The sequence below is a fragment of the Megascapheus bottae genome, chromosome 33 (genome assembly GCF_031878675.1).
Source record: "Megascapheus bottae isolate mThoBot1 chromosome 33, mThoBot2.hap1, whole genome shotgun sequence".
NCBI classification, from domain to species: domain Eukaryota; kingdom Metazoa; phylum Chordata; class Mammalia; order Rodentia; family Geomyidae; genus Megascapheus; species Megascapheus bottae.
Genome location: NC_143541.1, coordinates 9,709,633 through 9,770,580, shown reverse-complemented (window position 1 = coordinate 9,770,580; position 60,948 = coordinate 9,709,633). Strand labels below are relative to the sequence as shown.

The 60,948-nt window shown below is 54.0% G+C and overlaps 1 protein-coding gene across 2 annotated transcripts; it reads left to right on the top strand.

Annotated features, from left to right (window-relative positions):
- The first annotated feature begins 1,469 nt into the window (after positions 1-1,469).
- Rpn1 (ribophorin I) lies at positions 1,470-20,736 on the top strand. Of its 2 annotated transcripts, none has more exons than XM_090324026.1 (10): positions 1,470-1,757; positions 6,415-6,479; positions 8,896-9,202; positions 11,525-11,734; positions 12,226-12,418; positions 14,699-14,798; positions 15,396-15,534; positions 15,658-15,777; positions 18,693-18,938; positions 20,217-20,736. In XM_090324026.1, exons 1-10 carry the CDS (start codon positions 1,497-1,499, stop codon positions 20,397-20,399), a joined length of 1,824 nt encoding a protein of 607 aa, XP_090180152.1. In that variant the 5' UTR covers positions 1,470-1,496; the 3' UTR covers positions 20,400-20,736. The 2 variants fall into 2 exon arrangements, with proteins under 2 accessions (XP_090180152.1, XP_090180153.1); XM_090324027.1 differs by lacking the exon at positions 1,470-1,757 and adding an exon at positions 2,310-2,354.
- The last annotated feature ends 40,212 nt before the right edge of the window (positions 20,737-60,948 follow it).

Below are 60,948 nucleotides of genomic sequence, written 5' to 3'. Positions count from 1 at the left end.
ATAATTTTCTGATTCCTCTGTAAAAGAGAAGCTTTCTTTTTGCCTTTTCTTCCCCCATTAGCTGGTAAAATGGGTTGAGTATCTTTGTCACCCCCAGAAATTTATGGTGAAACCCAGTCCTCTTAGCAAGAGTGACTTTGATGACCTAATCGGGTCCTGAGGGTGGAGGCTAGAGGTGTCCATAGTAAGCCCTTTTTGCTTTTCTGTCTTGTGAAGACATGACCTTCCTCACCCAGAGGCTGCAATGTCAGCACCATCTTACTGGTGGAAAGCAGCCTTCTCCAGACAGTTCTACCCGCCAAGGCCTTCACTCTGGACTGTAGATAGAACTGTTTGCTTTTTTTTTTTTTTTTGCCAGTCCTGGGCTTGAGCTCAGGGCCTGAGCACTGTCCTTTGGTTTTCTCAAGGCTAGAGCTCTACCACCTGAGCCTCAGCACCACTTCTGGCTTTTTTCTATGTATGTGGTATTGAGGAATCGAACCCGGGTCTTGGTGCATGGTAGGCAAGCACTCTACCGCTAGGCCAAACTTCCAGCCCCCTTTTTTTTGCTTTTTACAAATTACCCAGCTTCGTGTTTGGTAGAGCAAACAGCTAGAATGTAGACATAGCTGAGCAAGAACAGCTAGTCTGGGTCATGAAATGGAAGCTGTCATGTTGAAAGAGCTTCCCTGTGTTCCACCAAGTTTTTTTTTTTTTTTTTCTGGTTACTGGGGTTTGAACTCGGATAAACTACCACTTGAGCCAGGTAGCCCCTCTATCAAGATTTTCTATGTGAAATAAAAAAGCCTCCTTCCTGCTTGCCTGTTGTCTTAGGGCTTAGAATACCAGCTCATCTTGCTAGGCCTACCTTGAGTTGGGTTTCCGTCTGTTGTTCCCAAAGGGTTTTAATGATGCAAATAAGAACAGGAACTTGGCGGCTAGCCTTGAGCAAAAGCAGCTCAGGGGCAGTGCCCAGGCCCTGGGTTCAAGCCCCAGAATTTGAAAACAAGAAGTCTGTCTGTGAATCTTTGCAGCCATCATTAGGATGTTGAAGAAGGTAAACTTCCATTTTCTTTTTTTTTACCAGCCCTGGGTCTTGAACTCGGGGCCTGAGCGCTGTCCTTGGGCTTTCTCAAGGCTAGAGCACCATTTCCAGCTTGTCCTGGGTCGGTGGTAGTGAGGAATCGAACCCCAGTCTTCGTGCATGTTAGGCGAGCACTCTTCCACCAGGCCAACCTCCTGGCCTGTAAGCTTACGTTTCCTGTCCGAGCTCAGTTGACAGCGTCAGGGGCAGAGGACGGAGGTGACCGCGGGGACCGGCCAGTGCCAGCCCGCTCGCCTTCCGGCAGCGCGGCGGCCAGCCTCCGGGTTTGTAGTCAGGCGCGCGGCGGCTGCCCAGTTGCCCTGGAGACCGGGGGTCCTTCCTGACCCCGTGGTCCCCGCTGGCCAATGAGCGGCCGCTCCGTGGCGGGGGCGGGGCTGGCGCCGGCGCTGGCGGCGCTCGACTGGGTTCGGTCATGGAGGCGCCCGCCGCTGGCCTGCTGCTGCTGCTCCTGGGGCTCGGGGCCTGCGTCCCGGCGCCCAGCGGCGCCTCGGAGGCCCCGCCGCTTGTCAACGAGGACGTGAGGCGCACGGTGGACCTGAGCAGCCACCTGGCCAAGGTGACGGCCGAGGTGGTCCTGGCGCACGCGGGCAGCGGCTCCTCGCCTCGCGCCGCCGCCTTCCTCCTGGCTCTGGAGCCGGAACTCGAGGCGCGGCTGGCGCACCTCGGGGTGCAGGTGCGTGCGGGACGGCCCGGGGGGGACCCTCGACGGGGCGTGCGGGGCGGCCCGGGGGGGACCCTCGACGGGGCGTGCGGGGCGGCCCGGGGGGGCCCTCGACGGGGCGGACGGCGGCCCCCGGAGCTCGGCCCTCCCGCCCGGGACGCGCCCCGTCGCGCAGGCCGCCGCCCACGTGGCAGCTCCGTGGGGCAGCGGAGGGCCGAGGGGCGGTCCGGGAGGCCTGCGCCGCCGGGGCCCTGCCGCCGGGGCCGCTCCGTCCACGCCGAAGCTGACCACCCCCCCCCACCCCGGAGTCGGCCACTCCCGCTTAACACTGGTAACGGAGCCCCGTGCGCCGCGCAGAGAGGCCGAGTCCGCGTCTCTCCCTCTGGCCCGCTCGCCTGGCCCGCCTCAGCAGCCTCGGGGAAAGGGGCTTCAGGACTGGGGCTGGGCACACGCCGAGGCTGGCGGGCTCCGCAGTGCTGTTCTCGTTAAACGGTCTCCGCTGCCTGATCACTCAGTTCTTTGTGGAGAGGAGAGTAGCCATGAAGTGCCACATTTCACCGGAGCACACTTGACTCTTGCATGTGGAGCTGTAAATCTGGGTTTGTAGAGGTCGGATTTCCAGAATGCTGCTTACGCCCTTTCAGGCCTGGCCCTTGATGAAAAGTAACTGAACTCAAAAGTTTCTGGAACGGATGGGTCAGACCTTACCTTGCCCCACCAGTACCATCTTTGAATGTTTTATCCCATTTTGTGTATGTGTATATCTGTCTCCTAGGGCTTGAACTCAGGGCCTTGACACTGCCCCTGAGCTTTATTTTTGCTCAAGACTAGTGCTCTACCACCTGAGCCACAGCTCCACTTACGTTTTTTTTTTTGGGGGGGGGGCGCTTGATTAGAGAGAGATCAGCTCTCAGACTTCCCTGATGGCTTTGAACATCTCAGACTCCTGAGATGTACCTTGGATTACAGAGGTGAGCCAGTGGCTTCAATCCCATTCCTTGCCATAAGCCAGGCATGATTTAGTGAGGTCAGTAGAAGCTAGCTATCCCATCTTCCTCTTGCAGAATTCTTATTGTACCGAGGTTATCTTTTTACATTTCACCTCTCCAACCTTATTGATGTACAGTTGGAATATAAAGCTACAGATAACTGGCTGCTGGTGGCTCCTGCCTGTAATTTTAGGTTCTCAAGAGGCTGAGTTTTAAGGATCGTGGTTTGAAGCCAGCCCAGGCAGGAAACGTCCGTGAAACTCTTACCTCCAAAAACTGGAAGTGGTCCTATGGCTCAAGTGGTAGAGCACTAGCATTGAGTAGAAGAAGCTCAGGAACAGCTCCCAGTGGACTGGCAGACAAACAAACCAAACACCCAAACCTATAGATAGTGTATACAGTTTGGTAGGTTGGACGTGTACAGTTGAGTTACCATTACCATAAAGTCAGGTGATAAGCATATCTGTCACCCCAAAATGATCTTTTGTCTCAGATTTTTCTGGGGAGGACATTGGTACCTCCATAAATCTACCTTGTGTCAGATGTGATAGGTTTATTTTTCTGTTTGTTTGGTCTGTGGTGGGTTTGAACTCATGGCCTGGGCCCTGTCCCTGAGTGAGCTCTTGTGCTCAAAGCTAGCAGTTTATCACTTTGAGCCACAGCTCCACTTCTGGCTTTTGAGTGATTAATTGGAGATAAGAGTCTCATGGGACTTCTCTGCCAGGGCTGGCTTTGAATGGTGATTCTCCTGAGTAGCTACAATTTACAAGCATTAGTCACCAATGCCCACCTTGTGTTGAGTATTTTAAGCATGTTCTCATTGAAACTGCTCAGTGACTTTGTGAGGTGTAGATGTTCTCATGTATCAGATAAGTTTTATCTTGGAGGCTATTTAATAACCTTTGGGGTAGGATTATACAATGTAGCTGAGCCAGGGATCTAGTTTGTGCCCACACTACCTCTTCTGGCTATGGTATGGAGCTGTGCCTCTAGATTTATTCACAGTCATAGTCATCTTGTAGACTTTCGGGGAGAGAGCAATTAGATGGCTAATGTGCTACTTTATATCCCTTGTCCTCAAGGGAAGGCGTTGGATTAAAAATGTAGCAGTATATTCTCCATTAGCTGTATTGGAACCTTGAGGTTGCTGAAAACTTTTTCAGTGGAGTTTTTTAAGCCGTTGTAGAGCCCATTGAGGAGCTGGTGAAAGATAGTATTGATGAACTGATGGACCCTCTCTATCACAAAAGGCCCATCTTCCCCTTTCTCTCTTATTTATTTACTTATTTATTTTTGGTGGACGCAGGGCTTGGACGTTGGGCCTGGGTGCTGTCTCTGAGCTCTTCAGCTCAAGGATACTGCCCTACCCCTGAAGCCACAGCCCCACTTCCCCACTTCCCATTTTCTGGTGGTTAATTAGAGGTAAGAGTCTTACGGACTTTAGTGCTTGGGCTAGCTTTGAACTGAGAGCCTCAGATGTCAGCCTCCCTAGTAACTAGGATTACAAGCATGAGCCACCGTGCCAGGCTCCACACTTTTTTGATCGTTAGGTGGAGGTGAATCCTATAGACTTTCTTGCCCTTGTTGGCTTTGAACCCCAATTCCTCAGATTTCAGCACCATGAGTAGCTAGGATTACAGGTATGAGCCACTAGTGCCTCGCTTCCATTTTTATTTTTCCCCCTCTTATTTGGATCCTGTACTTGAAATATTGTCTCTAATCATTTATTAAGTGATAATGCACCTTTTTTTTTTTTTTTTTGCCAGTCCTGGGGACTTAACTCAGGGCCTGAGCACTGTCCTTGGGCTTTTTCCCCAAGGCTAGTGCTCTACCATTTGAGCCACAGCACCACTTCCAGCTTTTCTATGTATATAGTATGGAGGAATTGAACCTGGGTCTCTGGGTCTTCATGCATGCTAGCCAAGCATTCTACCATTAGGCCTAACTCCTGTCCCCTGTGGGTTGTTTTTTTTTTTTTTTTTTTTTTTGTAGGTGGTGCGGATTGAACTCAGGGCCTGAGCTCTGTCCTTGGGATTTTTCCTCAAGGCTACCACTCTGCCACTTGAGTCACAGCATCATTTATAGTTTTTTCTATGTATGTGGTATCAAGGAATCGAACCCAGGTCTTCGTGCATGCCAGGCAAGCGCTCAATCACTAGACCAATTCCCAGCCCCCAGGTATAATTTTATAATTAAGACAAATTATCCTATATTTCAACAAGAATTCAAATAAGTACCAGTATACTTTTTGAGTTAGCATTCTCCTCAAAGTAATTGAACTTTTTTGTTTAGCGTGTATAGCTTTATTGGGGATGATTTTTAGAGACTTAAAATATTACAAATAATAGTAAAATGTTCCTCTCATGTTAGGGGTATGGCTCAATGGTAAAGTACACAGTTAACATGCACGAAGACCTTGGGTTCAAGTCTCAATATCATACATTAAATTTTTTTTTAACATCGTGTATCCTGCTGGGAATCACTGTTTCATTTGTAAAAAGTAGTCCTTTTGCCAGATGCCTGTAATTGGAGCTACTCAGAAAGCTGAGATCCAAGGATTATAATTTAAAGCCAGGCTGGGCAGAAACATCCGAGAGACTCCTAACTTCAATTAACCAGTAAAGATGTTGAACTGGGGTATGGCTCAGCGTCAACCTTGGATGAAAAAGTCAAGTGAAAATGCCAGGCCCTGAGTTCAAGACCTAGAACCACCACAGAAAAGTAGGATTTATTTATTTGCATATTCACGTGGGTTAGAAATGAGCTTTGTGGAAGAGGTGCTATTGTTCAAGTGGTAGAGTGCTATCCTTGAGCACAAAGAGGTTCAGGGACAGCACCCAGGCCCTGAGTTCAAGCCCCACAACCGACCCCTCCTACTCCCCCCCCAAAAAAAGGACTTTGTGGTGTGTGTGTAATTGCCATGGAGTCTTCTCCACGGCATGTCTTCTCCTCTCAGTACGCCCCTGCAGCTTTCTAGAGTGAGCATCCTTTTTCCGTGTGTGTCCATCACAGGAAGGGTTGAGTAAAAGAGGGAGCCAGAGGAGCCAATGGTTCCTTCTCCCTAGGGACTTTTGCTACTTTTGTGTGTGTGTGAAATGATTTTTGTAATGAATAGGATGTGTGTGTGAGTCCGTGTGTGCGTGCGTGCATACACGTACTGGTACTGGGCTTGAACTCAGGGACTGATGTTTTGTCCCTTAATTTTTTTTGCTCAAGGCTGGAGCTCTACCACTTTAACCACAAGTTCACTTTAGCTTTTTGTTAGTTAACTGGAAATGAGAGTTTCATGGACTTTCTTGCCCAAGCTGGTTTAGAACCACTGTTCTCAGATCTTAGCCTTCTGGGAAGCATTTGGGAGTGCATTTGGAAATGTGGACCCAATGTATTTATAGAAAACAGTAAATCTTTGGCAATGTTCTTTCATTATAGAGAAAACAATTTAGAGCTGGGCGCAATGGCTCACTCCTGGAATCCTAGCTACTCAAGAGTCTGTGAGACTCTTATCTCCAATTAGCCACTAGAAAACTGAAAGTGGTGCTGTGGCTCAAGGGGTAGGGCAGTAGCCTTGAGCTGAAGAGCTCAGGGACAGCGCCCAGGCCCAGAGTTCAAGCCTCACTACCAGTGAAAAAAAATTTAGAAACCAAAAGCTAAAAGAATAACTTACTTTTTTTCTGTAACAGGTGAAGGGAGAAGATGAGGAAGAGAACAATCTGGAAGTACGAGAAACCAAAATCAAGGGTAAAAGGTAATCTTACAAACGACAGTTTGAGAGAAATCCTCAAGGCAGGATTGACCAGATATTTGGGGTGGGGTGGAGTGAAGTATCAGAAAATCAACTTCTGCAGTGGTTTAGATATTAGTGCCATTAACAGAGTTCCAGAATTGGTTAGATGGTGGTGCTAGGAGCAGAGGAAGGGAATCAGATCAGAATGGTACTGGCCAGGGGTGGCAGTCACTGGAGCTGTCCCGTAAATATTAGAAGTTGAATTGAGGGTACGGATGGTTCTGTAATTCCAGGTACTCTGGAGGCTGAGATCTGGGATCAGGTCCCAAAGCCAGCCTGCACAGGGAAGTCCATGAGACTTTGCTTCAGTTGACCCCCCACAAAAGCCATAAATGGAGCTGTGGTTCTGGTAGTAGAACACTAACATTGATCCCAGGCCCTGAGCTCAAGTATCAGAACAGATGTGTGGGCTCGTGGGCGTACACATGTGCACGCGTACACACACACACACACACACACACGCACACGCACACACAGACGTGATTGGAGAGCTCCAAATAGCAGAGTAAGAACTGCCTTGGATGCCAGACTCATGCTTGTACTCCTAGGTACTCAGGAGGCTGAGATCTGAGGATCAAGGTTCAAAGCCAGTCTGGGCACTAAAATCAGTGAGACTCATCTCCAATTAACCACAAGAAGTGGTGCTGTGGCTCAAGTGGTAGAGAAGTAGCCTTGACCTGAAGAGTGCTCAGAGTTCAAGTCCCAAGACCAACAAAGGGGAAAAAAAAAAAAAAAGAACTGCCTTGGAGGTAAAGGATGCTGAGTGTGTCCTATGTGACCTGTTTCCTGTTTCAGTAGCATCCTGTATGTAGTGGGAGGAAGTGTTGAATGTGACCTATTTTAGCATGTTCCTTAGTTTCAGGAAGTATAATGGTATGAGTCTTGTGAGTTACACAGGAAAAGTCTTCCCTGTGATCTTTTGAAGATAAATCCTGTGGGAACATAATAAATCCTTTCAGGGTCTGAGCACTGTCCCTGAGCTACTTTTGCTCTGTCACTTGAGCCACTGCACCACTTTGGGCTTTTCTGTTTACGTGGTACAGGGGAATTGAACCCAGGGCTTCATGCATACCAAGCAAGCACTCTACCACGAAGCCTCATTCCCAGCTTTTAGTTTATTACTAATGGTTTCTACATCTAACAAAAATTTGTTTCCTAGATTAGAAAACTCAGATTCATTTTAGAGGGTTTTTTTCCCCTGTAGTTAGAAAAAGTAGGTGGGCAGTGGTGGCTCATTCCTGTAATCTTAGCTACTCAGGAGGCTGAGTTCTGAGGATTGTAGTTCAAAGCTAGGCAGGAAAGTCCATGAGACTCTATCTCCAGTTAATTCCAGAAAACCCGAAGTAGTGCTGTGACTCTAAAAGTGATAGAATATTAGCCTTGAGCAAAAAAACTCAGGGACAGTGCCCAGACTTCAAGTTCAAGTCCCATGGTTGACCAAAAAAAAAAAAAAAGTGGAGGTTTGAACTCAGGTTGTGCTTGCTCTACTTATTTGCTTGGTGGTGCTTTACCACCAAGCTTGAGCTATGCCTTCAGCCAGCTTTTTGCTGGTTATTTAGAGATTGTGCTATGGAGTCCTGCTGTTAGGAACTGCAGTCCTCTAGATCTCAGCCTCCTGAGTAGCTTAAAATATGAGTGTAAAGCATTGTTGTCTGGCCATAATTGGCCATTTTAAATATTCTTTTTGGTTTTGGATTAGTACTGGAGCTTAAATTCATGGCCTGAGTGCTTTCCCTTAGTTTTTTCATGTAAAGCTAGAGCTCTTTTACTTGAGCCATTGCTCCACTTCTGTTTCTTTGGTGGTTAATTCTCACGGACTTTTCCTGTCTATCCTAAAATAGCTTTGAATCTATTCTCAGATAACTTCAGCCTCCTAAGTAGGTTTATAGGTATCAGTCACCAATGCCAAGCTGAAATTAATTAATAGATTAAAAGTGATCTCTAAGGGTGGAAATTTGGGCTAGATGTAGAGTGCCCAGCATGCACAAAGACCTGGCTTCGATTCCTCGTTACCACATACATAGAAAAAGCCGGACATGGTGTTGTGACTCAAGTGGTAGAGCTTCAGGACTAAGTTCAAGTCCCAGGAATGGAAAGAAAGAGAGAAAAAAGAAAAGATCTGAAAGGCAGTTGTTTTTTTGTTGTTGTTTTGATCATGGGGCTGGAACTCTGGGCCTGGGCGCTGTCCCTGAGCTCTTTAGCTCAAGCCTACCCTACCCTACCCTACCCTTTGAGCCAGAGCTCCACTTCCAGTTTTCTAGTAGTTTCTAGTGGCTTTGAACCTTGATCCTCAGATCTCAGCCTCTTGAGCAGCTAGGATTACAGGTGTGAGCCACCACACCTGGCTCCTTAACCCTTCTTAATTCTCTTGTTTCAGTGGAAGATTCTTCACGGTTAAGCTCCCAGTTGCTCTGGATCCTGGGAACAAGATTTCAGTCATTGTGGAAACAGTTTTCACCCATGTGCTTCAGCCCTATCCAACCCAGATAACACAGGCAGAGAAACAATTTGTGGTTTTTGAGGGGAACCATTATTTCTACTCTCCCTACCCAACAAAGACCCAGACTATGCGTGTGAAGCTCGCCTCCCGAAATGTGGAGAGCTATACCAAGCTGGGGACCCCCACACGCTCTGAAGACCTCCTGGATTATGGTCCTTTCAGAGATGTCCCTGCCTATAGTCAGGTAAGCCTGGTAGCCCTGATGTCTGCTTCAGAGGCCCTTGCACAGAGTGGCTCTTGACTGATAGGCTGGGGTGACTTGGGGTGGGTGGAAATTTGAAGTGGCTTTTACCTGCTGTGGAATGTGTCTTGGGGTTATTTCTCCTGGAGTACAGTGGCCATAACTGCAAGTGGAGAGTAGGACTTGAGGGTGATTGGAGGGATAAAATGAGAAACTGGTATGTCGTGGGTAGCAGCCTCAGCTGAGTGACTGAGGGCCTTGGGATTGGTGCTGGGAGGGAGAAGAAGCGTTCAGGCTTTATGTTTGGTTGTGGGGCTTGAATTCTGGGCCTGAGCATTGTCCCTGAGCTCTTCACCTCAAGGCCTCAAGGCTATCACCCTACTCCTAGAGCTAAAGCACTACTTCTAGTTTTCTAGTGATTAATTGGAAATAAGAGTCTGATGGACTATTTTAGTTCCTGAGTTGGCTTTGAACTGCGGTCTTTGATCCTCAGTATCTCAGCCTCCTGAGTAGCTAGGATTACAGAGGTGAGCGACTGGTACCCTAGCTTTCTACTTCCTTTTTTTTTTTTTTGCTGTGTGTTGGTTGGAGATAAGACTTAGCAGGAGTGGTGACTTATGCCTGTAATCCTAGTTACTCTGGAGGCTCAGATCTGAGGATCAAGGTTCAAAGCCAGCCAGGCACAAAAGAACCTGAGACTCTTATCTCCAGTTAACCTCTAGAAAATGAGAAGTGGGACTTGGCTTAAGAGTAGGGTGGTAGCCTTGAGCTGAAGAGCTCAGGGACAATGCCCAGGCCCAAGGGTAGGGCAGTAGCCTTGAGCTCAAGAGCTCAGGGACAATGAGGCAGGCAGAGTTCAAGCCTCATGACCCAAAAAGAGTCTCAAGGACTTTTCTACCTAGACTGGATTTGAACCACCATCCTTAGATCTCAGCCTCCTGAAGAGTTAGGAATGTAGGCATGAGCCACCAATGCCCAGCTTGTTGTTGTATTGATGATCTGATTAGTGTGAGATGAAATCTCAATATAATTTTATTTATTTATTTTTGCCAGTCTCGGCTTGAACTCAGAGCCTGAACACTATCCTTGGGCTTTCTCAAGGCTAGAGCTCTACCACTTGAGCCTCAGCACCACTTCTGGCTTTTTGCTATGTATGTGGTACTGAGGAATCGAACTCGGGTCTTCGTGCTTGTTAGGCAAGCACTATACCACTAGGCCAAACTCCCGGCCCCTTTCCAGCTTTTTTCTATGTATGTGGTACCGAGGAATCAAACCTGGGCCTTTGTGTGTGCTAGGCAAGCACTCTTCAGGTCAGTTTTTTAAATACAAAAGATGTATTAGGCCAAGCTGATGGCTCTCGCCTATAATCCTAGCTACTCAGGATGCTGAAATCTGAGGATCACAGTTCATAGCCATCCTGGGCACAAGACGATGAGATTCTTTTTTTTTTTTTTTGCCAGTCCTGGGCTTGAGCTCAGGGCCTGAGCACTGTCCTTGGGCTTTCTCAAGGCTAGAGCTCTACCACTTGAGCCTCAGCACCACTTCCAGCTTTTTTCTATGTATGTGGTACCGAGGAATGGAATGTGGGTCTTCATGCATGCTAGGCAAGCACTTAACCACTAGGCCAAACTCCTGGCCCGACGATGAGATTCTTATCTCCAATTAAGCACCAGAAAACTGGAAGGTGTGCTGTGGCTCAAGTGGTAGAGTGCTATCCTCGAACTGAAGAGCTCTGGGATAGTGCACAGGCCCAGAGTTCAAGCCCTATGACAAAAAAAAAAAAAAAGATATGTTGGAACTTAACAAAAAAAAATATATTGTTTTTTGAAATGAACATTTATGTCCATATTAGCAAAAAGACCTAATATATATAATTAAAGTGTTGCAGAAGTGGCTTCAGGTGTAGGGTGGTAGTCTTGAGCTGAACAGCTTAGGGACAGCACCCATGCCCAGAGTTCAAGTCCTACCACAGACTAAATAAGTAACAAGTTGCTGATATGGAGAAGAGTGGTTCACGTGGTTGAGTTATAACCTTGAGCAAGCTGAGTGTGAGCCTCTGAGTTCAGGCCTTGGAAATGGCAAAACAGTTCAACACATATGGCATGTAGCCAGATATAGTGTGCTTGCATACATGTATTCCAGCTGTACTTGGTAGATTGCAAGTTTGAAGCCAGCCTGGGCTACATAGCCTTGGGAGAAAAGTTAGCAACTTCATGTTTAGCCCTTCTGTGATGTGTGTAGACTGTCTCCAGCAAATTGATTTTAGATGACTGTTGATACCCATTTCACAAAACAGTGAAGTGCTTTTTCTCCCTTCTTGCCCAGGATGCTTTCAAGGTGCACTATGAGAACAACAGCCCGTTCCTGACTGTCACCAGCATGACGCGTGTCATCGAGGTCTCTCACTGGGGCAACATCGCCGTGGAAGAGAATGTGGATTTGAAGCATACGGGGGCTGTGCTCAAAGGGCCTTTCTCCCGCTATGACTACCAGAGGCAGCCAGACAGTGGAATATCTTCCATCCGGTCTTTTAAGGTGTGTAGCATTCAAGTTGAACATTGTCAGTCATCCTTCTCTTGCTTTTGGAAAGTAACCAAAAAAATAGTTGGGGAATTAATCAGTTGTCAAGTAATTGAGGGCCTGTCCCTGAACTCTTTTGCTCCAGGCTGGCGCTACCACTTTGAGCCACATGCCACTTCTGGCTTTCTGGTGATCAATTGGAGAGAAGAGTCTCTTGGGGGGCCAGAAGTGTGACCTAGTAGTAGAGTGACCTAGTGGTAGAGTGCTTGCCTACCATGCACAAAGCCATCGGTTTAATTCCCAGGTTCCAGATACACTGAAAAAGCTGAAAGTGGCTCAACTGGTAGAGTGTTAGTGTTGAGAACATTCACAGGCAGTGTCAGGTCCTGAGTTTAAACCCCAGGACTGGCAAAAAGAAAAAAAAAAAGAGGTAATGAAGATGTTGTTGCCTTGCGTCTCTGAGATCCTCTCTGGAGCTTCCCAGTGGCATGTCCTCTTTCTTGCAGACCATTCTCCCTGCTGCCGCCCAGGACGTTTATTACCGGGACGAGATCGGCAATGTTTCTACCAGCCACCTTCTTATTCTGGATGACTCTGTGGAGATGGAAATCCGCCCTCGATTCCCTCTCTTTGGTGGATGGAAGACACATTACATCATTGGCTACAACCTTCCAAGCTATGAATACCTCTATAATTTGGGTGAGTCTATGATGCAGTAAGAGTGGAATAACAAGGGAGAGACTTTTCCCTCCCTCCCTCCCTCCCTCCTCCCCTCCTTCCTTCCCTCCCAGATCCCTCTCTCCCAGCATTTACCAGCCCTTCCAATGTAGATAGTGTTCTCCTGTCATTCTTGAAAAGGCTGATATATCAGGAACAACTTCTACGAGTTGGTTCAAATTATTGTTGTAAAAGTAATGTCTGAGCGTAGTAATCGCTTAATACATTAGTAAAAATTCTCTACTGTCAGAGAAAATCAATTAATTAATTAATTAAAAAAATTTTTTTTGGTTGGTTGTGGGGCTTAAACTCTGGGCCTGGATGCTGCCCCTGAGCTCTTCAGCTGAAGGCTACTGCCCTACCCTTGGAGACACAGCACCATTCTGGTTTTCTGGTGGTTAATTGGAGATAAGAGTCTCACGGACTTTAGTGCCCAGGCTGGCTTTGAACCCAGATCCTCAGATCTCAGACTCCTGAGTAGTTAGGATTCTTGGTGTGAGCCACCATGCCCAGCTTGTAGTTACATTTCTACATATGTTTATAGTCTTAACATTTTTAGTCTGTAGGCCGTCTTGTAATTAAATTGTTACACCTTTGTGATATGACCTCAGTCTCTTCTTTCTTGATTTCTTACAGAAAGACATTTCTGGTTCAATTGTATATTTTCCTTCCTTCCTCCCTTCTTCCCTTTCTCTCTTCCTTCCTTCCTCCCCCCTCCTTCCCCCCCCCTCTCTTTTTCTTTTTGCCAGACCTGGGGCTTGAACTCAGGGCCTGAGCATTATCTTTGGGCTTTCTCAAGGCTAGCACTCTACCACTTGAACCACAGCACCACTTCTGGCTTTTTCTATGTATGTGGTACTGAGGAATCGAATCCCCTCATGCATGCTAGGGAAGCACTCTGCCACTAGGCCAGATTCCCAGTCCCCAATTGTATATTTTCTACTAGAGATCTTGTATACAGTTTCTAAGAGGCTGTGGTTTCTTGTAGTGAAAAATGGTAATTTAAGACCATAATCTATGAGACTGCATCTGTGGCTAATGTCTGTAGTTCTAGTTACTCAGATAGCTGGCGTAGTATTGTGGTTGACCTAGCAAACACTGTCATCCCAATTACTTAGGAAGTATAAGTAGGATCATGGTCCAGTATTCCCCTAGAGAGACTGTCAGGAAATGGAAAATAGGAGCTTGGAGTTTGGCCTAGTGATAGAGTGCTTGCCTAGCATGCACAAAGACCTGGGTTCAATTCTTCAGTACTACATACACAGAAAAGCTGGAAGTGGTGCTGTGACTGAAGTGGTGCTTTGGCTCAAGTGGTAGAGCTCTAGTTTTGAGAAAAAAGCCCAAGGGCAGTGCTTAGGCCCTGAGTTCAGTCCCCAGGACTGGCAAAAAAGAAAAGAAAGAAAGAAAAGAAAATGGAAAAATAACAAAACCAGAAAGGTCTTAGAATATGGCTCAAGTGGTAGAGTACCTGCTTTAGGAGTACAAGGCCTCGTCTTCTTTAAGCCCCAGCACTGACATGCACACACACACACAGAAGCACATACATACACACACACACATACACACACGCACAGACACATACACACACAGACACGCACACACAGACACGCACACACAGACACGCACACACAGACACACACATAGACAAAGACACACGCACACACACACAGACACAATAATAGAAGTAGGAATTGTTGCTTTGAGGATTGCCAGCATCTGTGCCTGTCTCTTTCATATATGTAGAATGTGTGTATTACAGTTGACACTTTGTTGGTATGTTACATCTAATTCGGTGTTGTAGATCTGGATTCTGAAGAGTATCAGATGGCAGAATTACAACATTCTATAATCAAGTCATTGGCTTTATCACACAACTCAACAGGTTAAAACCAGTGCTCCTTTCCCCATCTTCCCTGTTTTGGCTGTGGGTGCATTATTGAAGCAGGTAGGCGTTATGCAGTGTATTTCCCTTAAATTCTGTTATAGTTCTCATGGTATTTTATGTGTGTGTGCATGCACACACGTGCACATCAGTACTGGGATGTGAACTCAATGCCTGAGTGCTGACTGTTTTTTCATTTCCAGCCTTTTGCTAGTTAATTGGAAATAAGAGTCTCAAGACTTTACTGCCCAGGTTGAACCACGGCCCTGATCCTCCTGTCTCAGCCTCCTGAGTCACTGGGGTGCTAGGCATGTGCCATTGCTATTAGCTGCTCTCCTATTCTCTGTCACATTGCTGCCTGTATTTGCCTTAACCCTCAGGTGACCAGTACGCACTGAAGATGAGGTTTGTGGACCACGTGTTTGATGAGCAAGTAATAGATTCTCTGACTGTGAAGATCATTTTGCCTGAGGGGGCCAAGTGAGTATGCCTGTCCCTTCTGTGCACCCATTCCCCTGAAAGCCCCAAGGGGGTTTGAATCCCATGGTGTGAGCACATGCTTACCAGTAGCTTTGCCTGAAGCTTAAAAAGGTAAGTCAGAGGAAGGCAGGATGTTTGTTCACAAAATCTTCCAGAAACAAATGGCTTGATGGCTGCAAGAAGGATAAGATAGCCAGTTATGCCTTGTGCTGTGTTGACAGACAAAGAGCCATGACCTAGAGCTGCACTTCATCGTGGGCTTCCAGCTGACATGCCAGGGTGCTGCCCTTGTCATGAATGGAACACCAGGGCACCTCCTTTGTCATGAGTGGGTTCCCTTGTGTGAGGAGATTTGATGTCCCTGAGACTTCCCATAGGTGGATTGTGCTGGTGAACCAATGAGCTGTGGCCTGGGGATGGCGCTAGGGCACACACAGGAGCTGCCATCCTCCTCGGGGCTTTCTCTGGCAGTGGATGCCGGGGTTTCAATGTGGAGCATGGACTTTGCTGTCCTTAGCCCTGGAGAACTAACTCCAGCAGCAGCGCCTGGGTGGGCGCGGTGTGCTTGAGGCTCAGGGCTCTTTCCATCTGCCTCAGGAACATCCAGGTGGACAGCCCTTACGAGATCAGCCGGGCCCCGGGTGAGCTGCACTATACGTACCTGGATACCTTTGGGCGCCCTGTGATTGTCGCCTACAAGAAAAATTTGGTTGAACAGCACATTCAGGACATTGTGGTGAGTGGTCGGTCCTACTGTTCTGTCTTCATACTGGTTCAGGACAGAGTGGGCAGCCTGGGAGTGGGTCTGGGTGCCTGGCTCGGTAGCCCTGACTCTGCCCGTCTTCCTGGTCTCCCCCAGATCCACTACACCTTCAACAAGGTGCTGATGCTGCAGGAGCCCCTGCTGGTGGTTGCTGCCTTCTACGTGCTGTTCTTCACCGTCATTGTGTACGTGCGCCTGGACTTCTCCATCACCAAGGTGCCTGGTTCCCCTCCGTGACCTTCCTAGCCGAGGGCGGGCCCTTCCCTTGGTAGACTGGACTCTGCTCTGATAACATCAGTGGTGCAGACGCTTTGGGGGTAAGCCAGGGCCTCACCCCATTCAAGACAGGACAGTCTTGGTGCTGTGGTCACCAGAGCACTGGGGGGAGGCCCTGTCCTGTTTTAGTCTGGAAACACTGCTGCTTGGATGCTCTGTGCTCCATGGGACCCATCTGCTGAACTTAGAGGCAACACAAATACTTCCTTAGTTGCCTTGCCAGCTTTCTTTTGACTTTTGACTTCCCTGGCACTACATAGACTACATAGTGTTTATTTATTTTTTTTTAATTTGTGGAATAAGCAGCTACCTTTTTTTTTTTTTTTTTTTTTTCCAATTGCGTCGTGGGTCTTGAACTCTGGGCCTGGGCATTGTCCCTGAGCTCTTCAGCTCAAGGCTACTGCCCTATCCCTGGAGCCATAGCTCCACTTCCCATTTTCTAGTGATTAAGGGTCTTTTGGTTTTTTGTTTTTTTTTTTTTAAGCCTGGGCTGGCTTTGAACCGCGGTCCTCAGATCTCAGTCTCCTGAGTAGCTAGGATTATAGGCATGAGCCACTGCTCCTGGCAAGATGATGCTTTTTTTTTTTTTTTGGTGGGTCATAGAACTTGAACTTGGCTTGCCTGGGTGTTGTCCCTGAGGTCTTGAGCTCAAGGCTACCACCCTACCCTTGAGCCAAGTCGCACTTCCCATTTTCAAGAGGTTATTTAGAGATAAAAGTCTCAGGTTCTTTTGTATCTGGGCTGGCTTTGAACCTTGATCCTCAGATCTCAGTCTCCTGAGTAGCTAAGATTACAGGCTCCAGGGTTGATACTCATTTAACTTATCTTAAACATTTTTAAAACTGACATATATATATATATATATATATACACACACACACATACATACATACATATATATATGTCAGTATACATATGTATGTATATGTATATACTATAAATTAACTTTAATAGTTTCCTTACTTTTTTTTGTCAGTCTTGGATCTTGAACTCAGGGGCCGGGCACTGCCCTTGAGCTTTCGCAAGACTACTACTCTTCCACTTAAGCCACAGCACCACTTCCAGCTTTTTCTGTGTATGTGGTACCAAGGAATTAAACTGAGGGCTTGGGTTACATGCTAGGCTAGGCAAACACTCTACCACTGAATCACACAATTCCGCCCCCCTCCTCCCCCCGCCACTTTTGTTTTGGGTGCTGGTCCTTGGCTTGAACTCAAGGCCTAGGTGCTGTCCCTTATCTTTTTGATTCAGAGCTGGTGCTCTGCCATTTGAGTCATAGCTCCTTTTTTGGCTTTTTGGTGATTAGTTCAAGATAAGAGTCTTATGGACTTTCCTACCTGGGTTAGCTTTGAACCACAATTCTCAGGCTTCAGCCTCTGAACAACTGTTACAGACAGCCATAGGCTGGTTCTCACTTTTTAGAAAGTAGCTACAAAGTATGCCATTGGATGAATGGCCATAGTTTATTCATCAGTTTTGTTTCTGTGCATTCCCTCCCTCCCTCCCTCCCTGGTTGTTGTTGCCCATGGGGTTTGAACTCAGGGCCTGGGTGCTGTCCCTGACCTCTTCTTCCTTCTTTTTTTTTTTGATGGGTCATGGGGCTTGAACTGTGGTCCTGGGCGCTGTCCCTGAGCTCTTCAGCTCAAGGCTACCACCCTACCCTTGAGCCAAGCCCCATTTCGTATTTTCTAGAGGTTAATTAGAAATAAGAGTCTCAGGTTCTTTTGTGCCTGGGCTGGCTTTGAACCTTGAGCCTCAGATCTCAGCGTCCTGAGTAGCTAGGACATGGTGTGAGCCACTGCGCCGTGCCCAGCTTCTTTTTTCTTCTAGTTCCAGGGCTTGAATTCAGGGCCTGACTGAGCACTGTCCTTGGGCTTTCTCAAGGCTAACACTCTGTCACTTGAGCCACAGTAACACTTTGGCCTTTTTCTATGTATGTGGTACCAAGGAATCAAACCTGGGTCTTCATGCATGCTAGGCAAGCACTCTACCACTAGGCCAAACTCCCGCAGCATTCAACTATTTTTGAATTACAGCTCCACTTCCGGTTTTCTGATCCTTAATTGGGAGATAAACGTCTCAAGGGCTTTCCTGTCTGGATTGGTCATGCTTAATGATTCATTGAGTAAACATAATTGTGTGTCACATGAACCAATGGAGAGCTGGGCAGTAAACTCAGATGGTGTGGTATGTGAAGAATTTCTTGCCAGGCTGGGCATGGTGGCTCACATTTGTAAACCTAGCTACTCTGAGATCTGAGGATCAAGGTTCAAAGCCAGCCTGGGCACAAAAGGACCTGAGACTTATCTACAATTAACCTCTAGAAAATGAGAAGTGTGGCTTGGCTCAAGGGTAGGGTGGGCAGTAGCCTTGAGCTGAAGAGCTCAGGGATAGAGCCCAGGCCGAGTTCAAGCCCATGCCCCCTACCCCCGACCAAAAAAAAAAGTCTCATGCCAGAAGGAACTCATGCTCCTTCAAGTGTAAAGGCCTTCAGGTGTTCCTCAGGGCCTAAACAACAAAAAACAAATCATGAGTTCCTTTGCAGTAGGCCCCCCTCAAGCCTTCAGCTGGCACTGAAGTCTCTTCTCAGCTCTTCCCATATCTGTTCACCACATGCTCTAATATTACTGTCCTTGTTCAACTTTGTGAGCCCTGTGGATGGCTTCCACAAATGTCCCCTGTTCTGCCCATTGCTGGGCTTGTCCAGATTGAGTTCCAGCACGTATTTGATTCTCTGGCTCAGCGAAGGTGACTTGTTGATGGATAGGTGGTAGCAGTGGATATCCTCTGGCAAGTGTGTTGCCGTGGGCTCCAGTGTGAGCATTGTCAGATACGGTGTTCCTTGTCTTCCCCAGGATCCAGCTGCAGAAGCCAGGATGAAAGTGGCTTGCATCACAGAGCAGGTTTTGACCTTGGTCAACAAGAGGATAGGCCTCTATCGTCACTTTGATGAGACTGTCAACAGGTACAAACAGTCTCGGGATGTCTCTACCCTCAGTAGTGGCAAAAAGAGCTTAGAGACTGAGCACAAGGCTGTGACCAGCGAGATCGCGGTGCTGCAGTCCAGGCTGAAGACGGAGGGCTCTGACCTGTGTGACAGGGTGAGTGCTTGCAGTGTAGGTCTCTTCTCTGTCGGCCTTCGTGCCCGGTAGCTGTCCTGCACAGTTGCCAGGCTCAGCATGCTTAGGTATTGCTTGTGAGGCTCTAGCGCCTGAGGCCTAGAAGCTCCATGTCCTGGAGAAAGGAGGCTGCTTCCTCTGGGCTGAGGTCTGCCCTGCCCGGCTACCCCATGTGCTCTCACCTCAGTGGTGTGGCCAGGCCTGTAGTCCTCCCACAGATGCCCGCAGCTGATGTGGGAGCATTTAGAGTTCAAGACCAGACTTAGTTAACAGGTAGAAAATTACATCAGAAAAAGAATTCAGACTTAAAAATCACAGACTCAAATGCAGGTTCTGGCCAGGCACTAATGGCTCACACCTGTAACCTCATGAAGCTGAGATTGGAGGATTGCAGGTTGAAGCTAGCCTGTGCAGAAAAGTCTGTGAGACTCTTACCTACAACAAACTACTCAGAAAAAGCTGGAGTGGCCCTGTGGCTCAAGTGGTAGAGCAATCACATTGAGCCAAAGAAGCTCAGGGACAGCTCTCAGGGTCGCACTGTGATTCCAGTTCTGTCACTTTGGAAATGTTTCATGACCTCTTGGGGGTCATGAAATAGCTCTGCATGTAAGTGCTTGTCACAGGGATTGTGTGCTGTGTAAGTGGCCTTACCAGTCCGGCAGCAGAAGTGTCCTCCTCCCAGAGGGGTCACTCACAGTCCCTGACCCTGTCCCATTCCTTACTCTGCGCTAGTTTATGTATAACTCCATCACTTTGTGAAACGTGTTTTTTGTGTCAGCTCCACGAGGATAGGGTGCCTGTCTGTTAGCTGGCATGCCCCACAATGTGCTTGCTCACCATGTGTCCTCTGCCATGTATGTGCCCTGTGTGGTAATGGGGCGAGTTCCATCTGGTCAACCCTAACCCCATGCCAACCATTGATCTGTTGCTTAACTGAGTCCCTGGGTTAGCAGCAGGGAGAGAAGAGATACTTGTGCTTACTGCTGTGTGCCAGGGCACCGTGCTGTGTGATTCCACCGTGCTCGCCCTCAGTCCTCACCATTGTCTGCAGACCGGACCACGGATGGAGAGTGGCTGGCTGTGAGGCCTTTGTGCGGAGGAGCAGGGCCCAGAGGTGGTCCAGGCACGTCTGCAGATGCAGCCGTCCTCCTCTGGCTGGTCCCTCTGCCCTTGGCACTGTGCCCTTGGCTGCGGTTGGGCCGTTGGGTTGGAGGGAGGCCTGTTCTGTTGTCAGTGTTTCCCTGCTCTCGCCTTGGCCAGGTGAGTGAGATGCAGAAGCTGGATGCGCAGGTGAAGGAGCTGGTACTGAAGTCCGCCGTGGAGGCCGAGCGGCTGGTGGCTGGCAAACTCAAGAAGGACACGTACGTCGAGAACGAGAGGCTCATCTCGGGAAAGCGCCAGGAGCTGGTCACCAAGATCGACCACATCCTCGATGCCCTGTAGCCCTGCCCATGCCCAGGGGCCCGAGTGCCTGCCCTCAGAGCAGAGGGTGGGTGGAGGAGCTGCAGCACAGAGATGGGCAGAGGCCCTCGGGAGGGGAGGCCAGGCCCTGCCTGTCTTCCCAGTTGCAAGCCTAAAAGATTCCCACTAAAACCAAACGTCTTTGTATTTTGAGCAAAGAAAGGCATTTTCAGTAGTCAGTGCCCCCCCCTCCCAGTCTGGGGCATTTTTTCATCTTGAAAGCCCTTCTAATTTCTGACATTTGGTATTTTGTGAGTGTATGCATTTTGTTTTATTTTTAAAGTGTGTGTGACCAAATGAAAATAAAGAAGGGACTGGACATTTGTTTACAATTCTCCTTAGTTAATACCTGAGGATGAAGAAAATGTTTTCTAGTCCTTTTCATACACTGAGTGGTGGATTTGTTCCTATGAGCAAGGTGGCTCACACCTGTAATCCTGGCTGCTCAGGAGGCTGAGAATTGAGGATCAAGGTTCAAAGCCAGCCTGGGCATAAAAGTCTGTGAGACTGTTACCTCCAGTTAACCACTAGAAAACGGAAAGTGGCACTTTACCGTCAGTGGTAGAGCACTAGCCTTGAGCTGCAAAACTCAGGGACAGTGACCAGGCCCGGAGTTCAAGCCCATGACCCACTAGGGGAAAAAAAAGGGACAAAGTATTTATAGTATGCCAGAGTACGATACACCCCCGTGTGAGTCTGTATCTGGACACTGGTGTCTTCCAACAGTAGAGTGGGTTTTGTGATTGGCTTGGTGACTGCGAACAGGCTGGAGGGGAACGTGTTCCTGATGGGCACGTGCCATGGGGAAGGGTGCTGGGGCAGAGGTACACGGTGGAGTGAGAGCCCTGGAGGAAGCAGGGTACCTTGAGCAGCGCTCACCCCTGTGGCTGCCCTTGCTGCCCTTTGCAGCCCCTCCCATGGGGAAAGCTGGACCTGCAAGTGTCAGGGAGCTTGGGCTGGTCTCCCCTGCCTCCAGAGCCACTGGAGGTGGCACTGGGGTTCCCACAGCCCTCAGCTGTGGTGCTTTGATACCCATGCTATCTTTCAGTGATCCTGGCTTGATCTGTCATGGCGCCACCTGCAGGCTGGGCCCAGGGCACTGCCTTTGAGTGGAACCCACTCTGGGGCCATAGCTGGGGTCACAAAGGTACATAGGCTCTTTGGTGCTGCTCAAGCCGTGGCCTCTCACCACAAACCCCAGCCTCCTGCCTTCTTGGGGGGCAGGCTATTGCCTCGCCAACTTCCATGCACCTGGGGCCCCCTGTAGTAAGCAAAGCCTCAGTTTCCCCTTGCGACTACCAGGAGAGGGGACCCTGGTTGAGGTCGGCATCCTCGTTGTGGGGTGCAGACACCTTGCATCTACCTCTGTCCCTGCCTTGGGCAAGGCGTGACCCCCAGTGGCCTGGGTCACGGCCCTGGGTGGCAGTGCTGCAGGTGGGGCTGGACTTGGGTAGCTGTGGGCCATCCAGCCTGGCTCAGAGAGGGGAACACACAGCTGAAGAAGGTCTGGGTGTCACTTTCCCCCCATTTGTCTTGGAGGCTGACATGGGAGAAAACCCCAAGGGCCAGTCACCTCACAGTTTCACCACAAGTATCCTGACCGGGGTGTCTGGGGCCGAGCTGATAGTGTAGGCCGGCCGCAGGCCCGCCGGAAACCCGCTCCCAGCAGTTGGGGGCCGCAGGTTGAGACAGGAAATGCCAGAGTGTACCCCGGAGCTCAGGGCTTCCACAAAGGCCTGCTGCCATCTTGAAGCTGGGCCAGGCCCTGGGGCTGGCTGTGAAGTTTGGCGAGTGTCAGATCAGGTTTGGTGGACGGAGGAGGCTACAGAAAGCTTGGACCTGGCGCCTCCAGCCTCCCACCAGCCCTCATCTGATGGGCCTGTGCTCTGGCAGTAGGCGCCAGACGGGTTGGGCTGATCTCCTGGCGCCTCCTACCACCTCTGATGGGCAGTGTGGCAGGCCTCCCGCTGGACAGGTGTGGTGCTGCAATCTACCGCTGAACAGGTCCATGTCAGCAATTCATCCAGCAAACGACTTGGAATTAAGCACTGTTTGAGGCTGGGGATGTGACTCAACAGGATACAGTTGTGTGTGAGCTAGAGACACACAGCACTTGGGGGTCATTGCCTATAGGGGAGGCCATGAAGGGAGAAGGTGGTAAGGGTTCTGGCCTGAGAGACAGGGCAGAATGCAGCTGCACAGCCTCCAGCTGCCTCTCTTTCCAGATTCAGGTGGCAGCAGATCATTTTGTCTCAGGTCCAGGTTCAGTTGCTGTGGCTTCCAGCTTCCTCTTCCCAGGCCTGGCTCCTGGAGCTGGTGGAACCCCACGTTGGGGTGCTGTGCTGTGCTCTGGGTCTCCCTAAGCTGGTGTTCCAGGGAGAAGGGTGCGCCTTTCCTAGCTCCCGTGTACCTGCCTGCATTGGGCTATGTGTGCACACAGCCCGGGGGTGCAGCCACTCCAGAGTTGGGTACAGTCTTCATCTTACCATGGCTAATGCTTGTGTACACACATGAGAACTTCCTTGAACACATGGATGGGAAGATGGCTGCATGCAGATGCTTATTGGAGATAAGCCTGTTCAGGACCCTGCCCTGGGGTCTGAGTGACCCAAGGAGGCGCTGGTAGGTGGTGGTTCTCAGAGCTACAGCACTGCGCTCGTTGAGCAGCCTGTGAGCCTGCAGCTTGCAGGCAGGCGAGAGCTGCAGTGTTGGTCCCCTGCCTGGGCCCTGGTCTGCATTTTTTCTTCCCAAAGTAGAGTAAGCCACATGGTTGCTTGGTTCTCTCCTCTGCACAAAGGCTATGTTGTGCTCGCTGGTATCTGTCTGCTTCTGTGTGCTTGTTAATGGGTGTTTCATGAGAGCTCAGTAGTTCCACATGTCAGTGCCAGGGTCTGTGTTCACCCAGACCCCTCTGGAGTGGAGAGGCTGGGCCTGGGTAAGCCATTTGAAAGCGGGACAGACAGAGGTATGACCTCTTCCCCCATCTTCCCCAGGAGATCTCCCAGGAATCAGGAATGCAGGGTGAGCCTGCCTGTGGGCTTCCACAGCCAAGGAAGCTGTGGTTGAGAGGGGCACCCTTTGAGCCAGATGGGGCTGTGGAGGGAGGCCTCTGAGCAGGGGTGGTGACTGGGCATGCCCGTCCCTGTGTCTGTGTGCTGTCTTGTATCCTTCTGTCCATATTGATGTTTCTGTGTGCACACGTGTGTGGTAGCACTGGGAAATGTGTTGGGGCAGGGTGGGATCAGATGCACGGAGAATGGCGTACCCATGGAGAATGGGTCTTACCTGGTGGTGTTCTGTAATGGCAGACGTGTGCTGAGACTCACTCACAAGTGAGATGTGTGGGTAGCCCATCAAGTGTGGCCACTGCGCCATTGTGGGGATGCTGTGGCTGTGCATAGAGCTCCGGCCACATACTGGCCAAACCCAGAGTGACAGCAGGCCTGCCGCGGGGGCCTTTGCTTGGTGCCTCTCAGTTGCTCTAACAGAGTGCCTGAGGCTGCATATTTTGTAAAGCATTCTATTTGGCTCATGATTCTGGCGTCTGAAGGTCCACCGGAAACATCATGGCAGTAGCTTCCTGGCCAAAGTCCTTGGCAGTGTTTCAACATGGCAGAGAAGCAGAAGTAGTGGTTTTATTTTCCAACAACCTGGTCCTGGGAGACCAGCAGTAGCCATGCACCCGGTAAAGCCTGAGGCACAATGGCCTCCCCTGGGGCCCCAGATCACCAAGGCCCAGAACCTCTTCAGTGTCCTGCAGGGGGCGCTGCAGCCCCATGACCCCCCAGCCAGGCCCCGAGGAGGCTGGGCCGCAGAGCCAGGCCTGTGGGGGCGGGGAGGTGGGGTTGCACCACCAGCTCCTGGCCTGCTCACTTTTCTACTTTACCCTCTTCTCACTGCCTCTGCTGGCACCCAACCCTGGCCCCCGTGTGGGGGTGCACTCACGGCTGTGTGCCCTCACAGGTGCTGTGTGTGCCCACAGGTGACGTGCACCCACGGGGGACGTGGGTTTTGTGTTTGTCCCTTTGGTTCTGGAGCAGGAATTTTGCTGTGTTGGTCAGTCAACACAGCCGTTGTCCTCCGGTCTGCAGTGTTGGGCAGGCCCCTCTGGAAAGCCACCTTCCTCATGCAGCTCCTGCTGGCGCTTGGGCTCCTTCACCTAGACAGCCACGTTACCTCACTAAAAATCCTCCTGCATCTACGACCAGGGATGGGGTGAAGTGACCAAGATCTGTCTGTTTTCAAGATCCGTACTTTGTGTGTATGTGCCAGTCCTGGGGCTTGAACCCAGAGCCTGGGCACTTGGCCAGGCTTGGCCACGCTCCCGGCCCCCAGGTACACTCTTCTGAGCACTAACGTTTACAGCCTATCGCTGGTCCCTGTGGACACCATGCCACTGTGGGCAAATCCAGCTTAATGAGCGCTTTGCCACCCCTCACCAGAGGCAGGCTCCCCTCCATCTTCCCTCATGTCTGTCTCCCGCTCCCCAGGGAGAGTCACCCCTGAATTCCTCCAGGTGCATGGCTGGAATGAGGAAGTTGGAGCTCAGGGGTTGTGAAGTTGCAGAGCAACCTGTCTGCAGTCTGCTCCCCTGTGCCACGGACACCTCTCCAGCAGAACTGGGTCCAGACTGCACACTCCCCACTGGCCAGTGTATCTCCCCAGAATAGATTCGCTATCTTTGATTCAGATTAAATTGTACTTAATTGTGGTGGTGGTGGTGGTTGTGAGTGCGTGTGTGCTTGCATGTGTGTGTGATGATTAAGCCCAGGGCCTGTGCCTGCTGTACCACCTGAGCTCTTGCCTTTTCCCCCACACCACGTCCCCCCTTTTTTTTGTCGGTTGCAGGGCTTGGACTCTAGGCCTGGACGTTGTCCCTGAGCTCTTCAGCTCGAGGCTACTGCCCTACCCCTTGAGCCACAGTGCCACTTCTGGTGGTTAGTTGGAGATAAGAGTCTCACTGACTTTAGTACCGGGCTGACTTTGAACCAAGATCCTCAGATCTCAGCCTCCTGAGTAGTTAGGATTATAGGCGTGAGCCACTGCGCCTGGCAAGCCTTTTGTTTTTATTTATTTTGCTTTCCAGATGAGATCTTGAGCTTCGTTTTGCTGGGGCTGGGCTCCAGTCCTCCTGCCGTCACCCCGTGCAGCTTTTGAGTTATCGTGTCTTCTCCCACTTTGGTCTTGGGGATGGAAGGCAGGGCCTTTGCCTCCTTAGGTTCAGTTACCTTTTCTTGAAGACCTGTGAGATGGGTTTCATCCATGTTAGGGATGCAAAGTTTCCTTTAAATAGAAGGTGCTAGGACTCCTGTTCTGGCTACTGCAGTGCAAGGATACAGGCGCAGAGCTGAAGTGACAATGCCTTGCTGTAGAGACCCTGGGGCTGGGAGCGCCTGGCCACGAGAGGGCGCCTGAGCCCCACACATGGACGGCATCTCTGGCCCTGGAACCTGCCAGCAGCAGCCCGGCTCCAGCATGGACTTAACCCCACCCACCCTGTCTGCCCAGCCCCTGCACAGTCTGCAACAATATCATCAACACGAGGATGTGCATTCCTGTAATTAAAAAGTGTATCTATGTGTTGAAAATTGTGAAAGTAATACCTGCCAAGCAGTTCCGGGTGCAGTGCCAGAGGCGGGAGGCTTTCAGGTCAATTCCTTGGGAAATTTTCCCTGCACATGGAATGCGTCCATCCAGCTTCACTGCATTGGGTTATACACCTCTGTCCACTCCCCCACCCTTTGCTCCCGTGGCTGGGGAGGGCCTGACATGCGTGGGTGCAGGGCGTGTCTGCCGGGGTCCACAGAGAAGGGCTGTGTGGCTCCAGTGCAGCTTGCTGCAGATTGGGTGGTGCTGGAGACCTCTGGACACCTGCGGGATTGTCCTTCCCTACTGCAGGCTGTTCTCGTCATTACACCTGGAACTCATGTTCAGCAGTCCACAGGCAGAAAGATGCTCCCTGCGTTCAGCACCTCCATCTGCTCCATCCATTCAGGGGATCGGGTTGTATCTGCGTACTGTCTGTCTGTACAGGCCTCTGCCTGTCCCTGCCTGGGGACGGATTGAAATTCAGGGACTTAGGAGTTGGCTCCAGGGCAAGAGGATGGGGCTGGGTGTGATGGGGACAGGCGGACTGCAGGGGCCTGTATGATGGCCGCTCTAGACTGAGTTAGGGTGGGGGAGCTGCAGGGCAGACCTGGGGTGAGAGGGGGACTGGGTGGCCAACGTCTTAGGAGCAAAACTGGGAATGTGACTTAAGACACTGGTTTAGACTCAGAAGGGGCCCGTGGTGACCCAAGTGGCCTGCGGGCACGCCAGGGCCCTGGGCCTGCTGTGCCCTCCTTCCTGTGAAGGAAGGACAGCATGGGTGCTGCTCGGAGAAGGCCAGACCAGTCATCCTCGGGTTTCTGGCTTCCCCACAGGACAGGAAACGAGCCCGACTCTGAGGACCTGAGAGGGCTCTGAACGTGAGGCCCGGAGGTTTGGAGCCCGGCCTGGGTGCTGGCCCATGGCAATTGAGGTGAGGGGTACCAGGTAGGGGAAAGTCACAGACGCCTACAGGCGAGGGCTGAGGGGCCAGCAAGGCTGGAATCCCAGACCTGGAAAGAAGCTCGGTGGTCATGGCCCCTGGGAGCCTCCAGGCCCAGAGGAGCTCGGCTCACTGGAGCCATCCACCTCTCAGCCAGAACCTGCGCAGGCTCCAGCCCGGCTGGGGAGTGACACTGGCTGCAGGGACTCCCCTTCCACCTGAGGTCTTGGCCTGGGGCTGCCTGGTGGCCAGCGCTGGGCGGGTAGGTGCAGGATGGCACAGAGAGGCCGGGCAGGGGGTGGGGGAGCAGGCTGTGTTCTGTGCATCTCTGGCTGATGCTTCCCTGTCCGCCCCCCGCCCCTTCTCTGGGTGCTGTGTGGGGAGGTTGTTGACAATTTGTGCACTAATCTGTCTGACTGGGGCCGGGCCTCCTGGTCAGGTGGTGCTTATCAGGGCCCTGCTCCTGTCAGATGGGCCTTCCGGAGCCCGTGGGCGAGGGGGGGGCAGAAGCCCGGTGGCAGGCCTGAGGCTGTCATGGCCTGGCCCCCGCGGCCGCTTTCTTTACCACATCAGGATACAGAACATTGCATGAATTCCGGTCTCAATGGAATTATTTCAGAATTCTGGTCAACCGCAAGCTCAGGGTATTTCACAAACTATCTATCACTGCTGTGTGGCGGGCAGGTCTGGGGTGGGGAGAGTAACGGATGCAGGGCGGCCCGTCCAGCGTTGGGGGGTGGCCCCTGCCCACTCTGCCACCTTCCTTGGTGCCCCAGGCTCTTCAGGCAGATGGCGTGTGTCCTTCTAGCCCCTATGAACTGTGGGGGCTGGGCCAGGGCAGGGGCTCTGGAGGGGCCCCTGGGCTAGGAGGAGAGTGCCTCAGTTTGGTGTCTGCTCTGATCTCTTCCTTGGATATGAGAATCTTAGGGGGCCAGGAATCTGGCCTCGTGGTGGAGTGCTTGCCTAGCATGCATGAAGACTCGGGTTCGATTCCTCGGTAGGACATACATAGAAAAAGCTGGAAGTGGTGCTGTGGCTCAAGTGATAGAGCTCTAACCTTGAGAAAGTCCAAGGACAGCGCTAAGACCCTGAGCTCAAGCCCCAGGACCGGCTGAAAAAACAATCTTAGCAATGTTTTTGACTGGGCTGGTTTTGAATATTGTTCTTCAGATCCCAGCCTCTGAAGTAGGTGATCAGCCTGGCCGTTAGATCCTTAGCTCGGATTCTTCATGCTGAGTGACACCTCCAGTCCGTCCTCACCCGAGCACCATCTGCCAGCAGATGTGGGCACATGGGCACACAAGAGGAAGCTTCTGGGTTATTCTGGCCGAAGGGGAGAAGTGATTAAGTTAAGGGATCCCTGCACTGCTTACTGCTCCCCCAAGTTCCTCCTAAAGCCAGGTCCTCCCTCCAGACCCTGGCCAGCTGACATCCAGAGGGGGTGGGACAGGGCCTGGCCTCCTGGACAGGGAGCTTGAGGGCCTCGGTGTTGGGTAGAGTGTGACAGGGGTGCCCAGCCTGGTATGGCACCACTCCCCACAGAAGACTCCACCATCCTGTCATGCCAGATATGGCAAAGCACCGGGGCCTGCTCAAAAGGCCAGTGCCAAGCCTGGTGCCAGCCTGGATGAGGAAGTGGACTGGAGTGCCAAGAGAGAGCCGTGCCTCTGTGCCTGGCAGAGAATGGGGCAGGTCTGGCAGGTCTCCTGAGCTGGGTCCCTCGCAGGGCCTGAGAAGACCAATTCCTGTCCTTCCTCTCCTGACCGTATCCTTCTCCACTCTGATTTGCTCTTCTCCTCTCTTCCTAAGGCAGTTCCTGCATTTCTCCACCCTGCCCTGGGCATGAAGGCATCTCTGGGCTCAGACCATGGTGGGACCCCTACCCCGTTTGGAGCCACAGCCTGGCAGAGTGCTGCTTCCTGCTGCGCCCGACACTGTGTGTCGGCCGTGTCATCTGCCTCAATCTTCAACTCACTTTCAGAGATAAATCCAGGCTTATGAGAAAGTAAGAACGGTATAAAAACCCACTTGTGGGGCCACGAGTTTGGCCTAGTGGTAGAGTGTTTGCCTAGCATGCACGAAGACCCGGGTTTGATTCCTTAGTACCACATTCATAGAAAAAGCCCGACGTGGTGCTTTGAGAAAGCTCAAGGACAGTGCCGAGGCTCTGAGTTCAAGCTCCAGGATGAGGGAAAAAAAAGAATTCACTATTTCTTAAAATATTGTTATTGCTATTTTTATTTTCCTTTCCTCCTCCTCCTCCTCCTCCTCCTCCTCCTCCTCCTCCTCCTCCTCCTCCTTCTTCCTCTTCTTCTTCTTCTTCTTCTTCTTCTTCTTCTTCTTCTTCTTCTTCTTCTTCTTCTTCTTCTTCTTCTTCTTCTTCTTCCAGTCTTGGCTTGAACTCAGGGCCTGAGCACTGTCCTTGGACTTTCTCAAGGCTAGAGCTGGAGCCACAGCACCACTTCCAGCTTTTTTCTATGTAGGTGGTACCGAGGAATTGAACCCTGGTCTTTCTACATGCTAGGCAAGCACTCTACCACTAGGCCAAACTCCTGGGCCTGACCTTGTTATTTTCCTTGAGACTTCTTTTTGCTATTTTCTTATTATGTCACCCAGGCTGGCCTTGAGTTCAAGATCCTCCGGCATCAGCATGGGAACACATAGACTGCGGGTATGCACAGCCACACCTGACTAGAAATATTCTTTTTGTTTGTTTGTTTTTTTGCCAGTCCTGGGCTTGAGCTCAGGCCTGAGCACTGTCCTTGGACTTTCTCAAGGCTGGAGCTCTACCACTTGAGCCTCAGCACCATTTCTCGCCTTTTTTTCTATGAATGTGGTACCGAGGAATCGAACCCAGGTCCATTAAAAAATATCCTGCTACTGTTTAATTTCCAATCAAAGTTCACATCAAGAGTCTGGGAAAGCAGTGATGAGGTTGGGGTGATCTGAGGAAGAGCGTGGGGAATCGGGGGGCTCAGCTCCTGGAGGAGGGGCAGCGTCACCGTCACAGGCTTCTGGGCTTGCACAGGCTCAGCCTGTCACCAGGTGAGCTTACTCTATCTTATGCCCATTTTATTTATTTATTTTTTTAATTTTTAAATTTTTTTAGTAATTTTTTTATTGTAATGAATAGAAGGGTTACATTATATTCACCAGATAGAAGGTGCATGACTTCACAAACATTGATACCCCTTCTCATGACATGGTCTCCCCTTCCCCCCTCCCCCCCTCATCTTGATTTCCCCCCTTCCCTATCCAATTTCAAATAACCAAGTAAGCACATATAAAATATATCAGATAACAAGGTGAGATACTGTAACAATATGAGATAACCAAGGGACAGCAAAAGAGATGAGAGGTAACATAGTACATTAAGGACAACAATCACTTATTGTATGTCTTATGCCCCAGACAGGCTGAGGCGATGGGCTCGGGCAGGCAGGCCAGGGGCTGACTCTGCCCTTTTCCCCCAGCTTCAGGGAGGCATAGCAGATGTCCTAAAAGCCTCAAGACCGTCAAGTTTTAGAGCTTCCTTCATAGATTTGGTCTGACTTAGGGAAATTATGTAAAGTTTCAAAATGTTTCAAAATAACAAAGCAAACAAAACCTCTCCCAGCAAACCAGCACTACACATTGCCAGTCTTTATCTCCTTCCTTCTGCCTCAATTTATCCTTCCTCCTCCTCCTCCTCCTCTTCCCCCCCTTAAATCACTTTCTAAAGTAAATCTCAGAAATGCACAGGGGTTAAAAAGAATCTGTGATTCTTGGCATTTATTCAGGACCTCTTCCTGCTCCTCTTTTTCTTCCTCTCTGTCGCTGCCTCTCTCTCTCTCTCTCTCTCTCTCTCTCTCTCTCTCTCTCTCTCTCTCTCTCTCTCTCTCTCTCTCTTTCTTTTCTTTTCTTTTCTTTTTTTTTGCCAGTCCTGGGGCTTGAATTCAGGGCCTGGGCAGCTGTCTTGGACACAGTTTTGTCTTGTTTTGTTTTTTTTTTCCTCAAGGCTGGTGCTGTGCCACTTGAGCCACAGCACCGCTCCTGGCTTTCTCTGTGTAAGTGGTACGGAGGAATTGAACCCAGGGCTAGGCAAGCCCTTTATCCTAGTCTGCGCTTCTGGCCCTCTTCTTCAGTTTCTTGTTTGGCCCAGCCGTAGACAGGGGACGCCTCGCTCGAAGGGCTGTGGGGTATCTTAGATCGCTTTTGAGAACGTATGGGAAGTGCAGCTTCGGTGTCACTATCACTGCCGGTCATCTGGTCATCTTCGTTGAATTATCTGAAACGCTTTCAGGAAGTGCGAGGGCTTGGTAGAGGGGCTGAAGCCACACATGTCCGCCCGGGGCCTTCTTGTGAGGGGCAGCTGCATGCCGCAGGCAGGCGTGAGGGGAAGAGACCCTGGCTGCCCCAGCTGGGAGGAAAGGCTGGAGAGTGCCAGTGTCCAAGCTCCTGGGTGCTGCTGTAGGAGGTGACACCTTTCCCCCAGCCCCGCGCACCGCCCGGGGCAGCTCGGGCCCAGCTCTGACACCCATGGAGGAGCGCGGAGGCTGTGTTACCCTTTGATTTCTGTGCTTCCGCTTCTGAACGGGACGCCCAGGGCCATCGCCTCCACATGCCAAGCCACTAGCCAAGGGCCTGCAGGGTCCACCTATGTGGAGGGTGGCGGCGGTGGGGCTGTGGACAGGGGGCGGGGGGTTCACTGGTGTAGCTCCCCAAGTGTGGGTCAGGGAAGTTCAGGCCACGCGAGCGGCTTTCCTTCTCCTGGTCAGCTCAGCGTGGGGTGGTGAGTTAAGGCCCGGCTGTCCCTCCAGATGCGCTGGGCACCGGAGGCCAGGGCGGCCTGGCTGCTCTCGGGGCTCTGGGGGCTCCGTTAGGGGCAGGCGCCTTGTCTGGAGACCCCAAGCTCCAGCGGGCTGCCCCCGTGCACGTGGGGCCCTGTACCCCCATCCTGCTGTGTAGGGTGCCGCCGCCGCCGAGGGCCCTGGGTATGCTGACCGCACGCTGACCAGGCCAGCCTCAGCCCTGGACGGTGGTCCAGCCGTCCGGGCCCCACGCTCTGGGAGGCGGCCCCAGCAGACGCAGGGAGGCCTTCGCAGATCTGGGTGTGGAGGACAGGGCTCTGGGAGCTGGGGAAAGGCAGAGCCTCCCTGCGAAGCCAAGGGAGAGGGCACTGCTCTCAGTTGCCCAGCAGCTGCCTGACAGGGCACCCGGCACCCTTCCCCCCTCAGACTGCCGGGTCCCAGCACGCCCACGTCATGGGCCACGACACTGACACAGCCTCACCCCTGGCCCAAAGGCCTTCCTCGAAGGTGAGGGCTCAGGTGCCCCACACATGCAGCAGATTGGCCGCAACCGCTGGCTCACGGCTGACCAAGGATGCCATGGTCAAGCTGGGATTCTCTTAAGCACAGACATGGCACCTGGCTCTCTTCTGGCTGTCTTTCAAGGCCCGTGTCTTTCACCCCCTCCTGTGGTCTCTGCTCCATGGCTGGGCTCGCAATGAAGAAGAGGCAGCCATGTTTTTTGTTTTTGTTTTTTTTTTTTTGCCGTTCGTGGGCCTTGAACTCAGGGCCTGAGCACTGGAATTTTTTTTTTCTCAAGGCTAGAGCTCTACCACACTTGAGCCACGGCACCACTTCCAGCTTTTTTCTATAGATGTGGTACCGAGGAATCGAACCTGGGTCTTTGTGCATGCTAGGCAAGCACTTTAACCACTAGGCCAAACTCCCAGCCCAAGGTAGCCATGTTTTAACCAACCAGGTGACTGGAAGGATAGTGACACTGGGAGAAACCACACAGCGCGGTTCCCTGCCTCCCCAGGATGGTGTTTTGGTTCAGCGCCATCCATCACAGCCAGGAGATTGGGGCTGGTACAGCCCCACACACTGTCCCAGGTTCCCGGTGGTGCAGGTTTTGCACACTCCTGCACCGCGTGTGCTGTGTTCCTGATTCTACGCTGTGCCACCTGCTGTTCAGCTTGCGTGCAGCATGCCTCGAGGACAGCAGCTCTGCGCCTGCACCGTGCCTCCTCTGCCTTCCCTCCCTCATGTGTGTCTTACTTTCTTCCTTCTGCAGTCCCAGAGTGTGGAGTCAGGGCTTCCTATTTGCTAGGCAGGTGCTCCACTGCAGAGCTGCACCTCCAGCTCCCGTGCATGAAGTTCAAGTGGGTCTGCAGGGTGCTGCATTCTGCCTAAACTTTCTGATGGTCAGCAGGAGGGCTGGCCCACCGGGGCTCATGGGCCCGCTGACCGCAGCGACCGCCAGGACGGCAGGACCATCTCTGGGCCACATGGCACTCTCAGGAGTCCTCCTACCGTGATATTTGCATTATTACTTTGAATCTAGCAGGCCGTCCCCACCGTAAAACGGTTGGTCTGGTGACGTGTCAGCTTGGAGGTGGTGTTGAAATGGCAGGCATCCTGCAGATGCTGTTCTGTGGACAGTGAGTTCAACTCTTTTCCTGCAGTGGTGCAGAGAAGAATACTTTCTCCAAGCCAGGCAGCACGAGCTTCTCCTGTCCCTCACCACTGAGATGGTGTCCACCATGCCATCCACTGTCCTCATCCACGGTGGTTGTCGGGAGCAAGAGTGGAAACAAACTGTACTTTGATTTGCATCAGATAATTGCTTGATTGTCTTATTGTTTTTTGGCCTTCTCCTGTTCAATTGATCTGAGATTTACCATATGAATGTAACCCTCAACAGCTCCCTGATTAACGATCTGGATGTAACACCTGGGAGGGCCCTGATCTCGGGAGGGGATAAAAACTTTGTGTTAAGAATAAACGAGGCGGCAGTTTTTGCTTGGGCTGCAGACCTCCTGGACCCGATGTGTTTGTCTCTCTTCTAATTTTTCCAGTCCCTGCCCCTTATTTCAGGAACCCCAATTTGCTGCCGGGAGGCCCCGGCAGGTGGTGACACATAGAGTGATCCACCATGGTCACAAACTGTCATGATCCACCATGCCATCCACCATGCCATCCACTGTCCTCATCCACAGTGGTGACACACAAGAGTGATCCACCATGGTCACAAACTGTCATGATCAAATGGTCACAAACTGATGATCCACAATGGTCATCCACTGTCGTGATCCACGATGGTCATCCATTGTGATGATCCATGATGGTCATCCACTGTCGTGAACCACGCTGGTCATCCACTGTGGTGATCCACGATGGTCATCCACTGTCGTGATCCACAATGACCATCCACTGTCGTGATCCTCGCTGGTCATCCACTGTCGTGATCCACGCTGGTCATCCACTGTCGTGATCCACGATGACCGTACACTGTCGTGATCCACGCTGGTCATCCACTGTGGTGATCCACGATGACCATCCACTGTCGTGATCCACGATGACCATCCACTGTCGTGATCCACGATGGTCATCCACTGTCGTGATCCACAATGACCATCCACTGTCGTGATCCACGATGACCATCCACTGTGGTGATCCACGATGGTCATCCACTGTGATGATCCACGCTGGTCATCCACTGTGGTGATCCACGATGGTCATCCACTGTCGTGATCCACGCTGGTCATCCACTGTCGTGATCCACGCTGGTCATCCACTGTCGTGATCCATGATGACCATCCACTGTCGTGATCCACGCTGGTCATCCACTGTCGTGATCCACGATGACCATCCACTGTGGTGATCCACGATGGTCATCCACTGTCGTGATCCACGATGACCATCCACTGTGGTGATCCACGCTGGTCATCCACTGTCGTGATCCACGATGACCATCCACTGTCGTGATCCACGCTGGTCATCCACTGTGGTGATCCACGCTGGTCATCCACTGTGGTGATCCACGATGACCATCCACTGTCGTGTACCACGATGGTCATCCACTGTGGTGATCCACGATGGTCATCCACTGTCGTGATCCACGCTGGTCATCCACTGTGGTGATCCACGCTGGTCATCCACTGTGGTGATCCACGATGACCATCCACTGTCGTGTACCACGATGGTCATCCACTGTGGTGATCCACGATGGTCATCCACTGTGGTGATCCACGCTGGTCATCCACTGTGGTGATCCACGATGGTCATCCACTGTTGTGATCCACGATGACCATCCACTGTCGTGATCCACGCTGGTCATCCACTGTGGTGATCCACGATGGTCATCCACTGTGGTGATCCACGCTGGTCATCCACTGTCGTGATCCACGATGACCATCCACTGTCGTGATCCACGCTGGTCATCCACTGTGGTGATCCACGATGACCATCCACTGTGGTGATCCACGCTGGTCATCCACTGTGGTGATCCACGCTGGTCATCCACTGTGGTGATCCACTGGTCATCCACTGTGGTGATCCACGCTGGTCATCCACTGTGGTGATCCACTGGTCATCCACTGTGGTGATCCACGCTGGTCATCCACTGTCGTGATCCACGCTGGTCATCCACTGTGGTGATCCACACTGGTCATCCACTGTGGTGATCCACGATGGTCATCCACTGTGGTGATCCACGATGACCATCCACTGTGGTGATCCACGCTGGTCATCCACTGTGGTGATCCACGCTGGTCATCCACTGTCGTGATCCACGATGACCATCCACTGTCGTGATCCACGCTGGTCATCCACTGTGGTGATCCACGATGACCATCCACTGTCGTGATCCACGATGACCATCCACTGTCGTGATCCACGATGGTCATCCACTGTCGTGATCCACAATGACCATCCACTGTCGTGATCCACGATGACCATCCACTGTGGTGATCCACGATGGTCATCCACTGTGATGATCCACGCTGGTCATCCACTGTGGTGATCCACGCTGGTCATCCACTGTCGTGATCCACGCTGGTCATCCACTGTCGTGATCCACGCTGGTCATTCACTGTTGTGATCCACGAATACCATCCACTGTGGTGATCCACAAGGGTCATCCACTGTGGTGATCCACGATGGTCATCCACTGTGGTGATCCACGCTGGTCATCCACTGTCGTGATCCACGCTGGTCATCCACTGTCATGATCCACGCTGGTCATCCACTGTCGTGATCCACGCTGGTCATCCACTGTCATGATCCACGCTGGTCATCCACTGTGGTGATCCACGATGGTGATCCATGATGACCATGCAGGGTGGGGATGGTGAGGGAACTTCCACATTCTTCCGTTTACTTTGTGCTGAGCTCTGTATGAGGCTGGCAGGTTTTGTTTGGGGTCAGGGTGCCACTATGCTTCTCAGTGACCTTGACCTTCTGAGCTTTAGGCACCCTCGCGCTGTGGACTCCGACACTGGGGCATCACCACAGGTCAGCGATGATGTTTTCCACAGATGATGGCTTATCGGGACGTCATAATCCGTCACAAGTCAAGGAGCATCTGTGCAGGTGTCTGTGCCAATAAAATAGACGCGGCTCAAAAGATCAATATTTTCCAGGTTTCAGTGGGGCGAGACCCATGGGGCCTACCCCTGCATTGCGTCCCATCAGCTATCTTTGGTATACAATCAAGTGCATTTCTGAATGCTCCTTGCTTCCTGCCTTCCTTGCTTCTTTTTTTCCTTTCTTCCTTTTTTTTTCCCCCGCCAGTCCTGGCTTGAGCTCAGAGCCTGAGCACTGTCCTTGGACTTTCTCAAGGCTAGAGCTCTTCCACTTGAGCCTCAGCACCATTTCTGGCTTTTTTCTATGTATGTGGTGCCAAGGAATCAAACCTGGGTCTTCGTGCATGCTAGGCAAGCACTTTAACCACTAGGCCAAACTCCTGGCCCCCCTTTCTTCATTTTTTCTTCTCCCCCTTCCTCCTTTTTTCCCTCCCTCCCTCCCCTCCCCTCCCCTCTCTGCAAAGCTGAGGACCAGATTCAGGGAGGATTTAAGCTTTCTAGGCAAGTGCTCTTCCATTGAGCTAAATCCTCAAACCCTTCATGTGTGCTCTCTCTCTCTCTCCCTCTCCCTTTTTCCCCTCCCCCCTATCTCTACCAGTCCTGGTCTTGAGCTCAGGGCCTGAGCACTGTCCTTGGGCTTTCTCAAGGCTAGAGCTCCACCACTTGAGCCACAGCACCACTTCCAGCTTTTTCTATGTATGTGGTACTGAAGAATCAAACCTGGGTCTTTGTACATGCCAGGCAAGCACTCTACCACGAGGCCAAGCTCCCAGCCCTACTCTTTCTTCAATAAAGTTTGTGAAAATAAAACAAAAGCAATTGCAGAATGCAGCAGACTCTCCTTTGTCCACTAATTTTCAGCAAATCTTGTGTATATATTATTTCTCTTACTGTTACTGTTATTGTTAGAGGCTCTAATTTCAACTCTAATTCTAATATATTCTAATTTCTGGCAAGTTGTATATGTATATATACATATATACATATATGTATGTTCAAGTCCCAGGACTGGTAAAAAAAAAGTATTTGGGGAATGGGGGCTCCTGGGGTCAGGGTCCTGGGGCACAGGGCTCTCAGTCCCCTCATGGGGCAGGGCTGCCGGCAGCCTCTCCCTCCCTAGGCTCTACTAGCCTGTGGTTATCCAGGATTCTGCTCATCCAGCCTCTCCTTTGCCCCTTCTCCTTGTCCTGTGGTGCTGGGGGTGGCACCCAGGGCTGCCTGAGACATGCACCCCGTTCACCACAAAGATCAAGAATCTGACAAGTTGTCTTCATCCGGGCAGCCACGGTTCTGCTCTGCCAGCTGATTTCTGTGACTTCAGCATCAACTCAGGCCCAGAGAGGAGAGCTGGCTCCAGCCTGACCTTCTGTTGACTTTTGTGGCTGTTCCTGGTGGCATGCATTTGGAAAAGGATGTCAAATGGTTGGTCCTCCGTCAGGTAGACCAGGAGTCAGTCAGGGCAGGCTGGCCTCGGGGAGGGGATGTTACCCCAGTCCACTTTCCAGAATCGTCACTAAGGGACAGCCAGCCCCACACCAGTGTTTGATTCCTGGCCCTTTCATGGCCTGACCTTTGGAAATGCCTGGAACACAGTAAGTCCTCCTGCCGCTGCCGCTGGGGAGGAGGAGATAGATGTGGACAGTGACGAGGGGGAGACACAGCTCAAGTCCAACCCCTTGTGGCAGTGCTGAGAAGTGCAGGAAGGCTTGGTCACCACAGGCTTTCTCTGTGCCTCCGCGTCCCCCCCCCCCCCCCAAGCAGGGCCTGACATGGTCCCTCACTCCTAAAGGTGCTCCTGCCGCTGGACCCACACACTTAGCATCTCCCCAGGAGCGGGACTTACCCGTGCACGGCTCCTTCCCCTCCTCGCCCACCTGTGGACTCCTGCAGCCGGGACCCAGGCCTCCTCCCACTCCGCCTCCAGAGCAGCAGCTCTCCTCAGCTGGGATCCAGTCCAAAACAGCATGCATGGAAGGGGCAAGTACAGGTGAGTGGGAGGAAGCCAGTCTGAGAAGCCTGTGGCTAGGGAGATTCTCCATCACTGAGACAAATAGCTTAAAGATGATTTCTATGGGGGCCGGGAGCGTGGCCTAGTGGTGGAGTGCTTGCCTAGCATGCACAAAGACCCGGGTTCGAATCCTTGGTACCACATACATAGAAAAAAATCCAAAAGTGGTGCTGTGGCTCAAGTGGTAGAGCTCTAGGCTTGAGAAAGACCAAGGACAGTTCAAGCCCCAGGACTGGCAATAAATAAATAAATAAATAAAAGGATGATTTGTCTTGCCTCTGTTTCAGAGGTCTTATCCATGGTACAGAGATCTCTTCATGCTTCTGAGCCTGGAGACAGGCGGAGTGTCTTAGTGGAAGGATATAGGAACAGAGGCTCTCACCTCATGGCAGCCAGCCCAGTGTGTGTGTGTGTGTGTGTGTGTGTGTGTGTGTGTGAGAGAGAGAGAGAGAGAGAGAGAGAGAGAGAGAGAGAGAGAGAGAGAGAGAGAGAGAGAGAGAGAAGATAAGCCTTCAAGCTGTGTCCCCATGGCTTCTCCAACCAGGATCTCTGTTCCAGTCTTACCACTTTCCATTTTTGAATCAATTGGTGGATGAAACCATGGATTAGATCAGAGCCCTCAAGATGCAACTGGCTCTGGAAATCGCCTCACAGCCATGTTCAGAGATGTGCCTTGTTTTTCCTCTCTGAATCCAGTCAAATTGCCGATCAGGATTAATTATTACAACACAACTAAGTGTGTCCATGGCATCTGGAGGAGAAACCACAAGCCACTGAAAAGACCAGGGTTTGCCTGGGGTTCGGGGAGATGATGTCACTGGGTGTCACTGGGTCCAGTGGGCCCTTGGTCTTGTTAGTGAAGGGTCTAAGAATGGAGTAGAGTGGTTTCTTCACGCACAGCTAAGTGCGAGTACAGCCAGAGCACTATTGTAGGATGGGCTGGCTCTAGAATCAGTGACTGTGCCCAGGGTCTTGGGACCCCGCTGTGACTAGGGCTTGGGGACAAGGAAGTGGTCCTCCCTGGAAGACTGGCACTGATTCCTGCCCACACAAGGTTGGGGAGGCCTTGGGCTGGCTGGTGAGCTGAGCTGGTCATTTTCCAAGGGCAAATGGGGCTGTGGGACTGCAGGCCCAGAGTGGTTCCAGTGGGTGACTTATTTATGTCTTCGTTTATTATTTTTGTTCCAGTGTGTGATTTATTATCACTGTCAGACAGCAGCCTTCCAACACTCTGCCCAGACCCTGTGCAGGTGAGGTGAAGTGGAGGTACCGGGCACGCAGTGTGACACAGGGTGGGTGGATTCTGTGCTGTGACACTGCAGTGTGACACAGGGTGGGTGGATTCTGTGCTGTGACACTGCAGTGTGACACAGGGTGGGTGGATTCTGTGCTGTGACACTGCAGTGTGACACAGGGTGGGTGGATTCTGTGCTGTCACACTGCAGTGTGACACTGTAAGGCTTGGTCCAGCTCTTTCTTTCTTTCTTTCTTTCTTTCTTTCTTTTCTTTCTTTCTTCCTTTCTTTTTTCTTTCATATGTGGGTCATGGGGCTTCAACTCTGGGCCTGGGCGCTGTCCCTGAGCTCTTCAGCTCAAGGCGACCTCCCCCTCCCTCTTTGTGCCACAGCGCCATTTCCGGTTTTCTGGTGGTTAATTGGAGATAAGAGTCTTACAGACGTTTGTGCCCGGGCTGGCTTTGAACCACGATCCTCAGATCTGGCTCCTAAGTAGGTAGGGATTCCAGCATGAGCCATTTTCTCCTCCTGACAGCTTGGATGTGCTGACTGCAGGCTCTGTGAACATGCCCAGTGCATGGAGCTGTGGATTTCATGCACTGCTGGCTCATGGATGGAAGAGTGGAGACCCTGCTCCTGTGTGAGGGGCACTGGTCTCAGAGGTCAGAGGTGTCTCAGCCTTTTACTGCCCCAGTGGCCCCTGCTCTAGCCTCAGTTCCCTGGGCCTCCTGAGTTAGGCCTCTTCTCCCGGCTTCATTCAGCTCGGCCGCCCTCGCCCTCTGCAGCACAGCGCGGGCCCCGCCCTGCTGAGCCTCCTCACAGGGCCCATGGTAACTCAAGTTGCGTCATGGACAGGAAGGAAACGAGACAGGGGATGGTGTTTTCACCGCACGCCTAGACGGGTGGCATGAGAGAGAGCAGATCCGACTGCAAGTGTGAGCTTTGTCTGTACTAACATGTGAAGTGTGTTTCACGCTGGCTGTTGAAGAGAGGCACGGAAACAAGGCCAACAGTGGACACCCTGTGTCTGACTGGCTCTGAGTACCAGGCCTCGCTGGATGAAGCCTCGGTCCGCGGAGCCGCAGGGGTGGAGTCAGGCAGGGGATGTGCAGGGCCAGTGAGTGTGAGCGCAGCAGACAGGCTGGGCAGGATCCACGGTCTGGGGACCTCCCTGGCCACAGGGCACGGAACGGCGCACGTGAGGCCCTGGCCCTGACCAGCACCAGAGAAAACAGCGCAAAACCCACACCCACAACGTCGCAGTGTTCAGGGCAGTTCATCGAGGTCTGGGTCTTGTGTCCTTTCCACTGCCCATGACACCAGGGTGGTGGGGAGGGGATCCCGGCCGGTTCCATGGCCCGTGGCACAGGGCGGTGGGCTTGGCCCATTCTGAGCGGAGGTTGGGGTGCTCCCTCTGGCAAACATGGCCTTCTGAATGTCAGGGCACTAGAGCCACAAGATAACAGCCCCTGCTCCTTAGGGAGCCTGTGGGATGGGCTTGGTGGTGTCTGAGGAGCGCCCACTCTGTGTGGGGCAGCCTTTGCTCCTGAGGCACTGGGCTGGGGTAAGCCCGGCCCCAGCGCCCAGGGAGGGAGGAGGGAGGAGGGAGGGAGAAGGAGGTGAGGAGAGGAGGGCGGGTCAGCCAGGGCATTCCTCTAAGCCACAGGCATCTATGATGTCTGGGAAGGTTCTGGAAGTGGAGGGGGGCTTTAGGGGGAGGGGCAGGTCTGGGGCAGGGGTGGGGGTGGCTGGCAGAGAGCGGCTGCAGGTCAGAGTGGGGTTCTGGGCACCTCCAGAGGGCTGTCATTCGGGGCATCAGGATCCAGCCATTCTTGGGGCTCTAGCGGTGGCATTTTCCTCCCTCTCCTCTCTTTAATAAAAATCACTTGGAAGGGTCCAGGCGCCTTTCTTTCACATCTCAGCACTTGGGTCCCAGCAGCGTATCGGTGGCACCACGGCTGCCTGCCTTTATTTGAAGTGTGGGGACAGCTATCTCCCTGACAAGCTTCTTTCACAGGAATTATTCATCCCCCACAGCTCCGCCTCCCCCCCCCCGTCCCCAGCCCCGTGTCCTCGCAGGTGTGTGGACAGGCCTGGCCTTTGTGTGTGAGGGGCTGTCCCCCCTCCTGGACCCCCTCCAGGCCTGTCAGGACTCCTCATTCTGGGCTGCACGGTGTGCTGGTGACATCCTGTCATCCAGGTGCCTCTAATCTCCCCCTCCACAAAGGGCAGCTCTGTCACTCAGGGGATGGCAGGAGAGCCTGGACCCAGCCACGTGATAATGCCCAGCAGAGGTGCCACAGCCCTTCAGTGGGCAGCAGGGGGAGGGTGGGCAGGGAGGAAATGGGAGGGGGGAGCAGGAGCAGGGGTGAGGCTGGCAGGGCCCTGGGCGCAGGGGGAGAGTGGACGTCCTGAGCTGGGGAGCTGTGCTTCACAAAGCACAGTGAGGTGGAGCAAGCGGGCTGCTTTGGGTGCCAGACTTAAGAGGGAGGGGCACAGGGCGAGGGTCCACCCCGACCCCCGCCACACACCCAAATCCTCCTCTGCCTCCTCATCAGACCAACAGAAACAAGACTGGGCGGGGTGAGGGGGGCAAACTAGTCAGGGAGACTGACCTGAGCACCCCAGCCCCCGTGCACTGGGCAGGAGGCCTGGGGCAGGTGCACACGGCAGAGGCTCAGGCTTGTCCCCCCTGCGGGACAGGGGTGGAGGTAGGAGGTGCAGTGCCTGCAGGCTCTCTCTGATGTGCTCAGCGCTTAGACATGGACTGAATGAGTCACCAACATGGAAAAATGTGGAAAGTCTGACCCCAGCAGGCTGAGCTGAGCTGTGGCCCCAAGTCCCAGCAGCGCCCCTCCATTGTCCTCAGCTCTGGGGGGGGTCACATCTGGGGTATGCTGGGTCCCTAGTGGAAGCGGGGAGGCCATCACTGAGACTTGACGGCCGTGTTTCACTGCTGACCAGTAGGATGCAAACCCCACGGGGCTGTGAGGTTGGCGGGGGCAGGGAGGGGATCCCCAGTTTTGGACAGCCAGGCCTCAGGGATCTGTGTTCTGAGGGGCCCCAAGCCAGAAGCCAGCCCCCTCTCAGCGTGAACACCTGGTGCAGGCGCCAGCTCTGCGCTCCTCCTGTAAACGAACCCACCAGGGCGATGGGGACAGAACGTCCTTCCTGTCCTAGCCGGGACAATGGGCAGAAAACGCAGACGTGCTGGCCTGGGCTCCCCACATGCAGGCCCCTGCCGAGCCCCTGGGCTGGCCTAGGCGTGAGGCCAACCAGGGCCCCTTGCAGATGCAGTCCAGCATCCCTGGTCCCTGCCCTCGTGAGGCCCTGCCGCCGGGCACGACCTGAGGAAGCCTGGCACAGGGCATCGCATTCCGCAGAATCTTCCAGCGTGGCTGCATCAGTGAACACCAACGGGTTTTCAGAACCTGTGCTTCCAGAGTGAGTGTGCCCAGGGCCCCAGAACCTGAGGCCCCAAGCCAGCGGTTGGTCACTCCTCTTCAGGCTCCCTGGCTGGGTGGGCACCGCTCAGCTCAGGACCCCAGCGGTCTGCAGGGAGAAGGCTCAGCACGGTGGGCATGGTGGACACGCCAGGACACAGCATCCAGAAGCACCAGGAAGACGTGTGCTCGCCACAGCGCCTGACCTCAGGGGCCTGACAGCGGGCTGTGCCTGACGGTTCGGGGGGCAGAGGCACCCATCGAGTCTGAAGCTGATAACCGACTACGGCTTGACCAGCAGTGAACTTCTGGAATGTCACGGGCACCTGCGCCAGCCACGATGGCAATAATTCCTCCCTGAGTGTATGCTCGTATTTCACCTTTTAAAGAACAATAGGCTGGCACGTTTTTGCTGGCATGTGTCGTGCACAGGCTGTACCTCTGAGCCACAGCCCGGCCCTTCGTCTACACATTCTCAGAGAAGGAAATGGGGGTTCTGGTCTAGTCAGAAGGGAACTGAGAGTCGTTTGGCTAAAAGGCCTTGGGCAGTAAGGGCCCGGGCCGCTCTTTGAGTGAGTGACTCTACCATTTCTCCTCTAGAAGGCGGGGGGGGGGGGGGACAAGGAATTGCCTGCTGAGAACGTGAGGCAAAGCAGGGTACCAGGCCCTCCGTCCTGCAGCGGTGGACTCAGCGATGCCCTGCAGGACTCCTGGAAGTCCTTCCAGCAAAGAAAGTCTTATCTGTGGAGGTGTGTGCCGACCACAGGGCTCCCTGGCGGGGGGGGGGCTCCCCTGGGCCCGCTGCCTTCGGGGAGCCTCCCCCCATCCTCCCAGGTCTCCATTTCCAGGACTGGGCATGGGAATGGAAGCGCCTGTGACTCAGGGCTTCCCATTGCCGTGGCCCAGAGCTGTTCACGTCCTCTCTGAGCCAATAGGAAGCTCTCCATTGTTCCCCACGTGGATATTAGTGCCATGAAGGAAGCGTTCCATCAGATAATCCCTACAGCCAGCTGGCCTCCAGCTCCAGCCCAGTCCCAGCCTCCAGCTCCGTCCCAGCCTCCGTCTCCATCTCCATCCCGGCCTCCAGCTCTGTCCCAGTTTCCAGCTCCCGGCCTCCAGCTCCAGCTTTGTCCTACCCTCCACTGCTCCAGCCCAGACCCTCAGGCACTGGTAGCCTGGCCAGCACATCCAGGGCTATGGCAGCGGAGACGCAGGGACCTGCTCCCTCCACCCCTCCCACCTGAAGTAGGGGAGAGACCGAGAGCAGAGCTGGAGTGGCAGGCTGCTCACCAGAGCCCACGCTGCGAACATGCTCAGCGCCCCGCTTCTAATGGGGACGCGGCATCCACCGGCAGCTCAGCCTCAGCACTTCTAGGGACCGAGTGACACCATCAAGATGCGGCACAGAGAGCAGTTTTTTTTAAACTTTTACTTACTTATTTTTATTGTGCCAGTCCTAGGACCTGAACTCAGAACCCGGGCGCTGTCCCTGAGCTTTCCCACTCAGCACTCTACCCTTTTGAGCCGTAGCTCCACTTCTTGCTTTTTGTGGTTAATCGGAGATCCGAGTCTCTTCGGTTTGTCTGCCTGGGCTGGCTTTGAACCACAGTCCTCAGATTTCATCGTCCTGGGTAGTTAGGACGACAGGCGTCAGCCCCTGGCACCTGGTCAGGTATGCTTTTTACATTGGTGGGAGTGGGCAGGACAGCGTACCCAGAGTGAAGGGCCCTGGGCCGGGCTGTGTGTGGGGACAGCTGGAGCCCTGACCCCGCTCCTGAGGTCCAGTGAGGGGAGTGAGGGGGGAGGGGAGCGAGGGCGAGGCCAGCCTCTTAGCGCCCTCCTGAGCCCCCCTCAGTGTGAGTGAGGGAACTTGTGGCACTGGTGTGTCTCCCGCTTACCCGGTGGTGCCTGGCTCTGGGGCCTGTGCTTCCCACTTGGGAAACACTGCTTGTGACGTGGGCACCCTGTCACCAAGTGCAAGTTCTGTTTTCATCTTAGTAGTTGTGGTTTACCACAATTAGAGATTTGGGCTGGTGTGTGTGTGTGTGTGTGTGTGTGTGTGTGTGTGTGTGTGTGTGTGTGTGTGAGAGAGAGAGAGACAGAGAGAGAGAGAGAGAGAGAGAGAGAGAAAGAAAGAGAGAGAGAGAGAGAGGGAGAGAGAGAGGCAAAGTGAGAGAGAGCGAGCGAGCGCGAGTGCAGAATCAGTCTATTTTCCAGAGCCCATGACTCCCAGGTTCTCCTCAGGTGCCAGGACAGCTCATTAGAAAGGATCCGGTTTTGTCCTCACCATGCCAGGCTCCAGGCACAGCTCCAGGAGGAAGGGTTCACTGGTGCTTCCAGAGGTTTCAGGCCATGGCCGCGGGAGCGGGGTGGCAGAGCCTCCCTCACCACAGGGGCCGTGAGCCAGCAGGGCTCTGCCGTGCTCCCTTGGCTCCTCCAGGGCTCCAGCCTCCAGTGTGATCCCACTCCCGCTCAGGATGCGCAGATCAGCTCAGACACATGCAGAGGCTTGCTTCCTTTTTTTGTGGGTCATGGGCGCTGTCCCTGAGCTCTTCAGATCAAGTCTACCACCTACCCTTGAGCCAAGCCCCACTTTCTTGTTTTCTAGAGGTTCATTGGAGATAAGAGTCTCAGGTCCTTTCGTGCTGGGGCTGGCTTTGAACCTTGATCCTCAGATCTCAACCTCCTCAGTAGCCAGGATGACAGGCGTGAGCCACCACGCCCTGCTTCAGGCGTGCTTTTAATCAAGTCCATCTGCCAAGACCAACCATGACGGAGGGCGGTCCTCCTTTGTGGAATGTTGAGTTAGGGCTTTTTCTGTAGAAAATGCGTTGAGAGTTTTGAGATTCGCAAAGTGGCCAATGGTTTGCACCTGTCCTTCCACTGAGGACGGGTGGAAAAGCCGGCAAGCCGTGCCAACCAAGACGCCAGCTTACAGCAACAGAGAGCTGACATCGCTGATGGCTAACTGGGCACTGTCCAGCTCAGTGCAGAACTTCAGAAAGGGGAGCCCAGCCCTGGCACACTTTTCTTCAGATGTTTGCCAACTTCAGAGGTTGGGGCCTTGGAAATGGAGCTGCCTCTGGCAGGTTGGGGAACTGCAGAAAGAGAAGTTGTCAGAACAACGTGGCCTGGATTTTAGGTTCTGCAGCTCTTGGCCTGAAAGTCAAGGTGGGCTGCTCTGTTTCACACAGTCTCAAAGTCAAAAACTAGATTTAGGATAACAGTGACCCAGACAACTTTAACACCTTACTGGAGGAAATGACAGCATCCTAGGTCTCAAATTATTTCTACCAGCAGTATTTACATGTCACTATCAAACATGCAATGAGGGGCAGAGACATGCTACCCTGAAGCCAGGAAGGCCACAGAAAGCAAACAAACCTACAATAATGGAAATGGTTTGATTTGCAGTTCATGTCCTTCTTATCTCTCCCAGCAACTTACAAAGCAAGCTGAAAAACACCAGTAGGACACAGCATGCTCAGCAAACTTGACCTAATGAACACCTGATGTTCACTGCACCCGACAACTCACTCCTTCAGAATGCATTCGGCATACACACTGGAACTTTATCATAACTGGGAATCAAGTCTCTGTACCGGCTCAAAGAATTCAAATTATGACCAGGTGTGGTGGCTCACACCTATAATCCTAGCTACTCAGGAGGCTGAGATCTGAGGATCGAGGTTCAAAGGAAGGGCACTAAAGAACATGAGACTCTTATCTCCAATTAACCACTAGAAAAACTGGAAGGGGCACTTGGCTCAAGGGGTAGGGTGATTGCCTTGAGCTGAAGAGCTCAGGGACAATGCCCAAGCCCAGAGTTTAAGCTCTACAACCAAAGGCCCCCCCCAAAAAAAGGTTTTAAGTTATACACAGTACCTTTCTGATTAGAACATAAATGAGTTAGAAAAGTCATTTAAGGGGTAAGTGTATTTAGAAGTTGAGCAATAGTCTTAAAAAGTCTCATGGGATGCAGTCAAAGCCATGCTTAGAGGCAAAATCACAGCTCTGATGCCTGTGTGAGAAACTAGAAGAGATTGAAAATAAGCAAGCTGCTGCCTTTCTTTCCCTCCCTCCCTTCCTTTCTTCCTCTCTCATTCTTTTTCTCTCTCTCTCTTCCTCTGTCTCCCTCTTTCTCTCTTCCTCCCTCCCTCCTTCCCTTCCTTCTGGCTCTCCTTGCAAGTTAGGTTAGGGGTATGAACTTTGCAAGTGGCATGAGACGGTTGTCTTTGTTGCACCATGTTTTGTGGGGCCGGGGTTGTCCCCAGCAGTGTGATACATCTGCAGGCTTCAGGATGGCTGGTCACTCTCCTGTTCTCGAGGCCCTGGCATCACTGTGTTAAGTGCAGCCCCCTCATGCAGGCCGGCAGAACGTGGTTGTGTGTCCCGCCCGCTCTGGAGGGGGAGATGTGTTTCCCTCCGTCAGACCAGCCGCTGCAGCCACACCACGCATGCCCAGTTGGGGCACTGTAAAGGGTGGACCCTCGGAAAACCCGCACCCCATTCCTGTCAGAGCAGAGCACGAGGGCATCCACCGAGCTCCGCTGCCCGCCGGCCGGTCCACGGTGAACTTGCGCCTGCCGGCAGGACGGCCCACAACAGGGCTGTCCCTGCTGTCCTACCCTGTAACCATGGCCATGTGTGTCCACCATCCTGGGGCCACGGCTGAGTCCCCATGGCAGTAGTGATGACTCTGGTGACCTCCTCAGGGCAGAGCATGGCGGGAGACATGCCAGAAGCACCTCAGGGCTTTGTTGGGCACTGCCTCTGCTGGGCTCTGCAGATAGGAGCTGCCTGACCCAGCACCTGTCCCCTGTCCCCTGCCCCCAGCCCCAGCCCCCATCCACCTTGGCCCGGCACCAGCCCAGCTCTGGCCCCACAGCTCTGCTCCAGAGTCCCGGGGGTGGTGCACAGGCACCGAGCACACCACACCCATGTGCTCGTGCACACACACTCACATAACACAGTGGTACAGCTCTCAGGCAGGCACCCGCGTTCACACGCTGTCGTATGACTCGAATGCAGGCAGGCACAGGTGCGTGCCCACATTCTCGGCACACCCCGCAGTCATACCTGTACACAGCTACTCATGCCCACAGGCCTGGATGAGGCCCAAAGGCCAGGCGGCTCCGGGGTGAGAGCCAGCGGGGGCCCTGGCGCCAGGGTGTGGGTGCTCGGAGGAGGGAGGGTGGCATGGGGGCTATGCCGGGCTCCGGGCAGCTGAGGACGTCTTAAGCTTTGCTGCGGCCCCGCCCCACAGCCTCAGAGAACAAAGCGTCCTGCAGGAATTCCGGCCACAATGTGCTGCACTGTGGCTCAGGGCGCCCGGCCAGAAGCTGCCCCACTGGCCAAGCGGCCAGAAGCGTTGCAGCCCCTGGAGCCCCAACTCAGCCACCCATAGCCAGCTGCTTCCACGCTGGCCATGCTGTGGACCTTCCTGAGCTCGGGGGGGGGCTCGCCCCCCATGCAGGACCACCAACACCACCAAGTGTGGGGTTGGCGTCTCGCTGCGGGAGTGAAGACTTCCTTCCTGAGAAACTCGCCAGCTCAGCTCTTCTCGCTCCAGGCCCAGGGGCCCCACCCCTGCCCTCGGCTCCCCTGCAGGGAGGCTGTGGCCGCAGGGGCCCTGGGTGGGGTCAGGCACAGGATCCTGAGCACAAGCCTGGCATCGGAGCCAGACTCCCTCTGTGTGCTGCCTGCGCTCGTGGGACTTCGAATGGCGGGTGCAGAGGAATGGGAGCGGACGCTTGGGTGCCTTGGGCCCAGCCTGGGGCCCCTCGCTGGGCACCGCTGGCCTGTGCTCTCCTCCAGACACTCAGGGGGCGGTGTGGACTCTGGGGAGGCCTGGCTTTCCACAAGCTTCCCTCCACCCAGGGGGCCATCCCGTGTCTTCATGGCCCCCAGGCAGTGGCCGGGGGCTCTGGGAAGAGGTTCTACGCCAGCCACGCAGAGCTGGAGCGGGAGATGTGGTTCACAGCTACAGCGTCTGCCTGGCTGGCCTCCGTGCACAGGCCCTGAGCTCCATCCCAGCACCACAAAAGCAAGCACAGGAATGAACGGTGTATAGACAGATCAGAAGAGATCCTGCAGCGGAAGCTGAGCTCTCCTGGGGAGGGGGAGAGGAAACAGCAGACCCAGGAGTCACAGAACCCCACCTACCCCTAGGGTACACGGCGGAGGGGGGATCCAGGACCCCCCACCCCGGCAGGAGGTGAGGGGGCTGTCAGGTGGGGGCTGTGGTTGGTGACAGGGACATTTCAGCTCAGCGCAGGCCACAGTCCACCTTAGCTATCTGGATCCAGAACCAAGACGAAGACCCCGACAGACCATGCCCGTGCGCGCGCGTGCGCACACACACACACACACACACACACACCTCAGGCAGGCCCACGCTCACGCTATCTCTCCCAGGCACGGCCAGAGCAGGCTTGGCCTCCACCTCTGGTCTCTGGCCACCACAGCCATGGGCACACAGCTGTTGGATCTTTCGCCCCAGGCAGGGCAGTCCCTGCTTCCTCCTGGGGCGGATACACGATGAAGTTGGTCTGGGGGGGCTGCAAGGAGGAGAGAAAGGGGTGCAGGGTGAGGGGAGAGGGGTGAAGGGCGAGGGTGCCTCTCCAAAGCAGGCTAAGAGGGCTGGGGTGGCTCATGCCCTCTCCTCTCCTCATCCTGACCACCTCCGCCCCATCCTCCCTCCCTCCCTCCCTCCATCCTGACCACCTCCACCCCATCCTCCCTCCCTCTATCCTGACCACCTCCACCCCATCCTCCTTCCCTCCCTCCCTCCATCCTGACCACCTCCACCCCATCCTCCCTCCCTCCCTCCCTCCATCCTGACCACCTCCACCCCATCCTCCTTCCCTCCCTCCCTCCATCCTGACCACCTCCACCCCATCCTCCCTCCCTCCATCCTGACCACCTCCACCCCATCCTCCCTCCCTCCATCCTGACCACCTCCACCCCATCCTCCCTCCCTCCCTCTCTGCCTCCCTCCCTCCCTCCCTCCCTCCCTCCTGGCAACCTTGGTCCTTGTCCTTGCTTCTGGTATGGGTGGATCCAGGCGTTTACTCAGCATCACCAGAACCGGTGTCCCTGCCCTGCCCCCCCCCCCCCGCACCGCCCCCCTGTACCCTGGCTGTGTCTTGGCTCTATTTTCTCCTAGGCTGGGCCTTTCCCCCATTGCTCCTCCCCTCCGGAACCGCCAAGGGCTCCAGGAACAGGTATTGTCATCGTCTGCCATCCTCCTGCCATCGGCTCCTGCTGGCTAAGCCACTATGCTTCTGCTGCCCTGGACAAGTCAGAGTGTGGTGAGGCTCAGGTCTGAACATGGCAGGGCAGGGGGCCCTGGAATGAGGGCTGGGGTCTGCAGCTGAACGAATGAATGAATGAATGAATGAACAAGCCACCAGACAAAAGCATGTGTGGGCCTGACATAATTCAAGCAAACTGGCTGTTAAGGTCACAGACAGGCTGTGAAGGTCACAGGCAGGCTGTGAAGGTCACAGACAGGCCGTGAAGGTCACAGATAGGCCGTGAAGGTCACAGACAGGCCGAGAAGGTCACAGGCAGGCCGTGAAGGTCACAGGCAGGCCGTGAAGGTCACAGGCAGGTCGTGAAGGTCACAGACAGGCCGTGAAGGTCACAGACAGGTTGTGAAGGTCATAAACAGGCAGTGAAGGTCACAGACAGGCCGTGAAGATCACAGACAGGCCGTGAAGGTCACAGACAGGTTGTGAAGGTCATAAACAGGCAGTGAAGGTCACAGACAGGTCCTTCGCGCTGTGACTGGTGCAGGAGGAAGCCAGGCCAGAGCAGAGGGGCAGAGGCCACATGTTAGCCAGCTGTGTGTTTCACTCCAGGAATCCCTAACACAGTGCACTCATGGAGGAAAGGTGACTGGCTCACAGCGCTGAGCTCACGTCCAGGCATGGCGCAGGTTCGGTGGCAAGGCCTTGGCTGGGCACCTCAAGAAGCTGCTGGTCCCTGTTGCCACCCAGAAGAGCCTCTGCTTTCCTCGTCACTATTTCCATGGGGACGGGGAGCAGAGGGACTCGGCACAGCACCTCCGGAGGCAGCCGAGCCCTAGCGACAGGCCATGGCCTAGAGACTGGCCAAGGCCTTGGCCCGGCCCCTGCCACTCTGCATGAGCCAGGAAGTGCCCGGGTTCCCTGGACGGAGGGGGCCGGCCTCTCCAGACAGCCCTTCCAGAAACTCCCAGGCCCCTTCCTGCCTGGCTTCCTGCCCAAGCCCTTCCTGGAAGCCGGGCCGGCCCTGCCCCCAGCCCAGGGCGGTGTTTCCAGCGTGGCTTACCCAGCTGTCCAGGCTCCTCCCACTACTCATGACATGGAAAGTTTGGAAAGAAACTTAGGGGCCAGAAGCCGAGTCTAAGGCACGGCCCACCCCACCAGAAGGACAGTGATGTGTAGTAAGAAGTTAACAAAGCTCTGGGAAGACACCATGCTGGCAGTGTTATACCATGCACAAGTTGTAAGCCTGCGAATCCGGGGTTGGAAAGGTTTTCCTGCTCAGATGCTCTCTGTCAGACGCTCAGGTCTCCCGGAGGCAGCCTGCGCCTCCTTGGGTAGAATGGACCAGATGCATGGATGGACGGACGGACGGACCGACTGAGGGCATCATGGAAGGGAAGAGAGCTGGCACCACCCATGGAGGAGCTTGGCTCTCACGAGGCATGATGTATCCAGCAGGTATCCTTTGGTTGCCCTGGACAGAGAGTCACAGAGAAATGATTGGTTCGTGCAATAAAAAGTTCCCAGTGTTGGGAAGGGCTGGCCTGGGGCCTCTCGGGTTGGCTTCCTTCCCTGCAGACTTGTTCGCCTGCTAGTGTGATGGGCCCTGGGCTCTAGGCTCACCTCCTCCTCAGCAATTCACTGGAAAGACTTCCTTTTCCCATTAGTTCCAGAAAAAAAGAAAACAAGAAACAAAACAAATCACCACACAGGCTGGCTATTGGCCTAGACGGGTCACATGTCCAGCCCCAAGCCAGGAACAATGACCCTGAGTGCCCCTGCCGGGATCCCTGGCCTGCGGTGAGGTCAGCCCTTTTGAGGGCTCAGGAAGCCCTGCGGAAGGCCTGTTCTCTGGGGGGGGGGTTGGGGGCGGTCACTGCACCCCATGTTCACACGGCTGACACATGGCATCAGGTTGGGAAGGCAGGGGGGGCCTCTCTGAGACGGGAGGACCTTGAGTCCTGGGCGGTCTGGGCTGCACAGCCATGCCCTGGCCGCCAACGTGCGTTACAGTGCGCCCGTCTTTCTCTCTCCCTTCCTTTTTTTATTGGTTGTCGGGCTTGAACTCTAGGCCTGGAGTCACTGGAGACGAGCACTCGACCACTTTAAGCCACAGTGTTACCTCCTGTTTTCTGACAATTGGTGATAAGAATCTTATGGATTCCCTGGGCTGGCTTTGAACCTCAATCCTCAGATCTCAGCCTCCTGGGCCCGACCCAGTCTGACTCTTCGTGTGCTTTCTTCTTCAAGTGGGTCTGAAATCCTCCAGGTTCCATCACTTACATTTCTGTTTTCCATTTTGCAGGTGAGGAGACCAAGTCTGGAAGCTACTGACTCAGCCAGGATGCCGGTCTGGAAAGCACAGAGCCTCTGTCACCAGGCCTGCGGACCCCGCCCTGTGTCCCTCCATGCTGAGACGGGCCCTTCCCATGAATTTCATGCCCTTGTCCTCTCACCACCACACATGGATGCTCCTCCCCTCCCTTCCCCTTTCTCCTCCCTTCCCATCCCTTCCTCTCCCCTCCATTTCCCTCCCCTTTCTCCCCCTCCCTTCCTTTCCCCTCCCCCCTCCCCTCCCCTCCCTTCCCTCCCCTCCCTTCCCCTTTCTCCTCCCCTCCCATCCCTTCCTCTCCTCTCCCCTCCTCTCCCCTCCCTTCCCCTTCCCTCCCTTCCCCTCCTGCACCTGGCGCCCACAGCCAGCAGACTGTGTGGAAGGCTGACCGTGGCTCTGGCCTCAGTAGCTCTGTCTTGATGTGGTCACCCCCTCAGGCTGGACCATCAGTCAAGTCAAAGGGCTTTTGCTGGAACCAGTTGGGAAGTATCATTGCCCAGAAACTGGGCAGGGGCAGGGGGCAGCCTGCTGGCGGGGTCTGGGCTCCAATGCAGGCGGCACTGGGGAGGCCGTGGAGCCGAGCTGTCCTCTCGACTCTGGCTCCTTCCAGAGCTTTTGGCGTCTCAGTTTGCCAGTCCTGATTGCCTCGTTTTTGAGGGGACCGTGGGTAGAGGTGGTCCTGCTGCAACTGCAGGGCTCACGGACTCCCAGGAGACCTGAGAAGGACGCGTCCCTCCTCCTGCCGACCTCACACCTGGGTGCCCTGCGCTCAGGACCCCCACCTGTGCCTGAAGAGGTTCACAGAACGCAGCCGTGGCAGGTGGCAAGGCCCGGCACGGCTCCCCTGGCCGTCTCACGGGGGTTTCCGTGAGTTGGTGGTGATTGCATAACTTTCACCAACTGCCATGCCGGATATGTTTTGCAACCTGGCCTGCTGTGCCACATATGTGGGCTGGCGTGGCCAGGCTGCCCGCAGAGCCGGAGGAAGTCTGAGAGTGAGGAGAATGGGCGGCACCCCTGGAGACTAGAGCTGTCCGGGCCTCCCTCTGCAGGCTGAGCCCGGGAGACGGAGCCGGCCAGGCCTCCCTCTGCAGGCCGAGCCCGGGAGACGGAGCTGGCCGGGCCTCTCTCTTTGGACCAAACGCACAGTGCCACCGGTGGACCTCCAGAGGCTGCCCCGAGGGAGCTGGCCTAAGGAGCCCGCTGGACTGTGGCGGGTCAGAGCCAACAACGATAGAGACCAAACAGATTCAAGTACTTGGGGTTCAGCCGGCACTTCTGTCTCCAGCTGGTCTTACCTGGGGCATCCTCACAGGGGCGTCATTTAGGCCCCCTCAAACTACAAAGGCCTGAAGGAAGGAACACTGGACAGGTCTGATCCAGGAGCTGTTAAAATAGTCCTGTACCTAATCTGATTATGAGAGAGAGGGAGAGAGAGAGAGAGGGGGGGGGGGAGTGAGAGAGAGAGTGAGAGAGACAGAGACAGAGAGAGAGAGATAGAGACAGAGACAGAGACAGAGACAGAGAGAGAGAGAGAGAGAGAGAGAGAGAGAGAGAGAGAGAGAGAGAGAGAGGGAGGGAGGGAGAGGGAGGGAGGGAGGGAGGGAGGAAGGGAGGGAGGGAGGGAGAGGGAGACTGAGAGGGGGAAAGAGGACGAACATACAGGTGCCAGACTCAGGACTTGAACTCAGGCCTGGGCGCAGTCCCTGAGCCTTTTTGCTCAAAGCTGGTGCTCTACCCCTTCAGCCACAGCTCCACTTCCAGCTTTTAGGGGTTAATTGGAGACGAGTCTCACAGACAGACACTCATTCCAGACTAGCTTCAAATCATGATCTTCAGAGTAGCTGGGTCCCAGGCCCCATGAGATCTTGGGTAGGAGTCAGTGCCATTGGCTCATGCCTGTAGTCTTAGCTACTCAGGAAGCTGAGATCTGAGGATGGTGGTTTGAAGCCAGTCTTGAAAGAATGTGTGTGAGACTGTCATCTCCAAATAAACACCCCAAAAACTGGAAGTGGAGTCATGACTCAGTAGGAGAGAACCAGCTCAGGGACAGCCCTGAGGCCCCGAGATTAAGCCCTAACACTGGTGCCAAAAAAAATGTCTGTGTGGAGACTTTGTACATCATCTGCATGAAGAGGAGGCGGAGGCCTGTGGAATGGGCCGTTCCCAGCTCCCGGCCATCAGACCCTGGAGAGCCCAGCGCTGACGGGATGGGCCTTTAGCCCTCGGTGTGCTGGGTGGGAGCGGAAGCTTCTGGAAGAGGCACAGACCCTCACCAGGGCAAGAAGAGCCCACGGTCCCAGGGTGTCCTGCAGCTGTGGCCATGCATGCGTGGCCTTGCAGGGACACCCCGCTGTCTGGATGCTCCCTGTGACAATGCTCAGGGCTCTCCAGTCCTGGAGAATAGGCTCAGTCCATACAGTTAGCGCCCCAAGGCTAAGCAGGGCTGCGACTCCAGCAGGCACACTCAGTGAGTCCACGCGGTGTCTCCTCCAGGCATGCGCTCACGGCGGGTACTTCACGGGGTGTCCACACAGCAGAGTCCACAAAGCAGAGTCCACACTGCAGAGTCCACACTGCAGTGTCCACACAGCTGAGTCCACACAGCAGTGTCCACACAGCAGAGTCCACACTGCAGAGTCCACACTGCAGTGTCCACACAACAGTGTCCACACAGCAGAGTCCACACAGCAGTGTCCACACAGCAGAGTCCACACAGCAGAGTCCACACAGCAGAGTCCACACAGCAGAGTCTACACAGCAGAGTCCACACAGCAGAGTCCACACAGCAGTGTCCACACAGCAGAGTCCACACTGCAGTGTCCACACAGCAGAGTCCACACTGCAGTGTCCACACAGCAGAGTCCACACAGCAGTGTCCACACAGCAGAGTCCACACAGCAGTGTCCACACAACAGTGTCCACACAGCAGAGTCCACACTGCAGTGTCCACACAGCAGAGTCCACACAGCAGAGTCCACACAGCAGAGTCCACACAGCAGAGTCCACACAGCAGTGTCCACACAACAGTGTCCACACAGCAGAGTCCACACTGCAGTGTCCACACAGCAGAGTCCACACAGCAGTGTCCACACAGCAGAGTCCACACAGCAGTGTCCACACAACAGTGTCCACACAGCAGAGTTCACACTGCAGTGTCCACACAGCAGAGTCCACACAGCAGAGTCCACACAGCAGAGTCCACACAGCAGTGTCCACACAACAGTGTCCACACAGCAGAGTCCACACTGCAGTGTCCACACAGCAGAGTCCACACAGCAGTGTCCACACAGCAGAGTCCACACAGCAGTGTCCACACAACAGTGTCCACACAGCAGAGTTCACACTGCAGTGTCCACACAGCAGAGTCCACACAGCAGAGTCCACACAGCAGAGTCCACACAGCAGAGGCCACACAGCAGAGTCCACACAGTAGAGTCCACACAGCAGTGTCCACACAACAGTGTCCACACAGCAGAGTCCACACAGCAGAGTCCACACAGCAGTGTCCACACAGCAGTGTCCACACAGCAGAGTCCACACAGCAGGGTCCACACAGCAGAGTCCACACAGCAGTGTCCACACAACAGTGTCCACACAGCAGAGTCCACACAGCAGAGTCCACACAGCAGAGTCCACACTGCAGTGTCCACACAGCAGAGTCCACACAGCAGAGTCCACACAGCAGAGTCCACACAGCAGTGTCCACACAGCAGAGTCCACACAGCAGTGTCCACACAGCAGAGTCCACACAGCAGAGTCCACACAGCAGTGTCCACACAGCAGAGTCCACACAGCAGAGTCCACACAGCAGTGTCCACACAACAGTGTCCACACAGCAGGGTCCACACAGCAGTGTCCACACAACAGTGTCCACACAGCAGGGTCCACACAGCAGTGTCCACACAGCAGAGTCCACACAGCAGAGTCCACACAGCAGAGTCCACACAGCAGTGTCCACACAACAGTGTCCACACAGCAGAGTCCACACTGCAGTGTCCACACAGCAGAGTCCACACAGCAGAGTCCACACAGCAGAGTCCACACAGCAGTGTCCACACAGCAGAGTCCACACAGCAGTGTCCACACAACAGTGTCCACACAGCAGGGTCCACACAGCAGTGTCCACACAGCAGAGTCCACACAGCAGAGTCCACACAGCAGTGTCCACACAACAGTGTCCACACAGCAGAGTCCACACTGCAGTGTCCACACAGCAGAGTCCACACAGCAGAGTCCACACAGCAGAGTCCACACAGCAGTGTCCACACAGCAGAGTCCACACAGCAGGGTCCACACAGCAGGGTCCACACAGCAGGGCATCCACACAGCAGAGTCCACACAGCAGAGGCCACACAGCAGTGTCCACACAGCAGAGTCCACACAGCAGAGTCCACACTGCAGTGTCCACACAGCAGAGACCACACAGCAGAGTCCACACGGCAGAGGCCACACTGCAGTGTCCACACAGCAGAGTCCACACAGCAGTGTCCACACAGCAGTGTCCACACAGCAGAGTCCACACAGCAGGGCATCCACACAGCAGAGTCCACACAGCAGGGTGTCCACACAGCAGAGTCCACACAGCAGAGTCCACACAGCAGTGTCCACACAGCAGAGTCCACACAGCAGAGTCCACACAGCAGTGTCCACACAGCAGAGTCCACACAGCAGAGTCCACACAGCAGAGTCCACACAGCAGAGGCCACACTGCAGTGTCCACACAGCAGAGACCACACAGCAGAGTCCACACAGCAGAGGCCACACTGCAGTGTCCACACAGCAGAGTCCACACAGCAGTGTCCACACAGCAGAGTCCACACAGCAGAGTCCACACAGCAGGGCATCCACACAGCACAGTCCACACAGCAGAGTCCACACAGCAGAGTCCATACAGCAGGGCATCCACACAGCAGAGTCCACACAGCAGAGTCCACACAGCAGAGTCCACACAGCAGAGTCCACACAGCAGGGCATCCACACAGCAGAGTCCACACAGCAGTGTCCACACAGCAGAGTCCACACAGCAGAGTCCACACAGCAGGGCATCCACACAGCAGAGTCCACACAGCAGTGTCCACACAGCAGGGCATCCACACAGCAGAGTCCACACAGCAGAGTCCACACAGCAGGGCATCCACACAGCAGAGTCCACACAGCAGAGTCCACACAGCAGGGCATCCACACAGCAGAGTCCACACAGCAGAGTCCACATAGCAGAGTCCACACAGCAGTGTCCACACAGCAGAGTCCACACAGCAGAGTCCACACAGCAGGGCATCCACACAGCAGAGTCCACACAGCAGTGTCCACACAGCAGAGTCCACACAGCAGAGTCCACACAGCAGTGTCCACACAGCAGGGCATCCACACAGCAGTGTCCACACAGCAGGGCAACCACACAGCAGAGTCTACACAGCAGTGTCCACACAGCAGAGTCTACACAGCAGTGTCCACACATCAGAGTCCACACAGCAGTGTCCACACAGCAGAGTCCACACAGCAGAGTCCACACAGCAGAGGCCACACAGCAGTGTCCACACAGCAGTGTCCACACAGCAGAGTCCACACAGCAGAGTCCACACAGCAGGGCATCCACACAGCAGAGTCCACACAGCAGGGCATCCACACAGCAGAGTCCACACAGCAGGGCATCCACACAGCAGAGTCCACACAGCAGGGCGTCCACACAGCAGGGTCCACACAGCAGGGCATCCACACAGCAGAGTCCACACAGCAGAGGCCACACAGCAGTGTCCACACAGCAGAGTCCACACAGCAGAGTCCACACAGCAGTGTCCACACAGCAGGGCATCCACACAGCAGTGTCCACACAGCAGGGCAACCACACAGCAGAGTCTACACAGCAGTGTCCACACAGCAGAGTCTACACAGCAGTGTCCACACATCAGAGTCCACACAGCAGTGTCCACACAGCAGAGTCCACACAGCAGAGTCCACACAGCAGAGGCCACACAGCAGTGTCCACACAGCAGTGTCCACACAGCAGAGTCCACACAGCAGAGTCCACACAGCAGGGCATCCACACAGCAGAGTCCACACAGCAGGGCATCCACACAGCAGAGTCCACACAGCAGGGCGTCCACACAGCAGGGTCCACACAGCAGGGCATCCACACAGCAGAGTCCACACAGCAGAGGCCACACAGCAGTGTCCACACAGCAGACTCCACACAGCAGACTCCACACAGCAGAGTCCACACAGCAGAGTCCACACAGCAGAGTCCACACAGCAGAGGCCACACTGCAGTGTCCACACAGCAGAGACCACACAGCAGAGTCCACACAGCAGAGGCCACACTGCAGTGTCCACACAGCAGAGTCCACACAGCAGAGTCCACACAGCAGAGTCCACACAGCAGAGTCCACACAGCAGAGGCCACACTGCAGTGTCCACACAGCAGAGACCACACAGCAGAGTCCACACAGCAGAGGCCACACTGCAGTGTCCACACAGCAGAGTCCACACAGCAGTGTCCACACAGCAGAGTCCACACAGCAGAGTCCACACAGCAGGGCATCCACACAGCACAGTCCACACAGCAGAGTCCACACAGCAGAGTCCATACAGCAGGGCATCCACACAGCAGAGTCCACACAGCAGAGTCCACACAGCAGAGTCCACACAGCAGAGTCCACACAGCAGGGCATCCACACAGCAGAGTCCACACAGCAGTGTCCACACAGCAGAGTCCACACAGCAGAGTCCACACAGCAGGGCATCCACACAGCAGAGTCCACACAGCAGTGTCCACACAGCAGGGCATCCACACAGCAGAGTCCACACAGCAGAGTCCACACAGCAGGGCATCCACACAGCAGAGTCCACACAGCAGAGTCCACACAGCAGGGCATCCACACAGCAGAGTCCACACAGCAGAGTCCACATAGCAGAGTCCACACAGCAGTGTCCACACAGCAGAGTCCACACAGCAGAGTCCACACAGCAGGGCATCCACACAGCAGAGTCCACACAGCAGTGTCCATACAGCAGAGTCCACACAGCAGAGTCCACACAGCAGTGTCCACACAGCAGGGCATCCACACAGCAGTCTCCACACAGCAGGGCAACCACACAGCAGAGTCTACACAGCAGTGTCCACACAGCAGAGTCTACACAGCAGTGTCCACACATCAGAGTCCACACAGCAGTGTCCACACAGCAGAGTCCACACAGCAGAGTCCACACAGCAGAGGCCACACAGCAGTGTCCACACAGCAGTGTCCACACAGCAGAGTCCACACAGCAGAGTCCACACAGCAGGGCATCCACACAGCAGAGTCCACACAGCAGGGCATCCACACAGCAGAGTCCACACAGCAGGGCGTCCACACAGCAGAGTCCACACAGCAGGGTCCACACAGCACGGCATCCACACAGCAGAGTCCACACAGCAGAGTCCACACAGCAGGGCATCCACACAGCAGAGTCCACACAGCAGGGCATCCACACAGCAGAGTCCACACAGCAGAGTCCACACAGCAGGGCATCCACACAGCAGAGTCCACACAGCAGAGTCCACACAGCAGTGTCCACACAGCAGAGTCCACACAGCAGTGTCCACACCACAGAGTCCACACAGCAGGGTCCACACAGCAGGGCATCCACACAGCAGAGTCCACATAGCAGAGTCCACACAGCAGGGCATCCACACAGCAGAGTCCACACAGCAGAGTCCACACAGCAGGGCATCCACACAGCAGAGTCCACACAGCAGAGTCCACACAGCAGGGCATCCACACAGCAGAGTCCACACAGCAGAGTCCACACAGCAGAGTCCACACAGCAGATTCCACACAGCAGAGTCCACACAGCAGTGTCCACACAGCAGAGTCCACACAGCAGAGTCCACACAGCAGGGCATCCACACAGCACAGTCCACACAGCAGAGTCCACACAGCAGAGTCCATACAGCAGGGCATCCACACAGCAGAGTCCACACAGCAGAGTCCACACAGCAGAGTCCACACAGCAGTGTCCACACAGCAGAGTCCACACAGCAGAGTCCACACAGCAGGGCATCCACACAGCACAGTCCACACAGCAGAGTCCACACAGCAGGGCATCCACACAGCAGAGTCCACACAGCAGAGTCCACACAGCAGGGCATCCACACAGCAGAGTCCACACAGCAGAGTCCACATAGCAGAGTCCACACAGCAGTGTCCACACAGCAGAGTCCACACAGCAGAGTCCACACAGCAGGGCATCCACACAGCAGAGTCCACACAGCAGAGTCCACATAGCAGAGTCCACACAGCAGAGTCCACACTGCAGTGTCCACACAGCAGAGTCCACACAGCAGAGTCCACACAGCAGAGTCCACACAGCAGTGTCCACACAGCAGAGTCCACAC

What these genes read in the sequence shown, in the direction of transcription:
- Rpn1 (XM_090324026.1), top strand. Translation starts at nt 1,497, where the DNA reads ATGGAGGCGCCCGCCGCTGGCCTGCTGCTGCTGCTCCTGGGGCTCGGG. An exon ending in ACCAAAATCAAGGGTAAAAG is followed by an intron (nt 6,480 to 8,895) that starts GTAATCTTACAA and finishes CTCTTGTTTCAG; the next exon opens with TGGAAGATTCTTCACGGTTA. An exon ending in ATTTTGCCTGAGGGGGCCAA is followed by an intron (nt 14,799 to 15,395) that starts GTGAGTATGCCT and finishes CATCTGCCTCAG; the next exon opens with GAACATCCAGGTGGACAGCC.